The sequence below is a fragment of the Tamandua tetradactyla genome, chromosome 26 (assembly GCF_023851605.1).
Source record: "Tamandua tetradactyla isolate mTamTet1 chromosome 26, mTamTet1.pri, whole genome shotgun sequence".
NCBI lineage: Eukaryota > Metazoa > Chordata > Mammalia > Pilosa > Myrmecophagidae > Tamandua > Tamandua tetradactyla.
The window spans coordinates 19,906,654-19,978,742 of NC_135352.1; the positions used below are offsets into that span (position 1 = coordinate 19,906,654).

The 72,089-nt window shown below is 36.9% G+C and overlaps 3 pseudogenes; all 3 read right to left on the reverse strand.

Annotated features, from left to right (window-relative positions):
* Window positions 1-40,667: 40,667 nt before the first annotated feature.
* Window positions 40,668-41,845, reverse strand: LOC143669576 (transmembrane protein 268 pseudogene; annotated as a pseudogene).
* Window positions 41,846-57,050: 15,205 nt separating this feature from the next.
* LOC143669745 (microtubule-associated protein 1 light chain 3 beta pseudogene) lies at window positions 57,051-58,240 on the reverse strand (annotated as a pseudogene).
* A 10,355-nt stretch (window positions 58,241-68,595) lies between these two features.
* On the reverse strand, window positions 68,596-68,861 carry LOC143669577 (small integral membrane protein 15-like; annotated as a pseudogene).
* Window positions 68,862-72,089: the final 3,228 nt, after the last annotated feature.

The following is a 72,089-nucleotide window of genomic DNA, read 5'->3' on the forward strand; positions in this document are numbered from 1 at the left end:
CACCTATATGGAATGAAAGCATCCAAAATTTAGCCCATGAGTAACCCCTAATTGCATGCAAGTTTTCAGTCCTAAATTTTAAAAATGCATTTTTTTGTATCCCTCTTCACCCTAAGCTCTCAATACCTATTTGCTTTTAATTCCCAAAAACTTAAAAATAAAATTCTTGCCCTGCTCACTTAGACCATGCTGCCCCAAGGGTTTCAAAATAATCCACGTATCTTTAAAAATGCCTCAGCAGCAAACCTTACTAACGTTCAGCTGCCTCAGAGCGCAGTCTTACAAGGTGTTAACTTTGTGAACTAACTTATTTCTAATATGAAAGTAAATTTTGTTTGTTACAGTCATTACTGACTACAAGCCTGGAATGGATATGGAAAGTTGCAAAATGTTTGAAAAACTGATTGTTTCAGTCAATTGCTAACTATAACCTCTGGATGAATGTAGAAAGTTGTGGAGAATTTAAGAAAGTTAAGTTTAGTCACTGCTAACTACAAGAAGTTGTAAAAAGCTATTGAAAGTAAATTCTGTCTATCATATTCAATACTAACCAAAATTTAATAAGCCTGTTTATACTATTTTTAAAAAAAGAAATTGTGTGTAAAGCCATGTATGCATACAAAACTGGAATTTAGTTTTCTCTATTAAAATAATGCAAATTGTTAGTCTACTCTTAATGAAAGATCATAGAAAGTTTTTCTCAAGCATCTGAGTACTCTGTCTAAAAGATAAAGAAATTTTATATCATATCAAAATAATATCTTGTTAATGTTTATGTTAACCTTATCATCCTTTAATACAGAAATCAAATCTTCTCATTCTTAAAAGAAAACTGTTATAAAGGATTTGTTCTCTCACCTTGTAAAAGTAAGATGCTAAAATAGTTTAACATATTACATTACAAAGTGTTTTTAAAGTATTACAATAATTAAAAGAAATTTTCTTTTATTATTAAATTATTCTGTTAGCTAAATTTGCATAGGGTAAAATTTTATTCATATATTTTTAAATTGTTTAAAATTCTTAAAAACGGGTGGGCCACAGTGGCTCAGCAGGTAAGAATGCTTGCCTGCCAAGCCCGAGGACTGGGGTTCGATTTCCGGTGCCTGCCCATGTAAACAAACAAACAAAATTATTAAAAACTTAATGTTCTATCCTAATGCTAATCTTTATAATGTTAAAGGTTGCAAACCATGGGCGCAACCAAATTTGCTTGTCAGTTATACTACTTTACTCTAAAGCTTCTCTAAAAAATACAGGTGGTCAGCTGTAAGTCAAAACTTTAAAAGGACTTTAAAGAAGGAGCAAGGTAAGTATAAAAACTATATTCTAACTATTAATTCATAGGACCCTAGTAAATGTGTAAAGGTAAAGCAATACAAAACTTCTGTTGTAGTTTGTCAAATATTTTTATTTCTAAAAGTAGCTTTATTAACTAAAAAACATAGAAAGCAAAGTATGCGATAGCCAAATTACAGTGAGGCCAATGCCCTGCCCCCAGGGACTTGAGCTCAAAAAGCAAAACTAATTGCCCTCACCTGAGCTCTAAAACTAGGAAAAGGGAAAAGGCTGTGCCTTCCTAGTCTTGTATGCTCACATAGCAGTGTAGAATAAGCGAGGCTTTCTCCCAATTAAACACCACAAAATATACTTAATCACTTAAATGCTGTGCTCTTGCAGACAGAAATAGCTGTAATTCATTGCCCTGGCCGTCAAAAACGAATACTAACATCTCTCAAGGAAATAACCAGGCAGACATGGCAGCCAAAGCTGTCCATTTCCCTTTCTCTTGCATACAACAGATATAAATTACACAGCATAAATAGTGAACCCTAAATTAAGCCATGGACTATAACTAATAGCATAACTTTAAAAATATGCTTTCATCAGTTGTAACCAATGTTCCACACCAAAGCAAGGTGTTAATAATAGGGTGGTTATGGGAATCCTGTATTTTAGGCATGATTGCTCTATAAACACACAATTTCTCTAATTAAAAAAATTTAAAAAGCAGACAATGTTAACGTCTTAAAATAATAACCACAGCCTTAAAATACTTAGCAAATATTTAAGTATTTTAATACTTAATAAATTAAGTATTTATTGAGGGGCCCCAACTGCACTAAAAATATGAATATAGAAAGAAGAGCTTAATTCTGACTTGAACTACATTTTAGCCTATAGTAGGGAACCCTTTAAGAATTAAATGTGCACCAAAAAATTTAGTTTGCCTTCCTACACCGATTTATCTGCTTGGTGTCGCTTTCCATATGAATGCAATTCAGATAACCTGATGACAAATAAGTCATTCTTTTTCATACCCACTTCACTATTATTATATAAAACTGTACATAATAACTGTGTCAGGATTAGAAAGATTCATGATCTATCTTTGTAACACAGAGCTTGGGGTAATGTTTCATGTTGTGAAGAGAAGCCTAACCCTTTGGATGCTTCCATATTCACAGAGCATTTTCTTGTTTTAACTTTGTACTTCTATTTTCATGATTTCTGATTTATAGCTAATTAAAGTCCATTATGTTGATATGTTTCCTCTAAGTTTATTGTAACTTACATGCTGGCAATTAAACTTTACAAAAGTATTATTTGCTTGCATTTATACTGAGTCATTACGGAGGCCTGTGCTACACCATTGATTTCAAGGATCTTCTTTGTGAAGATCTCATGAGGGTTGAACCAATGTGTTTTTATCATCATATCCCCCCAAAGTGCCTACACTTTGGTCACACATTAACCCATATCTGCTGAATAAATGAATGACATCATGCTGTTTTAAGTCTTATAAATACAAACTACCATGAAAAGATCAATCCCTTAAGATTTTGGTCAACTGAATAAGCCATTAATTTTCTGGCCTGTATTAACAATGAATTCTACAGCATATAAATAATATTGTACATAGAGTACTGTTTTAGGCATTGTAATACCCTTTACATGTATTAACAAATTTAACCATCACTGAAACACTGAGGTAAGTATCGCCTTTAACCTCATTTCACAGATGAAAGCTGAGGAAAGTTAAAAATCTTAAATAACTATGCAGGTAGCAACAAAATTTGGGTTTGAACTCAAGGCGGTCAGCTTGGTAATTCATGTTCTTAAACAGTACTCTATTCTTCCTTGTTATAGTTTGCTTGCTGCCAGAATGCAATATACCAGAAACAGAATGGCTTTTAAAAAGGGGAATTTAATAAGTCGCTAGTTTACAGATATAAGGCTGACAAAATGTCCCAATTAAAACCAGTCTATAGAAATGTCCAATCTAAGGCATCCATCCAGGGAAAGACACCTTGCTTCTAAAGAAGGCCGATGAAGTTCAGGGTTTCTCTCTCACATGAAAAGGCACATGGCAGACATAGTCAGGCCTTCTCTCTCAGATGGAAGGGCACGCGGCAAACACGGCATCATCTGCTAGTTTTCTCTCCTGGCTTCTGGTTTCATGAAGCTCACTGAGAGACATTTTCCTTCTTCATCTCTAAAGGTTGCTGGCTCATGGACTCTGCTTTGTGGTGCTGCAGCATTCCCTGCTCTCTCCGAATCTCTTTCATTCTCCAAAATGTTCACTCTTTTATAGGACTTCAGAAACTAATCAAGACCCACCCAAATGGGTGGAGACATGTCATCACCTAATCCAGTTTAACAACCACTCGATTAAATCACATCTCCAGGGAGATGATCTGATTACATTTTCAAACATACAGTATTGAATAGGGATTATTCTGCCTTTATGAAATGAGATTTTGATTAAAACATGGCTTTTCTAGGGGACATACATCCTTTCACACCAGCACATTGATAATGGATAGAAATAGATGAATGGAACAGAACAGAGAACCCTGAAATAGATTCACACAAATATTCTCAGTTGATTACTGAAAAAAGTGCAAAAGTAATTCAATGGAATAAATGTAGTCTTTTCAACAAATTGAACCAATGATTCAATGGAGCCAATGGACATCCATAGACAAAAAATTTATCTTTCACCCAGATCTCACATCATATACAAAAATTAATTCAAGATTAATTATTGGCTTAAATATAAAGCATAAAATTATAACACTTTTGGGGAAAAAAAACATAGAAAAAAGAAAATCTTCAGGAACTAAGATTAGTCAAAAAGTTTTTAGACTTTCCAAAAAGTACAATCCATAAAAATAAAATTTGATAAATTTGGCCATATCAAAATTAAAAACTTTAACTCTGTGAAAGAATGTTAAGAGGATGAGAAGATAAGCTAAAGACTTGGAGAAAATATTGGCAAACCATTCATCTGATAGAGGACTAGTCTAGAAATTATAAGGAGCACGCAAAATTAAACAGTAAAGAAAACAAACCACCAATTAGAAAAATTGGCAAAAGACATAAAAGAGACATTTCACCAAAGAGGATTTACAGATGGCTAATAGCACATGAAAAGATATTCAACATCATTGTCCACTAGGGCAATGCAAACTGAAATCACGATGAGCTATCTCTATATACCTATGAGAATGTCCAAAATTTTAAAAAAGTGACAACACCAAATGCAGGTAGGAATGCAGAAAAACTGGATCATTCATCTATTGCTTATAGGAATGTAAAATGATATAGGCACTCTGGGAAATCATTTGGCAGTGTCTTATAAAACTAAGCATGTAACTACCATATGGCTTTGTAATTGCATGCTTGGACATTTATCCTCGAAAAATGAAAACTTTTGTTCACATAAAACATGTACCAGATTGTTCATAGCAGCTTTATTTATAATACCCCAGGCTGGAAGCAACCCAGAAATACTTCAATGAGTAAAATAGTGCAAATGAATGCACATTTCCCTAAAAGTTAGAACTTTTAGGTGTGTGACATGGCTGAACTTTATCCCACATTCATGATACATATATTTTTTTCATGATACATATTTTATAATTAAACTTTTTATTTTGAGATTATTCTAGTTTAACATGCATTTGAAAGAAATAATACAGAAAGATCTCATATATTCTTTACCCACTTTCTCCCAATGAAAACATCTTGCAAAATTATAGCACAACACCGCAATCAAGATACTAGTAATGAACAGATCCATCACCACACAGATCTCTCATACTATACTTTGATAGCCATGCACTTCCCCACTTCACCTGGAAATTACTAATCTCCATTTCCATAATTTTGAAATTCAAGGATATTATATAAGCGGAATCATGCAGTATGTAACGTGTTAGGATTGCCTTTCTTTCATACAGCATAATTCTCTTGAGATTCATCTATCAATACTTTGTTCCTTTTTATTGCTAAGTAGTATCCCATAGTACCAATGCATATGGTTTGTTTAACTCTTTACCCATTAAAATATTGCTGGGTTGTTTCCAGCTTGAGGTTATTACAATTAAAGCTAGTACAGGTTTTTACATGAATGGTCTGCTGCAGATGAATTATAGAAGTGCTTAATAGTGATCTCAGCTTTGTCAGCTGGAGCCCATGGAATTCATTCTTTAGGTTGCTAGTATCCTTGTCTGCTTACCATAGTATGCCACACATTTTCTTTTTGTGCCATAATATGAAAAGGTGATGATTTCATGGACTTCAGCATAGGGGTACACAAGAAAACAGCACTTGTAAGATGGAGAAATGAAAGGTAGAAGTCTCTGTACAGGTATCTTCATGTTTTAATCATGGGGTTAATACTTTTATTATATAGAAGAGCAAAGGAGGCAAAGCCATCTTGTTTGGAAAATAGCTCTGGAAACAAGAACACTCGAGATAGGAACAAAAGTAACTTAGCAGAAACTTCAGTATTCACATGTTGATGCTGGAGTGATGGCGTTAGGGTGCTGTTTTAGTTTGCTAAGCTGCCAAAATGTACTATGCCAGAAATGGAACAGCTTTTAAAAAGTGAATTTACTAAGTTGCAAGTTTACAGTTCTAAGGCTGTGCAAAGGTCCAAACTAAGGCATCCTGGAAAAGATACACTGACTCCAGAGAAAGGGCTGATGAAGTTGAGGGTTTCTCTCTCAGCTGGGAAGGCACATGGTGACATCTGCTACCTTTCTCTCCTCATTTCATAAGGCCTTCCCTGGGGTGTTTTCCTTCTGCATCTCCAGAATTCTCTGATTGTGTGGCTCTTTCAGTACTAAAGCTTTTTGCAAAATGGTTCCCTCTTAAAGCACACTAGTAAGCATCCCCATGTTGAATGGGTAGAGACACATCTTCATGGAAATCATCTAATCAAAATTTACCACCCACAACTGGGTGAGTCACAGCTCCATGAAAATAATCAATAAGATCCCATCCAGCAATATTGAATGAGGATTACAGAACATGGCTTTTCTGGAGAACATGACAGTTTCAAATCGGCACATTCCACCCTCTGGACCCCAAAAAGACATGTTCTTTCGTTATGCAAAATACGTTCATTCCATCACAATATTATAAAATCTTTAATGATTTCAGTAAAAATACAAATACAATACAAAGTAAGAAACTGTACAAAATCTCAACAAAGTCAGCTACAGGCATGGTCTGTCCTAAGGCAAAATTCATGTTCCCATTTCCATAGGGAGAAGTTGGAAGGAATACAAGGGTCAACAGACCTAACAGTTCTGATGGGAAGGAAAATCTGTTTTAGTTTGTTAAAGCTGCCAGAATGCAATATACCAGAAATGGGGTGGCTTTTTAGAAGGGGGATTTATTAAGTTGCAAATTTAGAGTTCTAAGGCCATGAAAATGCCCAAACTAAGGCATCCAGGGAAAGATACCTTGATTCAAGAAAGGCCAATGCAAAAACACAAATGGACATTTGCACACCAATGTTTACAGCAGCATTATTTAAGCTGTGGAAGATAGAATATTACACAGCTGTAAGACAGAATAAAGTCATGAAGCATGTAACAATGTGGATGGACTTTGAGGACATTATGCTGAGTGAGATTAGCAAGGACAAATACTGTATGGTCTCACTGATATGAACTAACATTAATGAATGAACTTGGAGAATTTCAGTTAAGAACAGAAGTCATCAGGAGATAGAAATAGGGTAGATATTGGGTAATTGGAGTGAAAAGGATATAGATTGTGCAACAGGACTGATTGTAAAAATTCAGAAATGGATGGCACAATACTACCTAACTGTAGCACAATAATGTAAGTACACTGAATGAAGCTGAATGTGAGAATGATAGAGGGAGAAGGGCTGGGGACACATATAAAACCAGAAGGAAAGATAGACGATAAAGACTGAGATGGTATAATCTAGGAATGCCTAAGGTGTACAATGATAGTGACTAAATGTACAAATTAGAAAATGTTTTTGCATGAGGAAGAACAAAGGAATGCCAATATTGCAGGGTCTTGAAAATAGATGGTCATTCATATTTTAGAAGATTAAAAATGTGTGAGACTAAAGCAAAAAATGTTTATTTGGTATAAAATTTATATTTTGACCCAAGCATTTCCTAATATAACTTATACGGACAGGTTAATTGAACACCATAAGTACATGGAACCTTGAGTAGGGCATGAGATTTTGTAGGTTTATCCAGGGTGATGTCCCTATAAATCCCAGAATGATGTGAACAGTGAATAAAGAAGTATGTGCAAAGTCCCCTTGGGGGAACGGTGAGAAAGGGGGAATATTCAACTTCCCATTTGGAGAATTCCTGATATTCTCGCAAATCAATAGGCCAAGCCCTCAGACTTAGGATTTGTTCATACAGAAACTTATCCCCACTAAGGATAGGCTAAACCCACTTAAAATTAGGCCTAAGAGTCACCCCCAAGAACCTCTTTTGTTGCTTAGATGTGGCTTCTCTCTGTCTCAGCCAACATGGCAAGCAAACTCACTGCTTTCCCCCTCTCTATGTGGAACATGACTCCCAGGGGGTGTAACCTCCCTGGCAATATGGGACAGAAATCCTAGGATGAGCTGGGACTCAGATTCAAGGGATTGAGAAACCTGCTTAACCAACAGGGGGAACACAGAAATGAGACAAAATAAAGTGTCAGTGGCTGAGAGATTTCAGAGTCGAGAGGTTATTCGGGAGGTTATTCTTACACATTATATAGATATCCTCTTTTTAGTTAAAAGTGTATTAGGGAGGCCAAAGGGAAGTGCCTGAAACTGTAGAGCTATGTTCCATTAGCCATGTTTCTCGAAGATGAATGTATAATGATAAAGCTTACACAGTGTGACTGTGATTGTAAAAACCTTGTGTCTGATGCTCCTTTTATCTACAGTATGGACAGATGAGTAAAAAATAGGGATTAAAAATAAGCAAATAACAGGGGGAACAAATGTTAAAACAAATTGAGTAGATTGAAATACTAGTGATCAATGAAAAGGAGTGGTAAGGTGTATAGGAAAAAATAGGAGGAACAAAGGTTAAAATATATTAGGTAGATGGAAATACTAGTGGTCAACGAGAGGGAGGAATAAGGGGTATGGTATGTATGAGTTTTTTCTTTTTATTTCTTTTCCCGGAGTGATGCAAATGTTCTAAAAAATTACCATGGTGATGAATATACTACTGTGTGATAATATTGTGATCCATTGATTGTACACCATGTATGGAATGTTTGTATGTTAAGAATGTTCATGTTTGTATGTTGTTTTGGCTTGTTATTTAAAAAAAAATTAAAAAAATAAAATTTTTTAAAAAAAGAAAGAAAACGAAAGGCCACTGGGTCCAAAACACCTCTGTTAGCAGGGAAGGCACATGACAATGTCTGCTACCTTTCTTTCCTCATTTCATAAGGCTTCTCCATGGACATTTTCCTTCTGCATCTCCAAAGGTCTCTGGATGTGTGGGCTCTGTCGGTACTAAAGCTTTTTCCAAAATGGTTACAATTCCAGTAAGCAACCCCCCTTGAAGGGTGGAGACACATCTTCATGGAAACCATCTAATCAAAAGTTACTACCCACAATTGGGTGGGTCACATCTTCATGGAAACAATAAAAAAGATCCCATTCAGCAATACTGAATGAGGATTAAAGAACATGGCTTTTCTGGGTGCATTACAGTTTCAAACCAGCACAGGTAGTTTAAAGAAGGTGAGAGGTACACAATGTTTGAGTTTTAAGGTGACAGCTCACAAATACACACCTGAACTCCAACTCCCCTGGATAGTTTTAGCTCCCCTCCATCTATTCATATGTAAATTTATATATTATATTGGTGTATATTAAGATGTGCAACTGGCATCAATATTATAGGACTGAGACTGGCAGTAACATGTTTCATGATGTGATCTGTTTCCTAGTCATGCTCAGCTTCAAAAATACCAGTTGTTTCGTTCCCCCAAAAGACCAAAAGGCAGAAGAGCAAAGTAATCAAACAGAAAAACTTCTTTGGTAGTGTTTCAATACACAGAGAACGTGGCCGTGGTAAGTGACCTTGCTCACCTGGCCATTTCTGATGAATCCAGCAGGTGACACTAGACAATATTTGGGCATTATAGTCCTTCCCCAAGAATTTTCACATTGAAATTAGTGAGGGAGAGAGTCTGGTGGTGGGACACCCCAATGGAAGGCCTGTGGATGGTTGGAATCTATGCATCCCACTATGTGAGGCAGTCAGGCTGCAGTAAGAGAAAAAAATTAAAAGACTAAAAGAAGCAGAGACAAGAGTCACAACCAGAATCCTGGCAATGATCCTTTCCTAGTTAACCCTGGGAAAGGTAAAGACCTTCTCTTTCCTTCCCGTCATATCCCTGTGAATTTACAGCAGTTGGTGGTTACATGAATATACTTGTCACTTCACCTGATCAGGGATTTCTGGATTTTATATCAGGTACATATTAAAAACTATCCAATTTGTTTACTGTCTCTAAACATAATTTATATAGTCAAATTGGTGTCTTACTTATGATGTATGCGCTTATAAATATTATCTATATTGACTTCAGAAGGCATTATTCCCCACATTTTATCCATTTAAAGGAAGATATTATTTAGCAGTTACTAAGGTATATTTATTGTCCTGTGTGAGAGACAGTGTAGACCAATATGCAAAATCTACTGTCTAGATTTAAGTAATAACTTCCCATCAACAGGGTATATTTGAAATGAAATGGATTAGGTAGCAATATTATGGAATTCCTTTCTATTCATAATTGATTCTCCTCTATTTGGAATAGTTGGTATTCAGTTGATGGTCATACTTCAACTTTCCTTTTCAGAGTCATGCTTCCATGATGGACATTCTTTATATTACCAAGTATCACCTATGCTTTATGCATACACTCATGCCAATGTATCTCACTCTTAATCTGTAATTTAAAATCAAACCATGTATTTTTATTTTGCATGAAAGCCTAGGGGATTCTTTGAGAAAATTCCTTCCCCAGCCATCATTGTATCAAAGATATATTCAAGCAACAAATTAGAGAAGCCACTCAATGTCTTGCAAGTAATCTCTCATAAATATGTCTTCACTCAGAGAGACACCACAGGATGTATTACTGAAATGTCAAATACATTGCAAGCACTCTAAAGATGGTACACAAACTGGTACATTAAAAAAAAATCACTAACATGTTTTTCTTTAAATTTTAGTTTGATTTAGGAAGTGAAAAGATGCTTTTGATATGGAAGTTTCAAAGACTTCCAGAGTTTTATTATCAGATCTAGAGGTTTATGGAAGGAATAACTCAACAATGAATCAAAAGTTTTTTTGCTGACTAGTTTCAATATAATTTAAACCATTCAATTTCATTTGTGATCTAATCTTTAAACATCCAGACAATTTTAAACTTTTCCTAAACAGCCAATTCTTCTGGAGCTATATCATATCATTTCATCTTTTATAAGCTATTTTATTTTGAAGGAAATAGATACCACAGCTATAAATACACAAGAAATAAAAGAAACAGAGAAAACAATCTGTCTTTACAAAAGAAATCAACAGTAATATTTTGATGTGTTTCTTTCAACCTTTTGTCTCTGGACTTTTTCATACAGTTGAAGTCATAGTGTATATAAACATTTGTATTGTGACTTCTTCACTTAATATTATAATATCAGAATTTCCTCTGTTATTAAGTTTAATACATACTCTGATGGCTGCATAATTTCCCATAAGATAAATAAACCTGAATTTATGTTATTATTTATGTACTGCTGATTGTATATTTAATATATTCCAGTTTTCCCAATATGGATGGATAGCTCTAGAATAAATATTTTGATATAAAGATTTTTTCTGTATTTTAGAACATTTCCTTAATACAGATCTTTAAAAGTATAATTATGTCAATGATTATGAGTATTTTTAAGGCTCATGATCATGTTGCCAAATTACCTTTAACATTCTCAAATAGGTAAAAGAAAGGGTGGTTCATTTTGGAGCAATGAAGGCTAAATGTTAAGTGGGCATAACAAACCAAGATTATTTGATTAAGACGAATAGAACCCAGATTCCATAATCTTGTATACACTCACCACGAAGGACTTCTCTCTCCTTGCATATAAATCAACTGCATTCAATTTCTGAAATTCCAGTAAAAGTAAACAAAATTAAGTATCAGTGTTTTGGTTTGCTCAAGCTGACGAAATGCAATATACCAAAAATGTGTTGGAGATTTACAATGGGAATTTATTAACTTACAAACTTATAGTTCTTAGGCCATGAAAAATGTCCCAATTAAGGCATCAACAGATGATACTTTCTCTGAGGACATGCTCCCAGCGAGCTTGGGCTCCTCTGTTTTATAGCAAGGCACATGGTGATGTCTGCTTGTCCTTCTCTCCTGGGTATCATTTCTTCCAGCTTCTGGATTCAGTGACTCCCTCTCTGAGATTGCAAGTTAAATCCCTCTCAGGAGCACACTTTTTACTATTATAATGAACAAAAATTAAGTTTCCTGTCAGGGTTGTAATTACTGTTCATGTCCTCACGGCGACAGCTACTAAGAGCTGGCTCTACTGGGGTGGTTAAAACAGGAACTCCTTTTGTGGTGAAACAAGCTTCTTATGAATATACATAAGGAGGTGAGGGTTCTAAGGAAAGGGAAGTAGAAACTTCTATCAACCAGAGAGGAGTTGGGGCTACCCCGTCAAGTGGGTTAGCAGGTGTCAGCGTCAGTAGAAATTGTTGCAAGTTAGCAAGGCATGGGTTTTGTTTAGTTTTTCCCATTCCTACCTCCAACTGTGCCCCTGGTAACCTGCATTCTAATTCCTGACTCTATGAATTGGAACTATTAACCTTTTGATATATTGCTTGGTGATTTTATTATAGACACTGGACAGCTCCATGTAATTTTATTTCAGAGCAGTGACTTGGTCATGGTGATTATTCAAGAATCAAGTGCTGATGGATTTAATAAGCTAATAATCATTAAAAAAGACAGTAATGTTATTTGGTGACTCTACAGAATTGTTCCCTTTGCCCAGTGATATATGTTGTGTTGTAAAGTTGTACTAACACAACAGTGTGCTAATAGAAGTTAAAAAAAAAAACTTTATTAGATTTTCTTGATTTTGCTTAATAATAACCCCTTGTTGATTGTCTGAAAGTTCTTAAAAGGATGGAACTTCAGACTAATTTGAAAATTTGCATTATGTTTTTCTGGTTGCTGGTTCTTAGAGCTCTGTAGATGAGTGCAGAAATTGTTTTACTGTTTTTTGAGCCTTAATCATAAAAAAGGGATGTCTTCGAGCAAAATGATAAGATATTTAAATTGAGCAAGTTTTTAAAATCATTGTAAAGTTTACTGCTATAATGGAAATATCTCTACCTATAACAAAGAACATTCATATTTTTGCCTTACAAAAGTTCTAGGTGGAGATTTGTCATGCTGAAATAATTTTTCTACTTTTTTCTTGTTTTCTAAATAGCATTTAAAAGTCTTTTATTGCTATTATGTCAAATCACTTAGTTTTTCAAGTGCACTGCTTTGCTAATTGCTGGAATATAAACTATGCAAATTCTTTTTTTTTCATTTGAGATATTTTCATATTTATTATGAAATATGAAATTTTCATATTTAATCATGATCTTTTATTGGATCTTTTGAGCACTTCTGGTAGAACTCAAAGCTAGCTGCCATTTTAGCAATACCAACAGTGAGTTATGTGGTAATTGCCCTGCCTTTCAATATTTAATCACTTTCCTCTGGGCACTCTCCAAGTACCCGCACTGTTGGAACCTCACAGGGATAGTTGGAATCCCTTCTATTGTGAAGTAATGTATTCAACAGAAAATTATTTTTAGAGGATGTTCAAGTTTTTAACATTTATAACCTATGTTTAGAGCTAAGTGATCATATTTCTTGAACAGAGGAAAATAGTTATTCCAGACAGACACAAAGGGTCAGTATTTTTTATAACAAACATTGAGTTTGCTCTTATTCTGGGGGATAAGATGCGATGGTTCAGACAATAAACAAAAACCAAATAAATGAGATCCTTTTGATAATCCTAAATGCTGTGAAGACAATCGTGTAGGACCATGCGATAGAACATGTGGTAGTGGAGGTGGTGGCAGCAGCAATGCTGGTGGTGATAGTGGCGGTGGTAGCAAAGGTGCTGGTGAGGGTGGTCATGGTGATGTTGGTAGTGGTGATGATGACAGAGGGGACAAAGGTGGTGGGGGGGTGGTCATGGTGATGTTGGTAGTGGTGGTGATGGTGGCAGTGGTAGCAAAGGTGGTGGGGGGGTGGTCATGGTGATGTTGGTAGTGGTGGTGATGACAGTGGGGGCAAAGGTGGTGGGGGGGTGGTCATGGTGATGTTGGTAGTGGTGGTGATGGTGGCCGTGGTAGCAAAGGTGGTGGGGGGTGGTCATGGTGATGTTGGTAGTGGTGGTGATGACAGTGGGGGCAAAGGTGGTGGGGGGGTGGTCATGGTGATGTTGGTAGTGGTGGTGATGGTGGCCGTGGTAGCAAAGGTGGTGGGGGGTGGTCATGGTGATGTTGGTAGTGGTGGTGATGGTGGCAGTGGTAGCAAAGGTGGTGGGGGGGTGGTCATGGTGATGTTGGTAGTGGTGGTGATGACAGGGGGGGCAAAGGTGGTGGTGATGATTGTTGTGGTGGTGGATGGTGACCATTCTAGGTAAGATGCTAGGAAGACCTGAGACAAGATGACTGAGATGGTTAATAGCCTGACTGAACTACAAAAAATCAATTACTAAATTAAGCTTTTTCTGCATTAGAATGGGGCAAAAATATATATATTTCAACTGAGAGGGTAGTAGTCAGAGTCAAGAATTTTCTACCAGCTTTTGAGTCTAAAATGAGTTTTGTTTTCATACATATGTGAACAATGGCTTTTCATCAAGCCTATTTATTACATGATGGCCCTGTGAAAGAAAGTTCCAGACAAAGGGAATACTAAGAGGAGAGAATCTAAAGTGATAAAGAGCTTGAGTCATTAGAAGAACAGTAAGATTTTCAGTGTGTTTGGATCACTGCTAGATGGAAAAATAAAAAAAGTGGAGGTTAAGAGAGTTAGGTGGGGCCAAATGGTATAGGGTTTTGTATACCATCAATAGGTTTTGGATTTTATTTTCAGGGTAATAAGAAGCCACTGAAAAGTTTTAAGCAAGAGCTTGCTATAATCTGATTTAATTGAAATTGTTCTGACTGCTGTATGAATTAATGAATTGAAGCAAGGCAAGAATTAGGTAGGAGTAGAATGAAAATACTGTAGTCGCCCAGATGAGAGGTGATGGCGGCTTGGATCAGGGGACTAGTACTGGAGGTGGAGATGAGCGGATGGATTTGGAATGTATTCTGGAAGTGGAGTCATATGATGAAGGGAACAAACATAATGAATGAATCCTTGATTCTTAATCTTGCTTTTCTTCCCCTATCTAAGCTCTGTCTCCTAAAAGAATAGTAGATCACCCTTCATCTATAGGTTTAGATTCATTTTAACTCTGATTAATATTTTTGATTGTAAAGTGGGATGTCAAACACCTCACACCTGCTTTGCTGCTAATCCTATTAGTACTTTCTGCCCCTGTTCTGGTAACCACTGGGTATCTCACTTGCCAATCAGACTTTTCTGGCCAGATTCCTAAGAGCATGAACGTGTTCTGTTTTCCAGCCCTCTGAGAGTCCTGGGTTCCAATTCCAGCCATCAGACTTCCTTGAACCCAGAGTTCTCTTATCCAGATTTCCCTGTTTTGCCTCAGTTGAACTGCCTTGCTTTGTGTTTTGTTCTCCTGCTGGAATACTCACCTGTTACTGAGTCTGGCTACTTGCCTACCTTCTTTATAACATACTTTTCATTTGTGCTGCCTGTCTGCTAAATTTGCATCTCTTAGAGCTAGAGTCAACTCCAAAATGTGTAACAAATCCTGGGATATGTCTAGCCTTGGTGTTGTAACATTTTTCTTTTTTGGTCTGATCTCCTAACCCAGCATATAGCAGGCAGTATATGCTATGGATTTATTATGATTTGCATTTTTATTGTGGCACTCAGTTAATTTACTGCCAGATCAGTTTAATCATTTAAAAAAATTTTTTTTTTTTAATTTGAGGTATACTTCTAGGTTTTGTTAAGCTGGGTCTGGGACTAGAGTGGCTCCATTCCTAATATATTGACTTATTGGACTCTTAACTGCATGTCCAGTGTGTTCAGCAAGATCTCTTGATTCAGAGTGGTTAGATTAAGGATACCTGACAGAACTTGTCTTTGCAATTTTCAATACGTTTCAAGCCCATGCATGCTATTCTCTGCCTGACCTTGTGTTGGGCAAGACTCCTAATGTCAGTCAAAGACTCAAGGAAATACTGTGTAGATATCTAGAATAGCTACTCTGTGCAGCTACCTCCTCTGTGCAGCTACCTCCTCTCTGATATGCTACCTCAAATTCCAGCTCTCTTTCAGCCTCAAAATCCTCCCACTATTTCTTGAATCCAGTGATAACACTGTTTTCAGACCTCACTTCCCTGGGCTAGGGACCTGAAAGTGGCTGTAATCAGATAGCCCAGGGCATATGGAACTCTTCTCCTGTTTCCATTCTTGCAAGGATCCCAGCCCTGCACATCTGTTGCCCAATGCCTGAAGATGGTTGCCTTGTATATTTTGTCCAGTTTTATAGTTTATAGTGGGAGAGCAAATCTCATTTGTTATTCCATCATGGCCTGAACCAGAAGTCCCTCAGATTGATACTTTCAAAAAATAGATTAATCATTTAAATGATTAAACAGGAACAGAAATTTTCTTCCCCTTTCACAACTGCATCAAAAAATTTATCAACTACATTGTGAACATAACTTACACAAGTGAAATACGTATTTGCATGTTATTAAAACAGGAAACTTTAGATTGCATATATACTAGAATAAAAAAATTTAAAAACATAGGACAGTACAACACAGTGAACTTTAATGTAAACTACAGACTATAGTTAATAGTATTATTATAAATTGCTTCATCAAGTTGTAACAAAGTTACCAAATAATGCAAAACGTTAATGTTAGGGTAAAAGGGCAGGTGGGGAGAGCAGTTGGGAACCCTGCATTTTCTACATGATTTTTCTGTAAACCTATAATTCTTTAAAAATGAATGAATATCCAGCCAATCCTAAAGAACACCTAGGGCAATATATAAGATTCCATAAGGATTCCATGCACTAGAGTAACTTTCCAGATACCTACAATCTCCAGATGAGTCCCTGGTCTAGATAAGTCTTGAAACCTAGAGGCTTCAGCCTCTCCAGAACATCAGATAGTTCCAATTCCCTACCCTATATTAGTGACAGACCCTTCCAATATGAAAAAGTTAGAATGGCCATAGCCCAAACACCGCTAAAGAGAGGGATGGAAAGCTCAAAGGTGATGGTGGAATTAAGAGTGAAGATGGGATTTAACAAATGAATATGAATGCTGAATCATTAAATTGATATCTCTTTTAGGTCTCTAGTATTTTAGAGCAGTTAGAAGCAAAAACCTAAAATTGCAAAATTGTAACCCATGTCAAACCCTGAAATATGTTCTACAACTAATTGTGGTGCTGTGCTTTGAAATTTATAGCTTTTTTTTTTTTTGCATATAAGTTATTTTACACAAAAAAAAGAAGAGAAAAAAGTTGATTCTGATGATAAAAAAAAAATTTAAGCCCTTTAGCCTCCTATATTCTGGAGCAGCTAGAAAGAAAAATATGAGAGGATCATATGGTAGCCGATGACAAACTCTGGGATCTGTCCTGTAACTACTTGTTGAAGAGTACTTTGAAAACTATTGCTTTTTTATTTCTTTGCTTTGTATGTGTATATATATATATATATATATATATATATATGTTATACTATACAATATAAAAAGTTTAAAAAAAGAATGAATAAGCTTATTTTTAAATATTTCTGAAAAGTAACTTTCTTTCCTTGAAGTTTTTATTCTGTTAGATTTTTCACTTTAAAGTATTTGAAATTCCTCCTCACAGTCTAAGTACTTTCTGGTATATAAATTTCTAAGCATTTTATGAGGCTATGACTACCTTTAGAACAAAAGCAATTAACATGAATTATGTGGGGATTTGGGAGGCATAGAAGTGAAACAGCCTAGCTGGCAACTGGAAATTTCAATTTGTAGGGATACATTTTCTTTTCAACATAATATAACACCTCTGGCAGCTACAGTTCAAGACAGTGATGTTTCCTTCACACTCATTATCCAATGGGCAATATTATAGACAAACTTTTATGGAGTGGTCAGCTATTTCCTGTAACCTGAGACAAAATACAAAACTGGAGCTGCAAGAAGCCCTAATGAGTATCATATGACAGAGAAAGGACCTAAAATTCTGAATATTAAATGAATTGTCCAAAGAAATAAAGTCAAAATCTGGACTAAAACTTTGGTCCTATTTCCAGGCCATAATTCTACATTTTTTGGCAAAATCTGGCAGTTAAGCCTAGCTTAGGTATTTGGATGGAATGCCCTTCAAAATAGCATTAGGCTTGTGGGGCACTGATTAGCAATGGACATCAATGTGTGATATTTTCCCTGACTATGTTGATAAAATAAGTGAGAAACTGTAAATTTTCCTCCTTTTCTGTGAAAAGACAGGAGGACTCCTATATAAAGATCAAATACTAGAAAGCTTCATTTTTACTATTATCCAAATATGCAAAATCCTTTGAGATCTATTTATGTTAAATGCTCACCTGAATTTGGGGTGATTAGGCTATGAAAAAACTAAAAACAAAATAGAATTGAGTGTTCTTTAAATGGCTTATATCAGTAACAATTTCTGATCTTAGGAAAATAGGAGAATCCTTTGATTCTCCAAGTTTTCTTTAATAACATGTACTATTTTATAATAAAAGATTGCTTTAAAAAATGATGAGCAAAGCTGAGTATAACAGGTGCCACTAAAAAAAAACATAGTTGATGGATTTTGATTTGATCCAATTTTACATTTAAAACTTCTGTATGTTAGTTTTATGGATTAGTGATATTTACCATAAATAAAATCCACACTCTATTGAGAGTTTTGTGGGCAAATGATATTGGTCACGCACAGTGTGTTGTTAATCTCCACTTGGTAGATGCCTAATACTATGAAAACAGTTTATCTTTCAGAGAGCAAGTGGCCTTCAATATTGAATAAAAGACACAGCCAGCATGTTCTAATCCGCTCATGAAATACTGAGGGAGTCTTAAAATATATATCCTGGCTTTTATTTATATGACTAACAAAAATTATACATTGTTTTCTATTTCTGAACATAAATTATTTGTACTGATTCTGAAAATGTGTTCTAGTCTTAGACTCTGAAGCATTTAAATGTATTGCTGGCTTAAGATCTAATTCCTATATTGGTAAAATATTGTTTGCAAATATTTTTGAAAATCAAATATCACCTACTTCTTTTCTTGTTGCAGTGAGTCCATACAATGTTTAGCAATACTATGACTATTTCAGGACTAATGGCAAAAAACAAAATCTTAAAGGTGGATGATTAGTATTATTCATGCAAAAATAATGTAGCATGAATATTAAATGTCAAGACATCAAACATTTTCTAAAATAGCTCATTTATTTTTAGAACCATCAAGGAGCCTATAAAATCAGAATTATAAATTATTCTTATTCTTGGATAGATGTAAGTATGGCCTCTGTTACAAAACATTCTAATAAATTATTTTCTAATTTAAAAATTATGAAAGAAAATAATAATTCTTATAGTTGGCTGTGTATATGCATTATATTTTTCAATCCTCAAAATGACCCTGGGTATAGGGACAATTATTTTTCTCATTTTATAGATGAGGAAAATGTGATTTTATCACAAAATCTAACAGTATAATGTGAAGCCAAGGCCAATAACAAGATACCATAAATATTCTGTTTAAAGACACTAGAGTAAGCAGAGGTCAATTATAGAGACTTTAATTTTCTGAAGCCTTATAAAGTACTCAAAACAAAATTCATGCAATAAAATAAAGATGAATGCTGAGATCCTTATAAAAATTAATTTTTAAATTCATTCATTATCAAAACAAAATATTTATTTTAGAAAATGAAAGTTAAAAAAAGATTTTATTGACACCATTTAGAAACTTAGTCATATATATTTAACAGAAATATTTTTGCACCTACACAAATATTTCTACCATTTTTTACTGAAAAAGGATTATATTTAATCTGAGGATTACCCAGCCTTTTCCACTAATATAGCAAGTTTTAGTTTGCTAAAGCTGAGGAAATGCAATATATGAGAAATGGATTGGCTTTTATAATGGGGATTGATTAACTTACAGCTTACAGTTCTAAGACCATGAAAATGTCCAACTCAGGGCACCAACCAGTAATTCTTTCTCCCTGAAGACTGGCTACCTTCAATCCTATCTCCTCTGTCACATGGATGGGCACCTGGTGAAGTCTGCTGGTCTCTTCCTTCTCTCTAGGGTTTCGTTGCTTCCAGCCTCTGGCTGCTCCTCTGTGACTTTGTTTCTGAGTTTCTCTGTGTCTTTTTTCTATCAGCTTCTCTGTAGCTTTTTTTTGTGTCTTCTCTTACAAATCACTCCAATATGAGGAATAAGACCCACCAGGCGCATGCATCAATTGAAATAGTCAAAAAGTCTCACCCACAAGAAATCTACATATATTGGAATGGATTAAAAGAACTTGATCTTTCTGGGATACACACAGCTTCAAATCATCACATAGCATACATATTCTTCCATGTTAATATTTTTAGGAGCTATATGTTTCAAATTGTAGAGATATTATAACTTATTTATTAATTTACTTTATTGATGATTATATCTACTATTTCTGTGATGCAACACTGGCATGAGTCTCCTTTACAGAAAACATTAATGCCAACTGTGCCTCTTTCCATTGGGTACATTTCTAGAAATAGAACCTTAGGAATGAAAATAGTACATTTTAAAAACTTTTGATACATATTGTATCAAATAAAGCAAAACTGTCTTTTTTAAAAGTAGTAACATTTTATATTCTCAACAAAAGCATATGACAAACAATAGCTTTGTCTCTCAATCTAAAACCATTTTTTAATAAAAATATATCTGATACACATATTTGGGTATGTATTGATGCAGGAAGACTGGAGCATCTGGGCTGTGGTCATTAATTTTCCACCCTGTCCTGAAGACCTGAAAGTCTCATCTCCAGCACCCCAGGGTGAAATGAGACATGACCTCAGCACTAATTCTGGCTGTAAAGATTGCAGACTAGTTTCCTGTCAACAAACAGAAAGAACTCTTTGAAACAATGTGATTAAACCCATAACAAGAATGTTTCAAGTGGAGGTGGTAATCAAGTTTTTTGAAACAATATGAACACCTGATAATCATGGGGCAAATATAAAGAAATTAGTACAAGCTAAAGCCCCTATAAAACAAGCTAACCCGATGCTTCTGGGCCAAGATGGCAGCTTAGCAATGTGCACGTTTTAGTTCGTCCTCCAGAACAACTAGTAAATAACCAGAAACAATATAGAAAAGCTCCTGGGGCTACGACAGTGACCGGACACACAGCGTACCCCACTCTGCACCAGTTGCGAGCCCCTCCCCCAGAACCGTGAGTTCCCCAAGCCGCGGTGGCCAGCGGCCGGTGCCCCTCCCCCATGGGCTGCTTCCCAGAGGGGAAAGAAAAGACACTTTACCAGCAGCAGGGGCTGAGCTCAACCAAATGCCAATTGTGGAATTAACAAATTCTGACTACTAAAAATAGGCCCCTAGCTCAGGTGAACCTGGTCAAAGTGGGGGTCGCTCATTTTAGCTCCAGCAAGCAGGCAGGGCTGATGGAAAAAGGAAAAAAGAGGAGGAAACAGAGGTTTTTGTGGCTGTGTTTCTACAAAGGCTTGACTGCCTTTGGATACAGTGGCAAGGCTCTCAGGCTGCAACTGCCTCAGACATAGGCAGAAATAAACTCGTTTTGAGGGCTTGTCTGGAACCTGGGTCTTCCCCAGGGGAGGGGTGAAGCCCAACTCAGGTGGAATCCCTCTCTCAAGGAATTCAGACAACAGGGCTTGGTAATTTGAAGCCATTAAAACCAGCCTACAACCTCTCCTCTGTCTCCACCACGTCCCCAGCCAAAGTTAAAGGTACCGCATCATCTTATGCTGGTGGGACCTGAAGGCAGACAAGCACCACATACTGGACAAGATAAGAAAAACAGAGCCCAGAGACTTCACAGGAAAGTGTGTCTACCTGCTGCGTCTCACCCTGAGGGAACACCGATACAAGTGAATCTTTTCCTCTCATAGAAGGCCAGTTTGGTCTGGGAAAATCCAGCTGGGGTCTCTAATACCTATGTAGACCCTCCTCAGGGTGGAGGGAAAAAGGCACCATACCAGCAGGGCAAGAAGCAAGAAAACAAGAACTGAAGAATTCTCCTATGTTAAACAAAACCTAAGCTAGAGGTCCAGAATAAGCTGAACTGAATGTCAAAGAACAGAGAGACAACAAATTCATCCAGCAAGAAAACCCTAGGTAAAAGAAGTGAAAGCAATCTCCAGAATAAACTAATTAAGGTAATTAAATGCTTAGACACCAGCGAAAAATAACAAATCACACTAGGAAAATTGAAGATATGGCTGTGCTGGTTTGAAGGGAAGTATGCCCCCTAAGAAAAGCCATGTTTTAATATGGATCCCATTTCTTAAAGGTAGAATAGTCTCTATTCAATGCTGTGTATTTGGGACTGTGATGGGATCATCTCCCTGGTTGATGAGATTTAGTTAAGAACGGTTGTTAAACTGGATTAGGGGATGACATGTCTCCACCCATCTGAGTGGGTCTTGATTAGTTTCTGAAGTCCTATAAAAGAGGAAACATTTTGGAGAATGAGAGACTCAGAGAGGGCAGAGAATGCTGCAGCATCACGATGCAGAGTCCACGAGCCAGCAACCTTTGGAGATGAAGAAGGAAAGTGCCTCCCAGGGAGCTTCATGAAATAGGAAGCCAGGAGAGAAAGCTAGCAGATGATGCTGTATTTGCCATGTGCCCTTCCAGCTGAGAGAGGAGCCCTGATGGTGTTCACCATGTGCCTTTCCAGATGAGAGAGAAACCCTGAACTTCATCGGCCTTCTTGAACCAAGGTATCTTTCCCTGGATGCCTTTGATTGGACATTGCTATAGACTTGTTGTAATGGGGACATTTTCTCGGCCTTAGAACTGTAAACTAGCAACTCATTAAATCACACCTTTTAAAAGCCATTCCCTTTCTGGTATATTGCATTCTGGCAGCTACCAAACTAGAACAATGGCCCAGTCAAAGGAACAAACCAACAATTCAAATGGCATACAGGAGCTGAAACATTTAATTCAGAACATACAAACAAACATGGAAAACCTCATCAAACACCAAATCAATGAATTGAGGGCGGATATAAAGAAGGCAAGGAATGAACAAAAAGAAGAAACTGAAGGTCTGAAAAAACAAATCACAGAACTTATGGGAATGAAAGTCATGGTAGAAGAGATGAAAAAAAAAAAACAATGGAAACTTACAATGGTAGATTTCAAGAGACAGAACATAGGATTTCTGAACTGGAGGATGGAACATCTGAAATCCGGCAAGAACAAGAAAATATAGGGAAAAAATGGAAAAATATGAGCAGGACTCAGGGAATTGAAGGACAATATGAGGCGCATGAATATACATGTTGTGGGTGTTCCAGAAGGAGAAGAGAAGGGAAAAGGAGGAGAAAAACTAATGGAGGAAATTATCACTGAAAATTCCCAACTCTTACGAAGGACTTATAATTTCAGATCCAAGAAGTGCAGCGTACCCCAAAGAGAATAGATCCAAATAGACATACTCCAAGACATTTAATAATCAGAATGTCAGAGGTCAAAGAGAAAGAAAGAATCTTGAAAGTAGCAAGGGAAAAGCAATCAATCACATACAAGGGAAGCCCAGTAAGACTATGTATAGATTTCTCAACAGAAACCATGGATGCAAGAAGACAGTGGGATGATATATTTAAATTATTAAAAGAGAAAAACTGCCAATCAAGAATTCTATATTCAACAAAATTGCCCTTCAAAAATGAGGGAGAAATTAAAACATTTTCAGACAAAAAATCACTGAGAGAATTTGTGACCAAGAGACCAGCTCTGCAAGAAATACTAAAGGGAGCACTAGAGACAGAAACGAAGGCAGAAGAGAAAGGTGCGGAGAAGAGTGTAGAAAGGAAGACCATGAGTAAAGGTAAAAAGAAGGAAAATTAGAAGGACATATAAAAGCCAAAAGACAAAAAGCCCAGGCAGTAAGAACACTGATGTTGATGGATTAAGCTTCCCAATCAGGGGACATGGACTGGCAGAATGGATTAGGGAATGGGACCCATCTATATGCTGTCTCTACTCAAAGGACATGAGGGCAAGGATACAAATGGACATTTGCACACCAATGTTTATAGCAGCATTATTTACAATTACCAAGAGATGGAAACAGCCAAAATGTCCATCAACAGATGGGTGGCTAAACAAACTGTTGTAAATACATACGAGGGAATATTATGCAGCTGTAAGACAGAATACAGTTGTGAAGTATGTAACAACATGAATAGACCTTAAGGACATTATGCTGAGTGAGATTAGCCAGAAACAAAAGGACAAATACTGTATGGTCTCACTGATATGAACTGACATTAGTGAATAAACTTGGAATATTTCATTGGTAACAGAGACCATCAAGAGATAGAAATAGGATAAGATATTGGGTAATTGGAGCTGAAGGGATACAAATTACACAACAGGACTGAATATAAAAACTCAGAAATGGACAGCACAATATTACCTAACTGCAATACAATTATGTTAAAACACTGAATGAAGCTGAATGTGAGAATGATAGAGGGAGGAGGGCTGGGGGCACAAATGAAATCAGAAAGAAAGACAGACGACAAAGGTTGAGATGGTATAATCTAGGATTGCCTAGAGTGTATAATGATAGTAACTAAATGTACAAATTTAAAAAATGTTTTTGCATGAGGAAGAACAAAGGAATGTCATTACTGCCGGGTGCTGAAAATAGATGGTAATTAATATTTTAAAATTTCAACTTATGTGTGAGACTAAAGCAAAAAATATTTATTTGATACAAAATTGTATTTTGACTAGTGCATTTCCTAATATAAGTTCTGTAGATAGTTTGAACACCATAAGTACTTGGAATCTCAGGTAAGATATGAGATTTTGTTGGTTTGTTCAGAGTGATGCTCCAATGAATCCCAGAGTGATTTGATCAGTGAGCAGAAAAGTATTTGCAAAGTCCCCTTTAGGGAATGGTGAGAACAGGGGAAAATTCAACCTCTCCAAGTTGAATTCTTGATATTCTCACAAGCAGTGTGGACAACCAAAGCTATAGGCTGATCCCCCAGTCTTGGGATTTGTTCATATGAAACTTAACCCCACAAAGGATAGGTCAAGCCTACTTAAAATTAGGCCTAAGAGTCACCTCCAAGAGAACCTCTTTTGTTGCTCAGATGTGGCCTCTCTCTCCAGCCAACACAACAAGCAAACTCACCACCCTCCCCCTGTCTACGTGAGACATGACTCCCAGGAGTGTGGACCTTCCTGGCAACATGGGACAGAAATCCGGGAATGAACTCGGACTCAGCATCATGGAATTGAGAAAAACCCTAGAATGAGCTGAGACCCAGCATCAAGGGATTGAGAAAATCTTCTGACCAAAAGGGGGAAGAGTGAAATGAGACAAAGTGTCAATGGCTGAGAGATTCCAAACAGAGTTGAGAGGTTATCCTGGAGGTTATTCTTATGCATTAAGTAGATATCACCTTGTTATCCAAGAGGAAATGGAGAGGCTGAAGGGAACTGCCTAAAAATGTAGAACATGGTTCCAGTAGCCATGTTTCTTGATGATGATTGTATAATGGTGTAGCTTTCACAGTGTGACTGTGTGATTGTGAAAACCTTGTGTCTTATGCTCCTTTTATCTACCTCATCAAAGGATGAATAGAACATATGGAATAAAAATAAAATAATAGGGGGAACAAATGTTAAAATAAATTTAGTTTGAAATGCTAGTGATCAATGAAAGGGAGGAGTAAGGGGTATGGTGTGTATGGTTTTTTTTTTCTGTTTTCGATTTATTTTTCTGTTGTCTTTTTCTTTTTCTGAATTGATGCAAATATTCTAAGAATGATCATGATGAATCTGCAGCTATGTGATGATATTGTGAATTACTGATTATATGTGTAGAATGGAATGATCAAATATTGGGAATGTTTGTGTTTCTTTCCTGTAATTTTTTTCTTTTTTTAAAATTAATTTAAAAAAATATAAAAAATAAAAAAAAAAAAAAAAAAAAAGCTAACCCATGCCAGTCTGGGAATGACTCTCTCTTGAGATTGCCTGCACTAATTCCTGAAACATGTTCTTCCCCTTCAATAAAATTTTGCTGTTCACTTTCTCTTTATTATTGGGTGTACTTTCCTGCAATAAATCTTGCTGTTTGCCTTCACTATTCTCTCATCCTTGAATTCTTTCTTGCAGTAAGATTCCGAATCTGGATCAGGGCTCAGCTCAGGATGCCAATGTCAACAAAACTCCAGTTACATCATTTTGGTGAGTGTGCCAGTTTGAATCTATTATGTACCCCAGAAAAGCCATGTTTTAATCCTGATCCGATCTTGTGGGGGCAGTCATTTCTTTTAATCCTAATTCAATAGTGTAGGGTGGAAATGTTTGATTAGATTACCTCCACAGAGATGGGGCATGCCTGATTATGGGTGAGACCTTTGATTAGACAGAGATGTAACTCAACCCGTTCAAAGTGGGTCTTGATTAGTTATTAGAGTCCTTTATAAGGGGAAACATTTTGGAGAAATTTCAGACCTGACACAGATGCAGACATTTGCAGAACAGTTGCTTCAGAACTGACAGAGCCAACCTGAGACCCAGACATTTGGAATGCAGCACCCAGCAGACATCACCTTGTGCCTTCCCATGAAGATGCTTATTCACTGTCTGTTATTTTTCCTAAGAAGAGAAATTCCATGTCTTTGAAAAAATAGGGGTTTTGGTGAGATTCATACAAAGGCCATATGCAAAGGAGAACAGGATGAATAACTGCAGAGAAGACAAAAAATTACCTGGACTTTGTAGTTGGAAGCAAAGGGAGAAGAGAGATCCAGAAAAAAGAGATAATGTACCCAAATCACTGAAGGAAGGGGAAGGTACTGGATGAGGAATTCATAGTGAGCAGCCCACCCAGATGGGAGAAAGAGGCCATTAAGAGTGACAAGAATAAGGACAGCAGTGGCCAGGAAAAACAGATAAAGAGAAAAGGCCAAGGGGAGGGCAGTTTCGAGGGGCGTGACTTCCAAAGCACAGTTTTTGTGGATTCTTGAAAAATCAGAATGGCCTACCAACCACTGAGCTGAAAAAGAAAAGCTTATCTTCTATTGTAATATTGCTTGGCGTCACCATAAGTTAGAATGTGGGAAAAGTGGCCTCAAAACGGCACTCCTGGCATTAATGCCAAGAAGACATAACAATCACAAATATTTATGCACTGAACCAGAATGCCCCAAAATACATGAGGAATACACTGCAAACACTGAAAAGGGAAATAGACACATATACCATAATAGTTAGAGACTTCAATTCACCACTCTCATCAATGGACAGAACATCTAGACAGAGGATCAATAAAGAAATAGAGAATCTGAATATTACTATAAAGGAGCTAGACTTAACAGACATTTATAGGACATTACATCCCACAACAGCAGGATATACGTTTTTCTCAAGTGCTCATGGATCATTCTCAAAGATAGACCATATGCTGGGTCACAAAGCAAGTCTTAACAAATTTAAAAAGATTGAAATCATACACAACACTTTCTCGGATCATAAAGGAATGAAGTTGGAAATCAATAATAGACGGAGTGCCAGAAAATTCACAAATACGTGGAGGCTCAACAACACACTCTTAAACAACGAGTGGGTCAAAGAAGATATTGCAAGAGAAATTAGTAAATACCTTGAGGCGAATGAAAATGAGAACAAAACATATCAAAACCTATGGGACACAGCAAAGGCAGTGCTAAGAGGGAAATTTATTGCCGTAAATGCCTATATCAGAAAAGAAGAAAAGGCAAAAATGCAGGAATTAACTGTCCACTTGGAAGAACTGGAGAAAGAACAGCAAACTAACCCCAAAGCAAGCAAAAGGAAAGAAATAACAATGATTAGAGCAGAAATAAATGAAATTGAAAACATGAAAACAATAGAGAAAATCAGTAAGACCAGAAGTTGGTTCTATGAGAAAATCAATAAGATTGATGGGCCCTTAGCAAGATTGACAAAAAGAAGAAGAGAGAGGATGCAAATAAATAAGATCAGAAATGGAAGAGGAGACATAACCACTGACCTCACAGAAATAAAGGAGGTAATAACAGGATACTATGAACAACTTTACGCAAATAAATACAACAATTTAGATGAAATGGACGTGTTCCTGGAAAGACATGAACAACCAACTTTGACTCAAGAAGAAATAGATGACCTCAACAAACCAATCACAAGTAAAGAAATTGAATCAGTTATTCAAAAGCTTCCTAAAAAGAAAAGTCCAGGACCAGACAGTTTCACATGTGAATTTTATCAAACATTCCAGAAAGAATTAGTACCAACTCTCCTCAAACTCTTCAAAAAAATAGAAGTGGAGGGAAAACTGCCTAATTCATTCTATGAAGCCAACATCACCCTCATACCAAAACCAGGCAAAGATATTACAAAAAAAGAAAACTACAGACCAATCTCTCTAATGAATATAGATGCAAAAATCCTCAACAAAATTCTAGCAAATCGAATCCAACAACACATTAAAAGAATTATACATCATGACCAAGTAGGAGTCATCCCAGGCATGCAAGGATGTTTCGACATAAGAAAATCAATTAATGTAATACACCATATCAACAAATCAAAGCAGAAAAATCACATGATCATCTCAATTGATGCAGAGAAGGCATTTGACAAGATGCAACATCCTTTCCTGTTGAAAACACTTCAAAAGATAGGAATACAAGGGAACTTCCTTAAAATGATAGAGGGAATATATGAAAAACCCACAGCTAATATCATCCTCAATGAGGAAAAATTGAAAACTTTTCCCCTAAGATCAGGAACAAGAGAAGGATGTCCACTATCACCACTATTATTCAACATTGTGTTGGAGGTTCTAGCCAGAGCAATTAGACAAGAAAAAGAAATACAAGGCATCAAAATTGGAAAGGAAGAAGTAAAACTATCACTGTTTGTAGACGATATGATACTATACATCAAAAACCCAGAAAAATCCACAACAAAACTACTAGAGCTAATAAATGAGTACAGAAAAGTAGCAGGTTACAAGATCAACATTCAAAAATCTGTAGCATTTCTATACACTAGTAATGAACAAGCTGAGGGGGAAATCAAGAAACGAATCCCATTTACAATTGCAACTAAAAGAATAAAATACCTAGGAATAAATTTAACTAAAGAGACAAAAAACCTATACAAAGAAAACTACAAAAAACTGTTAAAAGAAATCACAGAAGACCTAAATAGATTGAAGGGCATACCGTGTTCATGGATTGGAAGACTAAATATAGTTAAGATGTCAATCCTACCTAAATTGATTTACAGATTCAATGCAATACCAATCAAAATCCCAACAACTTATTTTTCAGAAATAGAAAAACCAATAAGAAAATTTATCTGGAAGGGCAGGGTGCCCTAAATTGCTAAAAACATCTTGAGGAAAAAAAACGAAGCTGGAGGTCTCACGCTGCTGGATTTTAAGGCATATTATGAAGCCACAGTGGTCAAAACAGCATGGTATTGGCATAAAGATAGATATATCGACCAATGGAATCGAATAGAGTGCTCATATATAGACCCTCTCATCTATGGACATCTGATCTTTGATAAGGCAGTCAAGCCAACTCACCTGGGACAGAACAGTCTCTTCAATAAATGGTGCCTAGAGAACTGGATATCCATATGCAAAAGAATGAAAGAAGACCCATCTCTCACACCCTATACAAAAGTTAACTCAAAATGGATCAAAGATCTAAACATCAGGTCTAAGACCATAAAACAGTTAGAGGAAAATGTTGGGAGATATCTTATGGATCTTACAACTGGAGGCGGTTTTATGGACCTTAAACCTAAAGCAAGAGCACTGAAGAAGGAAATAAATAAATGGGAACTCCTCAAAACTAAACACTTTTGTGCATCAAAGAACTTCATCAAGAAAGTAGAAAGACAGCCTTCACAATGGGAGACAATATTTGGAAATGATATATCAGATAAAGGTCTAGTATCCAGAATTTATAAAGAGATTGTTCATCTCAACAACAAAAAGACAGCCAACCCAATTACAAAATGGGAAAAAGACTTGAACAGACACCTCTCAGAAGAGGAAATACGGATGGCCAAGAGGCACATGAAGAGCTGCTCAATGTCCCTGGCCATTAGAGAAATGCAAATCAAAACCACAATGAGATATCATCTCACACCCACCAGAATGGCCATTATCAACAAAACAGAAAATGACAAGTGCTGGAGAGGATGCGGAGAAAGAGGCACACTTATCCACTGTTGGTGGGAATGTCAAATGGTGCAACCACTGTGGAAGGCAGTTTGGCGGTTCCTCAAAAAGCTGAATATAGAATTGCCATATGACCCAGCAATACCATTGCTGGGAATCTCCTCAAAGGACTTAAGGGCAAAGACACAAACGGACATTTGCACACCAATGTTTATAGCAGCGTTATTTACAATTGCAAAGAGATGGAAACAGCCGAAATCTCCATCAACAGAAGAGTGGCTAAACAAATTGTGGTATATACATACGATGGAATATTATGCAGCTTTAAGACAGAATAAACTTATGAAGCATGTAATAACATGGATGGACCTAGAGAACATTATGCTGAGTGAGTCTAGCCAAAAACTAAAGGACAAATACTGTATGGTCCCACTGATGTGAACCGACATTTGAGAATAAACTTGGAATATGTCATTGGTAACAGAGACCAACAGGACTTAGAAACAGGGTAAGATAATGGGTAATTGGAGCTGAAGGGATACAGACTGTGCAACAGGACTAGATACAAAAACTCAAAAATGGACAGCACAATAATACCTAATTGTAAAGTAATCATGTTAAAACACTGAATGAAGCTGCATCTGAGCTATAGGGTTTTTTTTGTCTGTTTGTTTGTGTCTTTTTTTTTACTATTATTATTATTTTTATTTTTTTCTCTATATTAACATTCTATATATTTTTCTGTTGTTTTGCTAGTTCTTTTTCTAAATCGATACAAATATACTAAGAAATGATGATCATGCATCTATGTGATGATGTTAAGAATTACTGATTGCATATGTAGAATGGAATGATTTCTAAATGTTGTGTTAATTTCCTTTTTTTCTTTAATTAATAAAAAAAAATGTTTAGACAGTGTTATAAAAATTAAAAGAGATTTTTCTCTTCTATTGGTTACTGATCTGCAAAATATTAGACAAAATAGTAATGCTAGTTATGGTTTTAGTTATTTTAAATATATGTCACAGAAACAGCCAAATTTCTTTTTCTGTTACATTGTTTTACTCTGCTTCTCAAAAGTGCTTGTAAACAGATCTAATTCAGAGCATCATCTTCAAAAAGAGACTTTTAAAAGAAAGGAAGGCAAGTATATAAATTACATTCCTACCATTAACTAGCATAACCCTAGTCAAATGTGAAGAAGAAATTGGACCTCTTGTTTTAACTAAAGTGCTTACATGTTTAAACCAAACTTCTAGTGCTGTGCATGCCTTCTTCCCATTTGAGTTATTGGCTACTCTGGTTTTTGTGGTCCTCCAAAACTACACAGGTATCAGCCACAATATTCTGGTCATGCCTCAAAGTTGGATGTAAACACCTTACTAACACCAACACTTGTAGCTTTCCCCATTATAAAAGGGCTCAGTCACTTTGGCTTTTCCGTGGACACTGTCTCCACACTGGATCTGTTGCATAGTGCCAGAGAGACCAGTGGAACACTGGAGCCCATCTTCCTGTTCTTGAGGAAACTGACAATGCTACAATATGAAGTATGCACAAGAAAAATATCTACTAAGGAAATTACTGTCAAAGTGATCTGGTTAGAACCTAACAGAACACAACTGGCATTAAGATCTGTTCCTATGGCATGACAATATCTATGGTACTCTAAGCCTAACACCCACCTATTAGCAGTAGATACCCTAGGCCCTATGGGAGAAAGTTTTACAGTAATTTTACTCATAGGAGTCCTTCCCATTTGGGTGCCCACTAAACATTTATGTTTGAGCCCTGGGCTTCTTTCCTGCTTCATCTAAGTTCATCTGTCTTCCTTAATTAAGCTGCGACTGTAGCAGCACTCCACAACCAGACTGACTGTTGAATATGTAAATATGTTTCAGCTTCAAGTAGCTCTGGCCTCCCATGGAATATTCTTCCACTGTCTTTACTTAACTGAAGGATTAAATAATAACTGTAAATTACCCATGTCCCCCAACGTGGCAACTACACAATTCTAATACTCTCTATAACTATTCACTCTCTGTTCAGTATGTTATTTCTATTGTTGGGGAACATCTAAACAAGACCTGCCCATCTGTTACATCTATGTGGGATGGCTTGATCTGGATAGCTGTTAAGTAAGACATCCTAAGCATCAAACTTCTCTGTATATTTGTATCAGTCAAGTTTTTCTAGGGAAACAGAAGCAACAAGAGATGGCTGTATATATGAGATTCTGCAAAAGTATTTGATGCAAAGTGGGGATGCACCAGTCCAAACAGTAGGCCACAAGCTGACAACTCTGATGAAGGTCTTCAATGAATTCCCCAGGAAAGGCTGGCTGGCTGAAATGAAAGTTCTCTCTTGTGTGTGTGCTGACATCATCACCTCTCCCTTAAAAGGCTTCAACTGACTGGATTAAATCCAATTGATTGGATTCTCTTGTTGTGGAAGACACTCCCCTTAGTTGATCCTAGATGTAATCAACTGACTGGTGATTTAATAAACTAGCCTTTGGGTTTATTAACCAACCATGAAATGTCCTTGAAGTAATGGTTAGGCCAGTGCTTGTTTGACCCTTCAACTAAATACCATCATCTGGCCAAATTGACATACAAACCTAATAATAACAGTATTGAAAAACTTAATGCTTCTGATTTTAGCTGTGCAGGAATACATAGGATGGCTATACACATTGGAATGTGTTTAAAACATCATTGTATGGAAGAATGAAGGGACAGGAAATCAAAACAGTTCTAAGTGAGCTGAAACATTCTTGCCTCTCCCCCAGATGCTGCTGTGTCTCATTTCTCAACATTGCAAGATATAAACTTGTACCCTCCCATTCCTGCACTCAGAGACTTATGCAGAAGAGGTGGCAGAAAGATTGTAAGAGCTGTGGGACAAGGTGAATTATAACATAATGATGTTTTTGTATTTTCTAATATCTGCCAACTCTTCTAGCTTTGTCAGCAATTATGCACATTCTTGCACGCATTCTCTTATCTCTGTGCCTTCTTTGTCTATGCCCATTATAAAACCCTGCTTTTCCCCCTAACCAATATGGACTTTCACTTCCACTTTAATAACAGGCCCTTCAGAGCAATTAGATAAAAAAATGATAATATAGCAGTGCTGGCCTATTTGTTTTAAAAAGTAAGTGGTTGGAATAAGCTGGCCAAAGGTTAAAGCTATCTTAACAACAACAACAAAAAATTGAAATTCAAAACAAAAGTGGATAAAAAAACAAACAAAAACCCCTGAAATCCCTGGTAAGACATGAAAAATTCAATCCTCCATCTCCCTGTAAGATTAAGGGTATCTAACTCTTTCAGGGAGGAGTTGAGGCAGATTAGAATAGGGCAAGTAGACTATGGTCACTAGTTCTCCACCCAATCCTAAAAGTTTCACCTCCAGCACACCAGGGTGAATTGAGACATGACCTCACCCCTTTGCTCTGGCTGCAAAGGCTGCAGACTAGTTTCCTATCAGCCAATAGGCAGAACTCTTTGAAACAACGTGATAAACATATAACAAGAAGGCCACAAGTGCAGATGGTAATTAACTCTTTTGAAACAACAATATGAACACCTGATAATCACAGAGCAAAAATAAAGAAATTAGTATAGGTTAAAGTTCCTGCAAAACAAGTAAACTCACGCCACTCAGAGCATGACTCTTAGCTTGAGTTTGCCTGCACTAATTTTCTGTAGCATGCACTTCTCTTTCAATAAAACTTTGCTGTTTGATTTCACTTCATTTCCATGTGTACTCCCCCTTCAATAAATCTTGCTGTTTGCCTTCACCATATTCTCTCATCCTTGAATTCTTCCTCACAGTGAGTTTCTGAACCTGGAGCGGGACTCAGCTCAGAGTGCCAGTGTCAGCTGTGCTCCCGTAACAGTATTATTTATTTATCATAGATTTATTGCCATAAGCTTGATATAAAGAAATTGGAAATCTCTCGATGAAAAAAAAAATTACACTCTTACAGGTCATGGAAATAACCCAGCCTACTTGTTTTTAGCAAGAATATTCTAATAACTTTGTAAGGGAAATGAATGGATTACAGATACGCTGCATTATCTCTTTACTTTCTAAAAGCCAATTTAGGATTCTTGGCTCTTTCAGAGTTTCAAGGCAAAACATGAAGGCAAATGGAGAGTTTTCTGGTCCCAGCCCCCCTTGCTTCCTGCCCTTTTCCATTTCACACTAAGAGGGGCTTTTTGCAACCCCCTCTGGACATTCTGGTCTACATATTCAAAGCATAATTCAAACCACTCCCCAGTAGCCTCTCCCAGCCACCTCGCACCTAAACATCACACACCAGTGTCATGATATATCCCAGGACAGAAAGACAAAACCTGGAGTTCAGCTTTAGATTTATTATTGTTGAAATATCTACTATTTGACATTAAAGGGCTTGCATGGATTCAATCAGTTCAATATATGAGTCTGGGGTTTAGGATAGAGGTCTAACTTAGAAAAATATATCTGTGATTTTAGATAGTATTTACAGTTAGGGGATTGGATAGTATTATCAAAGGAGTTAGCATGAATGGATCAGGAGAGAGAAGACAAAGAATCGAACTGTGTGGAGCTCAGGGAGAAGAGAAGAATTAACAAAGGAGACAGAATGGGAAGACAGTGGGTGTGAAAGAAAACTAAGAGAATGTGGTATCCTGGAAACCAAATAAAGAATGTACATTAAGGAAGAAGGAGTGATCAACTTTGTCCAATGCTATAGTAGCTCAGATTTGATGAAGACTGAAAGTTGACTACCAGATTTAGCAAAGCAGACATTGCTGAACTACCAAAAGGAGTTTCACAGAGCTACACATGGTCAAAGTTTGGCTGGAGTGCATTTTGGTAAGAACAGAAGGAAAGGACTTGGAAAGTCTAAGAACTGTTAGAAGCAATATATATGAAACCAATGAAATATATTTAAAAATCATTTATACTCTCCACTTAGAAATATACATTGGTATTTTTACATATTTTCCTCATATATGTGTATATTACTAAAAAATTTTATATCATAAACATTTTTCCTTTCATTAATTATTCCAGAAAAGCGAGATTTTAGCTACAACAAAAGCAGTAGTCCATTCCATTGCTACATTAGTATCACTCAGCTAATCCTTAAGTATTAACTTGTTCTCCTATTTGTTATAAATAATACTATGATGACTTTCATTGTACATAAAGGCTGGTAAATATTTCTGACTATATTTCATTAGAATAAATTCATAGACCTGGAGTTATGAGATCAAGAGGTATGAACAGTATTGCTTTTGATATATTCCTCTAATTTGTTTTGTTGAAAGGCAGAACAAATTTATAAAGCTTTCATTAAAACATAGGAGAGCACTTTCATTTTTTTGACAAAGGGATTGCTGTTTTAAAAAAATGCTCCTTTGATATTAGAAAGCTTTTTCTTTTTTTTTTTTTATTTTTATTTTTTATTAACGGAAAAAAAAAAAGAAATTAACACAACATTTAGAAATCATACCATTCTACATATGCACTCAGTAATTCTTAACATCATCACATAGATGCATGATCATTGTTTCTTAGTACATTTGCATCGGTTTAGAGGAACTAGCAACACAACAGAAAAAGATATAAAATGTTAATATAAAGAAAAGAAATAAAAGTAGTAGTAATAGTAAAAAACAACAACAACAAACAAACCAACAAGCAAACAAAAACAAAAAAAACCCTATAGCTCAGATGCAGCTTCATTCAGTATTTTAACATGATTACTTTACAATTAGGTATTATTGTGCTGTCCATTTTTGAGTTTTTGTATCTAGTCCTGTTGCACAGTCTGTATCCCTTCAGCTTCAATTACCCATTGTCTTACCCTGTTTCTAACTCCTGCTGAACTCTGTTACCAATGACATATTTCAAGTTTATTCTCGAATGTCCGTTCACATCAGTGGGACCATACAGTATTTGTCCTTTAGTTTTTGGCTGGATTCACTCAGCATAATATTCTCTAGGTCCATCCATGTTATTACATGGTTCATAAGTTTATCTTGTCTTAAAGCTGCATAATATTCCATCGTATGTATATACCACAGTTTGTTTAGCCACTCTTCTGTTGATGGAGATTTTGGCTGTTTCCATCTCTTTGCAATTGTAAATAACGCTGCTATAAACATTGGTGTGCAAATGTCCGTTTGTGTCTTTGCCCTTAAGTCCTTTGAGTAGATACCTAGCAATGGTATTGCTGGGTCGTATGGCAATTCTATATTCAGCTTTTTGAGGAACCGCCAAACTGCCTTCCACAGTGGTTGCACCCTTTGACATTCCCACCAACAGTGGATAAGTGTGCCTCTTTCTCCGCATCCTCTCCAGCACTTGTCATTTTCTGTTTTGTTGATAATGGCCATTCTGGTGGGTGTGAGATGATATCTCATTGTGGTTTTGATTTGCATTTCTCTAATGGCCAGGGACATTGAGCATCTCTTCATGTGCCTCTTGGCCATCCGTATTTCTTCTTCTGGTAGGTGTCTGTTTAAGTCTTTTTCCCATTTTGTAATTGGGTTGGCTGTCTTTTTGTTGTTGAGTTGAATAATCTCTTTATAAATTCTGGATACTAGACCTTTATCTGATATGTCGTTTCCAAATATTGTCTCCCATTGTGTAGGCTGTCTTTCTACTTTCTTGATGAAGTGCTCTGATGCACAAAAGTGTTTAATTTTGAGGAGCTCCCATTTATTTATTTCCTTCTTCAGTGTTCTTGCTTTAGGTTTAAGGTCCATAAAACCACCTCCAGTTGTAAGATCCATAAGATATCTCCCAACATTTTCCTCTATCTGTTTTATGGTCTTAGACCTAATGTTTAGATCTTTGATCCATTTTGAGTTAACTTTTGTATAGGGTGTGAGAGATGGGTCTTTTTTCATTCTTTTGCATATGGATATCCAGTTCTCTAGGCACCATTTATTGAAGAGACTGCTCTGTCCCAGGTGAGTTGGCTTGACTGCCTTATCAAAGATCAAATGTCCATAGAAAGCTTTTTCTTCATTGTTGTATTAACTTGATTTGAGAGCTAGTAAATTTGAAAAGCTTTGCATTCATTTTATTGGCCTGTTTTGTTTTTTTTCTTGAGGATTCATCTATGTAAGTCCTTTTGTGAGTTATTTATTGGGATATTTGTTTTATTATTGATTTTCCTCTTACCTATATTTTTATATTTATGTACTGCTAACATCCTGCTTTTACCTTTAAAATATTCTGCATCCTGAAATCAGATGTTTACTTGTTTTCTTATAATTCCGTTATGATTTCATTTTATAAAATTTAAATCCTTAATTCATCTGTATTTGATATTATAAGATCATTATTTAGAGTCATCCTTTTTTTCTCCTAATAAACAATTGTCACACAGTATTTGTTAAATTATTTATCTTTTCATTACTGCTTTGAAATGAAAGCAGTACCTTAACCTAGTATTTTATGTAGCAATAAATATTTCCAGGCTTTGTTTTGTTGGTTGCAACACTTTATTCTTATACCAGTTTCACATTATTTAATTATTCCATTACAAAATGTGTTACTGTCTTGTGGAAAAAGTTAAAAAATTCCTTGGCTATTCTCACATATTTATTCTTACAGATAACTATAGAATTGCTTTGTCTTATGTTCTTCTAAAATATAGCTGGGCTTTATTATTATTTTTTTTATGTTGCATTATTGGTCTAAATAAATTTATGGGCAATTATCATCTGTGGTGGTTTGAAATTGTTATGTACCCCAGAAAAGCTGTGTTCTTCTAATCCAATCTTTTGGGGGCAGACCTATTGTTGGGTGTGAACTTTTAATTTATTTCCACAGAGATGTGACCTGCCCACTCAAAGTGGGTTTCAGTGCTTTTACTGGAGCCCTCTATGAAGCAAATAAAAGGCAGAAAAAATAAAGAGAGCTCAGAGGCAATACGGAGAGTAGAGAGATGAAACCAAGGCACAGATATTTAGAGATGTTAAACTAAGAGATGAAACCCAGAGTTCATCCTGGAGAAGCTAAGTGAGGACCCAAAGATGCTAAGAGAGAAAGCCACTGGAAACAGGAGCTGAGAGAACTGTTTGAAACCAGAAGCCAGGAGAAATGGCCAACAGATGCTGCCACATGCCTTCCTCCATGATAGAGGAACCTGGATGCAATCGGCCTTTCTTGAGTGAAGGTATCCTCTTGTTGGTGCCTTAATTTGGACATTTTCATGGTCTTAGAACTGTAAATTTGTAACTTAATAAATTCCACTTGAAAAGCCAATCCATTTCTGGTAAATTACACTCTGGCAGCTACAGCAAACTGAAACACCATACTTCTAATGCTGAGTTTTCCCATCTAAAAACATGTTACGGTTTGCAATTTTTCTGTCTTATTTTATAAAATGTTATAATATTTTATAGTACTCTTCTTAAAGCTCTATTATGTTTTCTGTTGCTTATTTCTATATATTGTTTTTGTTCCATTGATAATGGAATTTTCAGTTCTATTTTATTAATTTTTAAATCATAAAATGTTTCAAATATATAACCAAGTTCAGATACTTGCATGTCTAGATTTAATCTTGTTAATATTTTGCCATATTTGCTTTAAATTCTTTTAAAGAAACAAAACATTACAGATTCAGTGGGATGTGCCTTCATCTCTTCAGTTGCTTCCCTCTCCAAAGGTAACTTCTATATGAAGCTAATATGTATTCTCATCTGATTTTTATAATTGCATGCTATAATATGTATTTCATAAACAATACACAGCATTTTTGCATTTGTTTAAAATGAGCATATATACTACCTCACTGTACTGTCTACTTGCAATCTACTTCATTGTGTTTTCTAACAATATTATTGGCTTGTAGAACTATATCAATCTTTTGTATCTTTATTTTATAACCATTCATCTTATTGAATGACCCTTTCAGTTATAGTAGTCTCCTAATTGTCCTGTTAAATTTTCCAGGGACAGTCATATATTTGGAAAGAAACAAAAATAATTTTATCTCCTGTTTTTAATTTTTTTTATTTTTTTGGTCTTTTTGAAATAGCCAGAAACTCAAAAATAATCGTTTATTTTATTGATGTTGAGTAGCATGGCTCCCTTCACCACCTCCCCACAACATGTAGTGGACCTTTCAGTCTGTTGCATTTCATTCTTGGGGCTGTAGCAGGTATCACAGACAGACAGGCAGGGGTCAAGAGGATGCTGATGAACCTGCAAATTCCCAGAACTCCAACTCTGCAAGGGCCCTTCAGAATCCCCTGATCCTCATTCCATTTTACAGATAAGTAAACTGAGGCCCAGCAAAAGGAAACTTGATAGAAGTTACAAAGCTAGCAAGTGTCAGAGTCAGGACCAAAATCCAGGTCTGTGACAACCTCGTCATTCAACTAAATCTGGACAGCAGTTTGTGAAACTGCTATGGAGTCGACAGCAATCAATTACAGGATTTTCTTTTCTTTAGCAGTTCTTTGCCATGAACAAAAAGTTTAAGATGCAGACTTCGTCCTTCAGAACAGACAGTGTAGCTGGAAATACAGGCATGTGTTCATTAGTATAAAACATAAGTGTAGTCAGCACATACATCAGGAATATTAAGGAAGGAGAGAGCAGTAGCTGTGTTGGAAGACTTCCTGGAGCAGGGGTGAGGAAAGCTGAGCTTTGAAACCTACATAGGAGTCCAACAGGTAGTGAGAAACAGTTATGTCAGTCCAGGCAAGTTTTAACTTATGGAAGGATTTCGTAGAGATGAAGTCAAATTGGCAGGTGGAGATCAGGTCTTGGAAGCTGTGGAACTCTTAGATGCCTGGCCAGGACTTTTGGACTTGGGTCTATAGGTCAGTGGGTCTTCCAACTTGATCAGAATCAATGCACCCAGAAGCCTCTGAACTCTTCACAGAACTCCACAAGTGATTGGTTACACTTCATTCCACGTTCATTCCAGTGTTACTGTCAGCCAACATGACTGTTGCTCTGAGACTGCACTGTAAAATCATAACCACAAGCATTCATGTCTTTGAACAAAATAAGCTCTCAAAACAAATAGGATCAGTCTCTTCCAAATATGCCCATTTAACAATCATCTGTCATTTATTTTTCTGTCTCCTGCAAGCCTGTGTGCCAACAGACAACACCAGGTGCCACTGTTTTTGATAAAATATTGGAGAAGAAAAATGGAAGAAAATTCTAAGAATGTGTCTTTTTTTCAGACTGGGGAAAAGCAGTCTTAAATTCTAGAGATCTGTGACAATGCCATGAAAAGTAGTTACCCTTTCTGATATGAAGGGGATGGGGCTGGGAGCATCATCTGAGACCAAGCTTTGGAAAACTGAGCACCCCAGACTGGCCATGGACTCACATCTCCTGGACGACCCAGGCAATGAAAGGGAGGGAGACTGCCCCTTCCATCTACATTCACAGTTCTAAGGAGCACAGAGGGTGGCTTAAAGTGGAACAGCTCAGCAACCACCAGCTTCTGAAAAGACCGTGCGTCAGTATGAAATGTCAATCAGCCATTTTTGTGCAGGGTCCTGGGCTTGAGAATGTCACTCCCATTGCTGACATGATTGACCACATTCCACATGCCTCCAGATGCTTCTCTCCTAGCCTAGAGTTTGCCATCAGCCATCTGGGGCCCCTGGGGCTTCCCCCACTTCTCACCTTCAGTTTTGCAGACAGATGAGTTCTTTAGTCCTTAGAGTCATCTGGCCAGCAATGGGCAGTACCCCATGCCCAGAATGTGGGCTTCTATGGGCAGGCAGAGGAAGGAACCCATGCAGAGACTGGTGTTCTGTCTTAACTGCCTGTGGGAGATGGGAGGTCACCAAGAGCCAGATGTAGTGGCCACCAAATACTGCCAATAGTTGCTGGGTCATTTCCTTTGGGTTGGCCTCAGGGATAAGCTAATGAAGCTCAGTATGCATGAGAGGACTCTCTTTGGAAGGAGGACTTCTGGGCAGAAGGGAAGATATCTCTACAAAGCTCTCAGGCCCCTCCATTGTTATGGAGCTCATCCCGGTCTCCATGCCAATGCACAACCAACTCAATATGCTTCTCAGCAAGGACTCTTCGCTAGTCTTTCTTAAACGAAGTCATACAAAAAAACCTATATGCAGTCCTGCAGGTCAAAGTAGACAAAAAGAACTAGATTACACTCTTGTGGCCTTCCATGTGTCTGTCATCCTCAGCAGCACCCAGTGTCACCGGAGGGCTCCAGTGGCAGACGTCAGCCTTAGGCGTACTGTATTGGTCTTCCCTGGTGTCTCTAGAAGATGAACACGAGAATCTGGATAAGGGTTGCCGAGGGTAGGGTCACAAGCAGCATGCCCACTCAGTGGTTCTCCAGGAGAAATATCTGACCAGTAGAGTGGTTTTTAGCCTATATCACCACAAAGAAAACCACAGTAAAGGCCAGCCGTATAGGCCTCAAGTTGTAGATGATGCATCTTCTCACGTGGGGCTCCAAGAAGGTACCTGTGGCCAAGCCAGCCAGAACCTGGTCCTGGCCAGCCAGAACCTGCGTGACCCAGGCCTGCAGTTGTTCTTCTGCAGCAACCAGGTGGAATGAAATGGGTGTAAGGTATTGTCGATTTCAAGAACTGTGAGAAACTGGACATTGTGGAGTTCTTGCCCACAGGGGTCCACAGCCCTCCCAGGCTCAGGTGTTGCATGGCACCACCCTCCCTGGTTGTGTCCCCAGGCACGAACTGGCCTCTGATTCATCCACCGGGAGGAGCCACCTTACCAGGCTTGCCTCCAGGCCCAGGAGGGAACCCTTCTGCCTTTCATCATACAGGCTCCCTCCTGGAAACCGAGTTCTATGCTTTCTTATGCATCATAAAGCAAGCTATATCACTCTTCTCATGGTTAAGTGGCTTTTAAATTCTACTAAAAATTACCCCAAAGACTTTTTTTTTTTCTGCATGGGCAGGCATCAGACAGTGAATACTCCAGAGACTTTTTCAAATTTTAGCAGCTCCCATTGTATAATGACATAGCCTATCCAATAAATGTTTTCTTATAGCATCCTGGTCTTGTTTCATAAAGTATTGATGTTATTTGATGATGACATGTTACCTGATAATGACATGAAGCAAATAATGTACAAATTTCTTTTGTTTTCTGTGGAAAATGATTTTAAGATCCGTTTTTCCCTCTGAATATTCAGACTAACTGGTACATTCTTTATTCTTCATAATTTGCTTATATTCATTTTTTTCCTATTTCATTTTTTACTCTCAACTGAAGGAAAAGCTATCAGATTGAAAATTTCCTGTAAGCATGGTGCATCCATGTTGGGAGATGCTAGAATTCTCCTGGACTTAAAAGGGAAATATATTGGTAAATCTGATACTAAATTTCTAATTTCTAAAATTTTAAACTTTCAGTGGAGAGTCATCTGGTATAATCCTGGACATAATATTTTATGCTCCCACTTCCTACTTTTTATGCATTTCAGTCTTTAATTATAATTGTGGATCTTTTTCTGTGTTCAATTCTATCACTTTATGCTTCATGTATTTTGAAGCTCTGTTGTTAGGTGCATACACATTTTTTTTTTTTTCTGGATAATTTTTTTCCTGGATAATTCTTTTTGTTTTTTAATTAATTAAAAAAAAAAGAATTAGGGACTTCCTGGAAGATGGCGGCTTAGTAAGACGCGCGGATCTTAGTTTCTTCTCCAGGACACCTACTAGGGGAGTAGAAACGATACAGAAAGCACCCAAAGCCACAACAGAGATAAAAAAGACAGCGTACCCCATCCTGGAACGGCTGGCTGGCTGAGAGAAGCAGCTCGGGTGAGATCGCCGAGGCGCGCGGGCCTTACCGGGCGGGGTGGCAAGCAGCCAGAGTTACTCCCTTCCCCCTTCCCGGGCCGGCTGGGAGAATTGGAGAGGCGGTCCCCTGAAACAAAGACGGCTGGCGCCCACACCACGCGCAGACCCCGGACCAACTGAGAGAATTGGATCGGAAACCCCCAGGCTGCGGAGAACGGTGACGGGTGGGGGAGGCCCCTTCCAAACCCGTGACTCCCGGGGAACGTGCACTCTCTCGGGCGGGCCGCTGCCGCTGGTGCCCTCCCGCCACTCTTGTTGCCCAGGGCCGACTAGGAAATTCGGACGGGCTCTTTCCCTGGCTGCGGCGACCAGCAACCCTCCCTGCGTTCGGACACCGGGCCGGCTCAAGCCGTTTCGGCTAGCGAACCCCCAGGACAGCGAGAGTTTTCCGAAGTTTAAGGTCCCACAGCACCTTTTACTGGTGGGACCCGCAGACAAACCGCAGTAGGTAGCCACGAGCGCCACCTACTGGGCAGGATAAGAAAAACAGAACCCAGAGATTTCACAGAAAAATATTACAACCTTGCTGGGTCCAACACCAAGAGAAATCTGAATAAATGCCCAGACGCCAGCAGCAGAAGATAACTGTCCACGCTCAAAAGATTGAGAATATGGCTCAGTCAAAGGAACAAACCAATAGCTCAAATGAGACACAAGAGCTGAGACAACTAATGCTGAATATACGAACAGAAATGGAAAACCTCTTCAAAAATGAAATCGATAAATTGAGGGAGGACATGAAGAGGACATGGGCTGAACATAAAGAAGAAATAGAAAAACTGAAAAAACAAATCACAGAACTTATGGAAGTGAAGGATAAAGTAGCAAACATAGAAAAAATAATGGATAGCTACAATGATAGATTTAAAGAGACAGAAGATAGAATTAGTGATTTGGAGGATGGAACATCTGAATTCCAAAAAGAAACAGAAACTATAGGGAAAAGAATGGAAAAATTTGAACAGGGTATCAGGGAACTCAAGGACAATATGAACCGCACAAATATACGTGTTGTGGGTGTCCCAGAAGGAGAAGAGAAGGGAAAAGGAGGAGAAAAACTAATGGAAGAAATTATCACTGAAAATTTCCCAACTCTTATGAAAGACCTAAAATTACAGATCCAAGAAGTGCAGCGCACCCCAAAGAGATTAGACCCAAATAGGCGTTCTCCAAGACACTTACTAGTTAGAATGTCAGAGGTCAAAGAGAAAGAGAAGATCTTGAAAGCAGCAAGAGAAAAACAATCCATTACATACAAGGGAAACCCAATAAGATTTTGTGTAGATTTCTCAGAAGAAACCATGGAAGCTAGAAGACAGTGGGATGATATATTTAAAATACTAAAAGAGAAAAACTGCCAACCAAGACTCCTATATCCAGCAAAATTATCCTTCAAAAATGAGGGAGAAATTAAAACATTCTCAGACAAAAAGTCACTGAAAGAATTTGTGACCAAAAGACTAGCTCTGCAAGAAATACTAAAGGGAGCACTAGAGTCAGATACAAAAAGACAGAAGAGAGAGATATGGAAAAGAGTGTAGAAAGAAGGAAAATCAGATATGATATATATAATACAAAAGGCAAAATGTTAGAGGAAAATATTATCCAAACAGTAATAACACTAAATGTCAATGGACTGAATTCCCCAATCAAAAGACATAGATTGGCAGAATGGATTAAAAAACAGGATCCTTCTATATGCTGTCTACAGGAAACACATCTTAGACCCAAAGATAAACATAGGTTGAAAGTGAAAGGTTGGGAAAAGATATTTCATGCAAATAACAACCAGAAAAGAGTAGGAGTGGCTATACTAATATCCAACAAATTAGACTTCAAACGTAAAACAGTTAAAAGAGACAAAGAAGGACACTATATACTAATAAAAGGAACAATTAAACAAGAAGACATAACAATCATAAATATTTACGCACCGAATCAGAATGCCCCAAAATACATGAGGAATATACTGCAAACATTGAAAAGGGAAATAGACTCATATACCATAATAGTTGGAGACTTCAACTCACCACTCTCATCAAGGGACAGAACATCTAGACAGAGGATCAACAAAGAAATAGAGAATCTGAATATTACTATAAAGGAGCTAGACTTAACAGACATTTATAGGACATTACATCCCACAACAGCAGGATACACCTTTTTCTCAAGTGCTCATGGATCATTCTCAAAGATAGACCATATGCTGGGTCACAAAGCAAGTCTTAACAAATTTAAAAAGATTGAAATATTACACAACACTTTCTCGGACCATAAAGGAATGATGTTGGAAATCAATAATAGGCAGAGTGCCAGAAAATTCACAAATACGTGGAGGCTCAACAACACACTCCTAAACAACGACTGGGTCAAAGAAGAAATTGCAAGGGAAATTAGCAAATACCTCGAGGCGAATGAAAATGAAAACACAACATATCAAAACTTATGGGACGCAGCAAAGGCAGTGCTAAGAGGGAAATTTATTGCTCTAAATGCCTATATCAGAAAAGAAGAAAAGGCAAAAATTCAGGAATTAACTATCCATTTGGAAGAACTGGAGAAAGAACAGCAAGCTAACCCCAAAGCAAGCAAAAGGAAAGAAATAACAAAGATTAGAGCACAAATAAATGAAATTGAAAACATGAAAACAATAGAGAATATCAATAAGGCCAGAAGTTGGTTCTATGAGAAAATCAATAAGATTGATGGGCCCTTAGCAAGATTGACAAAAAGAAGAAGAGAGAGGATGCAAATAAATAAGATCAGAAATGGAAGAGGAGACATAACTACTGACCTCACAGAAATAAAGGAGGTAATAACAGGATACTATGAACAACTTTATGCTAATAAATACAACAATTTAGAGGAAATGGACGGGTTCCTGGAAAGACATGAACAACCAACTTTGACTCAAGAAGACATAGATGACCTCAACAAACCAATCACAAGTAAAGAAATTGAATTAGTCATTCAAAAGCTTCCTAAAAAGAAAAGTCCAGGACCAGATGGCTTCACATGTGAATTCTACCAAACGTTCCAGAAAGAATTAGTACCAATTCTCTTCAAACTCTTCAAAAAAATCGAAGTGGAGGGAAAACTACCTAATTCATTCTATGAAGCCAACATCACCCTCATACCAAAACCAGGCAAAGATATTACAAAAAAAGAAAACTACAGACCAATCTCTCTAATGAACACAGATGCAAAAATCCTCAATAAAATTCTAGCAAATCGTATCCAACAACACATTAAAAGAATTAAACATCATGACCAAGTAGGATTCATCCCAGGTATGCAAGGATGGTTCAACATAAGAAAATCAATTAATGTAATACACCATATCAACAAATCAAAGCAGAAAAATCACATGATCATCTCAATTGATGCAGAGAAGGCATTCGACAAGATTCAACATCCTTTCCTGTTGAAAACACTTCAAAAGATAGGAATACAAGGGAACTTCCTTAAAATGATAGAGGGAATATATGAAAAACCCACAGCTAATATCATCCTCAATGGGGAAAAATTGAAAACTTTCCCCCTAAGATCAGGAACAAGACAAGGATGTCCACTATCACCACTATTATTCAACATTGTGTTGGAGGTTCTAGCCAGAGCAATTAGACAAGAAAAAGAAATACAAGGCATCAAAATTGGAAAGGAAGAAGTAAAACTATCACTGTTTGCAGACGATATGATACTATACGTCGAAAACCCGGAAAAATCCACAGCAAAACTACTAGAGCTAATAAATGAGTACAGCAAAGTAGCAGGTTACAAGATCAACATTCAAAAATCTGTAGCATTTCTATACACTAGTAATGAACAAGCTGAGGCGGAAATCAAGAAACGAATCCCATTTACAATTGCAACTAAAAGAATAAAATACCTAGGAATAAATTTAACTAAAGAGACAAAAAACCTATATAAAGAAAACTACAAAAAACTGCTAAAAGAAATCACAGAAGACCTAAATAGATGGAAGGGCATACCGTGTTCATGGATTGGAAGACTAAATATAGTTAAGATGTCAATCCTACCTAAATTGATTTACAGATTCAATGCAATACCAATCAAAATCCCAACAACTTATTTTTCAGAAATAGAAAAACCAATAAGCAAATTTATCTGGAAGGGCAGGGTGCCCCGAATTGCTAAAAACATCTTGAGGAAAAAAAACGAAGCTGGAGGTCTCGCGCTGCCAGATTTTAAGGCATATTATGAAGCCACAGTGGTCAAAACAGCATGGTATTGGCATAAAGATAGATATATCGACCAATGGAATCGAATAGAGTGCTCAGATATAGACCCTCTCATCTATGGACATTTGATCTTTGATAAGGCAGTCAAGCCAACTCACCTGGGACAGAGCAGTCTCTTCAATAAATGGTGCCTAGAGAACTGGATATCCATATGCAAAAGAATGAAAGAAGACCCATCTCTCACACCCTATACAAAAGTTAACTCAAAATGGATCAAAGATCTAAACATTAGGTATAAGACCATAAAACAGTTAGAGGAAAATGTTGGGAGATATCTTATGGATCTTACAACTGGAGGCGGTTTTATGGACCTTAAACCTAAAGCAAGAGCACTGAAGAAGGAAATAAATAAATGGGAACTCCTCAAAATTAAACACTTTTGTGCATCAAAGAACTTCATCAAGAAAGTAGAAAGACAGCCTTCACAATGGGAGACAATATTTGGAAATGATATATCAGATAAAGGTCTAGTATCCAGTATTTATAAAGAGATTGTTCATCTCAACAACAAAAAGACAGCCAACCCAATTACAAAATGGGAAAAAGACTTGAACAGACACCTCTCAGAAGAGGAAATACGGATGGCCAAGAGGCACATGAAGAGATGCTCAATGTCCCTGGCCATTAGAGAAATGCAAATCAAAACCACAATGAGATATCATCTCACACCCACCAGAATGGCCATTATCAACAAAACAGAAAATGACAAGTGCTGGAGAGGATGCGGAGAAAGAGGCACACTTATCCACTGTTGGTGGGAATGTCAAAGGGTGCAACCACTGTGGAAGGCAGTTTGGCGGTTCCTCAAAAAGCTGAATATAGAACTGCCATACGACCCAGCAATACCATTGCTAGGTATCTACTCAAAGGACTTAAGGGCAAAGACACAAACGGACATTTGCACACCAATGTTTATAGCAGCATTATTTACAATTGCAAAGAGATGGAAACAGCCAAAATCTCCATCAACAGAAGAGTGGCTAAACAAACTGTGGTATATACATACGATGGAATACTATGCAGCTTTAAGACAAGATAAACTTATGAAGCATGTAATAACATGGATGGACCTAGAGAATATTATGCTGAGTGAATCCAGCCAAAAACTAAAGGACAAATACTGTATGGTCCCACTGATGTGAACGGACATTCGAGAATAAACTTGAAATATGTCATTGGTAACAGAGTTCAGCAGGAGTTAGAAACAGGGTAAGACAATGGGTAATTGAAGCTGAAGGGATACAGACTGTGCAACAGGACTAGATACAAAAACTCAAAAATGGACAGCACAATAATACCTAATTGTAAAGTAATCATGTTAAAACACTGAATGAAGCTGCATCTGAGCTATAGGTTTTTGTTTTGTTTTGTGTTGTTTTGTTTTGATTTTACTATTATTACTTTTATTTTTTTCTCTATATTAACATTCTATATCTTTTTCGGTTATGTTGCTAGTTCTTCTAAACCAATGCAAATGTACTAAGAAATGATGAGCATGCATCTATGTGATGATGCTAAGAATTAATGATTGCATGTGTAGAATGGTATGATCTCTAAATGTTGGGTTAATTTCTTTTTTTCCGTTAATTAAAAAAAAAAAAGAGAAGGGATAATTGGAGATGAAGGGATACAGACTGTACAACGGGACTGGATATAAAAACTCAGAAATGGACAGCACAATACTACCCAATTGTAATGCAATTATGTTAAAACATTGAATGAAGCTGCATGTGAGGTATAGGTTTTTTGTTTTTGTTTTTTTTTGTTTTTTTTCTTTCTATTATTGTTTTAATTCTTATTCTGTTGTCTTTTTATTTCTTTTTCTAAATCGATGCAAATGTACTAAGAAATGATGAATATGCAACTATGTGATGTTATTAAGAATTACTGATTGTACATGTAGATTGGAATGATTTCTAATTGTTTTGTTAATTCTTTTTTTAATTAATAAAAAAAAACAATAAAAAAAAAAGAATTAACAAAATAATTAGAAATCATTCCATTCTACATGTACAATCAGTAATTCTTAATATCATCACATAGTTGCATATTCATCATTTCTTAGTACATTTGTATCGATTTAGAAAAAGAAATAAAAAGACAACAGAATAAGAATTAAAATGATAATAGAAAGAAAAAGAAAAAAAAAAAAACCTATACCTCACATGCAGCTTCATTCAGTGTCTTAACATCATTGCATTACAATTACGTAGTATTGTGCTGTCCATTTCTGAGTTTTTATATCCAGTCCCGTTGTACAGTCTGTATCCCTTCAGCTCCAATCACCCCTTCTCTTTTTTTTTTTTTTTTTAATTAACGGAAAAAAAGAAATTAACCCAACATTTAGAAAACATACCATTCTACATATGCAATCAGTAATTCTTAACATCATCACATAGATGCATGATCATCATTTCTTAGTACATTTGCATCGGTTTAGAAGAACTAGCAACATAACCGAAAAAGATATAGAATGTTAATATAGAGAAAAAAATAAAAGTAATAATAGTAAAACAAAACAAAACAAAACAAAAACCTTTAGCTCAGATGCAGCTTCATTCAGTGTTTTAACATGATTACTTTACAATTAGGTATTATTGTGCTGTCCATTTTTGAGTTTTTATATCTAGTCATGTTGCACAGTCTGTATCCCTTCAACTCCAATTGCCCATTATCTTACCCTGTTTCTACTTCCTGCTGGACTCTGTTACCAATGACATATTCCAAATTTATTCTCGAATGTCTGTTCACATCACGGGACCATACAGTATTTGTCCTTTAGTTTTTGGCTAGACTCACTCAGCATAATGTTCTCTAGGTCCATCCATGTTATTACATGCTTCATAAGTTTATCCTGTCTTAAAGCTGCATAGTATTCCATCGTATGTATATACCACAGTTTGTTTAGCCACTCTTCTGTTGATGAGTTGTTTCCATCTCTTTGCAATTGTAAATAACGCTGCTATAAACATTGGTGTGCAAATGTCCATTTGTGTCTTTGCCCTTAAGTCCTTTGAGTAGATTCCCAGCAATGGTATTGCTGGGTCGTATGGCAATTCTATATTCAGCTTTTTGAGGAACCGCTAAACTGCCTTCCACAGTGGTTGCACCATTTGACATTCCCACCAACAGTGGATAAGTGTTCCTCTTTCTCCGCATCCTCTCCAGCCCTTGTCATTTTCTGTTTTGTTGATAATGGCTATTCTGGTGGGTGTGAGATGATATCTCATTGTGGTTTCGATCTGCATTTCTCTAATGGCCAGGGACATTGAGCATCTCTTCATGTGCCTTTTGGCCATTTGTATTTCCTCTTCTGATAGGTGTCTGTTCAAGTCTTTTTCCCATTTTGTAATTGGGTTGGCTGTCTTTTTGTTGTTGAGATGAACAATCTCTTTATAAATTCTGGATACTAGACCTTTATCTGATATATCATTTCCAAATATTGTCTCCCATTGTGTAGGCTGTCTTTCTTCTTTCTTGATGAAGTTCTTTGATGCACAAAAGTGTTTAATTTTGAGGAGCTCCCATTTATTTATTTCCTTCTTCAGTGTTCTTGCTTTAGGTTTAAGGTCCATAAAACCACCTCCTGTAAGTATCATAAGATATCTCCCTATATTTTTCTCTAACTGTTATATGGTCTTAGACCTAATGTTTAGATCTTTGATCCATTTTGAGTTAACTTTTGTATAGGGTGTGAGATACGGGTCTTCTTTCATTCTTTTGCATATGGATATCCAGTTCTCTAGGCACCATTTATTGAAGAGACTGTTCTGTCCCAGGTGAGTTGGCTTGACTGCCTTATCAAAGATCAAATGTCCATAGATGAGAGGGTCTATATCTGAGTACTCTATTCGATTCCATTGGTCGATATATCTATCTTTATGCCAATACCATGCTGTTTTGACCACTGTGGCTTCATAATATGCCTTAAAATCTGGCAGCGCGAGACCTCCAGCTTCGTTTTTTTTCCTCAAGATGTTTTTAGCAATTCGGGGCATCCTGCCCTTCCAGATAAATTTGCTTATTGGTTTTTCTATTTCTGAAAAATAAGTTGTTGGGATTTTGATTGGTATTGCATTGAATCTGTAAATCAATTTAGGTAGGATTGACATCTTAACTATATTTAGTCTTCCAATCCATGAACACGGTATGCCCTTCCATCTATTTAGGTCTTCTGTGATTTCTTTTAACATTTTTTTGTAGTTTTCTTTATATAGGTTTTTTGTCTCTTTGGTTAAATTTATTCCTAGGTATTTTATTCTTTTAGTTGCAATTGTAAATGGGATTCGTTTCTTGATTTCCCCCTCAGCTTGTTCATTACTAGTGTATAGAAATGCTACAGATTTTTGAATGTTGATCTTGTAACCTGCTACTTTGCTGTACTCATTTATTAGCTCTAGTAGTTTGTTGTGGATTTTTCCGGGTTTTTGATGTATAGTATCATATCGTCTACACACAGTGATAGTTTTACTTCTTCCTTTCCAATTTTGATGCCTTGTATTTCTTTTTCTTGTCTAATTGCTCTGGCTAGAACTTCCAACACAATGTTGAATAATAGTGGTGATAGTGGACATCCTTGTCTTGTTCCTGATCTTAGGGGGAAAGTTTTCAATTTTTCCCCATTGAGGATGATATTAGCTGTGGGTTTTTCATATATTCCCTCTATCATTTTAAGGAAGTTCCCTTGTATTCCTATCTTTTGAAGTGTTTTCAACAGGAAAGGATGTTGAATCTTGTCAAATGCCTTCTCTGCATCAATTGAGATGATCATGTGATTTTTCTGCTTTGATTTGTTGATATGGTGTATTACATTAATTGATTTTCTTATGTTGAACCATCCTTACATACCTGGGATGAATCCTACTTGGTCATGATGTATAATTCTTTTAATGTGTTGTTGGATACGATTTGCTAGAATTTTATTGAGGATTTTTGCATCTATATTCATTAGAGAGATTGGCCTGTAGTTTTCTTTTTTTGTAATATCTTTGCCTGGTTTTGGTATGAGGGTGATGTTGGCTTCATAGAATGAATTAGGTAGTTTTCCCTCCACTTCGATTTTTTTGAAGAGTTTGAGGAGAATCGGTACTAATTCTTTCTGGAATGTTTGGTAGAATTCACATGTGAAGCCATCTGGTCCTGGACTTTTCTTTTTAGGAAGCTTTTGAATGACTAATTCAATTTCTTTACTTGTGATTGGTTTGTTGAGGTCATCTATGTCTTCTTGAGTCAGAGTTGGTTGTTCATGTCTTTCCAGGAACCCGTCCATTTCCTCTAAATTGTTGTATTTATTAGCGTAAAGTTGTTCATAGTATCCTGTTATTACCTCCTTTATTTCTGTGAGGTCAGTAGTTATGTCTCCTCTTCCATTTCTGATCTTATTTATTTGCATCCTCTCTCTTCTTCTTTTTGTCAATCTTGCTAAGGGCCCATCAATCTTATTGATTTTCTCATAGAACCAACTTCTGGTCTTATTGATTTTCTCTATTGTTTTCATGTTTTCAATTTCATTTATTTCTGCTCTGATCTTTGTTATTTCTTTCCTTTTGCTTGCTTTTGGGTTAGTTTCTGTTCTTTCTCCAGTTCTTCTAAGTGAACAGTTAATTCCTGCATTTTTGCCTTTTCTTCTTTTCTGATATAGGCATTTAGGGCAATAAATTTCCCTCTTAGCACTGCCTTTGCTGCATCCCATAAGTTTTGATATGTTGTGTTTTCATTTTCATTTGCCTCGAGGTATTTACTAATTTCTCTTGCAATTTCTTCTTTGACCCACTCGTTGTTTAAGAGTGTGTTGTTGAACCTCCACGTATTTGTGAATTTTCTGGCATTCCACCTATTATTGATTTCCAACTTCATTCCTTTATGATCCGAGAAAGTGTTGTGTAATATTTCAATCTTTTTAAATTTGTTAAGACTTGCTTTGTGACCCAGCATATGGTCTATCTTTGAGAATGATCCATGAGCACTTGAGAAAAAGGTGTATCCTGCTGTTGTGGGATGTAATGTCCTATAAATGTCTGTTAAGTCTAGCTCCTTTATAGTAATATTCAGATTCTCTATTTCTTTATTGATCCTCTGTCTAGATGTTCTGTCCATTGATGAGAGTGGGGAATTGAAGTCTCCAACTATTATGGTATTTGTGTCTATTTCCCTTTTCAGTGTTTGCAGTGTATTCCTCACGTATTTTGGGGCATTCTGGTTCGGTGCATAAATATTTATGATTGTTATGTCTTCTTGTTTAATTGTTCCTTTTATTAGTATATAAATATCTTTGTCTCTTTTAACTGTTTTACATTTGAAGTCTAACTTGTTGGATATTAGTATAGCCACTCCTGCTCTTTTCTGGTTGTTATTTTCATGAAATATCTTTTCCCAACCTTTCACTTTCAACCTATGTTTATCTTTGGGTCTAAGATGTGTTTCCTGTAGACAGCATATAGAAGGATCCTGTTTTTTAATCCATTCTGCCATTCTATGTCTTTTGATTGGGGAATTCAGTCCATTAACATTTAGTGTTATTACTGTTTGGATAATATTTTCCTCTACCATTTTGCCTTTTGTATTATATATATCATATCTGACTTTCCTTCTTTCTACACTCTTCTCCATACCTCTCTCTTCTGTCTTTTCGGTTCTGACTCTAGTGCTCCCTTTAGTATTTCTTGCAGAGCTGGTCTCTTGGTCACAAATTCTCTCAGTGACTTTTTGTCTGAGAATGTTTTAATTTCTCCCTCATTTTTGAAGGACAATTTTGCTGGATATAGGAGTCTTGGTTGGCAGTTTTTCTCTTTTAGTAATTTAAATATATCATCCCACTGTCTTCTAGCCTCCATGGTTTCTGCTGAGAAATCTACACATAGTCTTATTGGGTTTCCCTTGTATGTGATAGATTGTTTTTCTCTTGCTGCTTTCAAGATCCTCTCTTTCTCTTTGACCTCTGACATTCTAACTAGTAAGTGTCTTGGAGAACGTCTATTTGGGTCTAATCTCTTTGGGGTGCGTTGCACTTCTTGGATCTGTAATTTTAGGTCTTTCATAAGAGTTGGGAAATTTTCAGTGAAAATTTCTTCCATTAGTTTTTCTCCTCCTTTTCCCTTCTCTTCTCCTTCTGGGACACCCACAACACGTATATTTGTGCGCTTCATATTGTCCTTGAGTTCCCTGATACCCTGTTCAAATTTTTCCATTCTCTTCCCGATAGTTTCTGTTTGTTTTTGGAATTCAGATGTTCCATCCTCCAAATCACTAATTCTATCTTCTGTCTCTTTGAATCTATCATTATAGGTATCCATTGTTTTTTCTATCTTTTCTACTTTGTCCTTCACTTCTATAAGTTCTGTGATTTGTTTTTTCAGTTTTTCTATTTCTTCTTTATGTTCAGCCCATGTCTTCTTCATGTCCTCCCTCAATTTATCGATTTCGTTTTTGAAGAGGTTTTCCATTTCTGTTCGTATATTCAGCATTAGTTGTCTCAGCTCCTGTATCTCATTTGAACTATTGGTTTGTTCCTTTGACTGGGCCATATTTTCAATTATTTGAGCGTGATCCGTTATCTTCTGTTGGCGTCTGCGCATTTAGACAGATTTCCCTGGGTATTGGATCCAAAAGTTTGGAAGATTTTTCTGTGAAATCTCTGGGTTCTGTTTTTCTTATCCTGCCCAGTAGGTGGCACTCGTGGCACACGTTTGTCTGCGGGTCCCACCAGTAAAAGGTGCTGTGGGACCTTTAACTTTGGAAAACTCTCGCCGTCCGGGAGGTTCGCTAGCCGAAGCGGCTTGGAAGAGTGCGAGCCGGCCCAGGGTCCGAACGCGGGGAGGGTCGCTGGCCGCCGCAGCCCGGGAAAGCACCCGTCCGAATTTCCTAGTCAGCTGGGGCGACAAGCGTGGTGTGGGTGCCAGCTGCCATGGTTTGAGGGCACTGCCCATCCAATTCTCCCAGCTGGCCCGGGAAGGGGGAAGGGAGTGACTCTGGCCAGTTGCCGCCCCGCCCGGTGAAGCCCACGCCCCTCGGCGATCTCACCCGAGCAGCTTCTCTCAGCCAGCCAGCCATTCCAGGATGGGGTATGCTGTCTTTTTTTATCTCTGTTGTGGCTTTGGGAGCTGTTCTGTATCGTTTCTACTCCCCTAGTAGCTGTCCTGGAGAAGAAACTAAGATCCGCGCGTCTTACTAAGCCACTATCTTCTCCGGAAGTCCTCCTGGATAATTCTCAAAAACCACCTCTTCGTCAAACTCCAGTGTCATCCTTCTCCGCCATGCCACCCGCCTCAGCACGATGGGAAATCTGCATACACATTTAAGATTATTATGTCTTCTTGGTAAGGCAATTTGACCTCTTTACTTTTATGTGATGATATAGACATTCTATTTTTTTTTATTGGTATTTTCAGGTTCTCATATTCCAGCCTTCTATTTTTATCTTATGTTTGCATATATGAAGAACATTTCTTGAAAACAGCATGTAGTTAGGTTTTGCTTTTTCACCCAGTCTTTACTTTTAATTGGCCCAATTACAAATAATATAATTATTGATATGGTTGGATTAAAATCTTCCATCTTATTATTGCTTTTCTATTTTCCCTTCTGCTCTTATCTCTTTTTTCCCTGCATTATTTTGGTTTAAATGAATATTTTTAATGATTCTGTTTTTCCTCTACTATTGACTTACTTGTTTTACTTCTTTTTCTTTTTTTTTTTATGGTGGTTGCCCTGTGATTTACAATATACATCTTTAACTTATTACAGTCTACTTCAAATGATAATACAACACTTCATGAATAGTATTAGAAATTTCTACCAGTTTATGTCCAATTCCTCTTTCCCATCCTTAGACCCGTTCTTGAAATATTTTGGAACATTTTCCTTCCATAAATGTGATATAAAGCACAGAATATATTGTTCTTATTTTTGCTTCCATATTATCTCATACTGTGGCTACAAATAAAGGAGAAAAGTCTTTTATATTTAACCTTAATTTTTTTTTTTTTTTACCATATCCGGTGTGCTTCATTTCTTTGTGGATATTCAATTTTGTTTGGTATTAACTTTCCCTTAACTTTTCTTGTAGTGTACCTCAACTGGCAAGAACTCTCTTAGCTTTCGTTGGTCTGAAAATGTCTTTATTTCACCTTCATCTTTGAGAGACAATTTTGCTGGATATAGAATTCTGGGTGAGCAGATCTTTCATCCAATGTATTAAAGATGACACCCCATTTCCTGTTGGCTTGCATAGTTTCTGACAAGAAGTCTGTTGAAATTCTTATCATTGTTCCACTTTACATTGTGTCTTTTTTCTCTGATTACCTTAGAAATTTTCTTCTCTTGATTTTGAGCAGTTAACAATGATGCATTTAGGTGTTTGTGTATGTATGTACATGTTTGGGTATTTATCCTGCTTAGGGTTTCAGAAGCTTCTTGGGTCTATGGTTTAGTGATTTTTGTTATTAAGGAAAGTTCTCTCAAAATATTTTCTACTCGCTTCCCTCTCACTTCTCTCACTTCCAATTACATATTTGTTAGACTACTTGATTTTGTTTCACAGCTTTTGGATGTTCATTTCTTCTATTTTTTTCTCATTCTGTTTCAGTCTGAAACATTCAGTCTGAATAATTTTGATTCAGGCTCACTAATTATTTCATTAGCTGTGTAAGTATAATAATGAGACTTCAAAGACAAACTTCATTTCTAATATTCCCTGTTTGATCAATTTCATGTGGTCATTTCTGAGTCTTGTTCTGTTATTGCTTTATCTCTTTTTTTAAAGGTGAGAAATATTTAATAACATATTTTAGTTGTGCACTTAACAGATAACATCATTTATAGCTTTAAGTCAAAATTTTAGAGCTTGAGTTTTTGTTTCTACTACTGTCCTAATGAAAGTAAATAACTCCTTGTTTATTTACCAAAACAGATACTAGTTTGAGTTCTCAGAAAAAATAAGAAATGCCACTCCTTTTTTCTCTCAGCCTTTTTAAAAGACAGGCCAAAATTCTAAAATGCTTACAAAACTAGTGTTTTTCTGCAAATAACTGTGTAGAGAACAAATCAAAGATGCAGCAACTTGGTGTTTTACCAAACTTCCTACTCTGCAGTAGACTTGACTTGGGATATGTCCTCCTAGGAACCAGCATTGACCAGCAGTTCAGAGTCAAAGTGGTTTTTCTACACCCCCATGCACCCTGCTTTGTGCCCACTTTTATGGCAAATGATCCTCTGGGGGGTAATGCTTGGCAACCTGTGCTTAAAGAGCCTCCTAGGGAGGTTTCTCCAGCTAAATGGAAATCCTTCTATAGAAAGGTGTTAGGTTCTGAAAACCTAATGAGAAGACAGCATCTCTCTCTGAATGCCTTTAGAGAGAGTTTTTATTGGGGAAAAGAAATGCATTAAATTAACTTGAAGGTCTCTTTTATTGGTAACATGAAATGTAAAGTATTTTATTTTAAAGGAAAGCAAGATGGCTTAGGTTAAGTAACAGAGTTTTCCAAAGCTGAATACATTCATTTGAAGCTCAGTTTTCTGCTTGAAATACAAAATAAATTCCTACAACTCCTAGGTGGGAATACTACTGTTTTGATGACCTGTGATTAGATGACTGATAATCCCAGTTGGTAACATCCTTTTTTTTTTTGTACTGGTGTAACAGTTTTAAAAATTGTAGAATGGATGCTTCTGTCAGCCTTACACCAGCAATTTCATTCCAAATGTCTCCTGAGAGGCATAGACCATGAAGAGGAAGCCATCTTCATCCTTCTTGCTCTCACAGACTTCAAAGGTGGGCATGGAGACTCACCATGCTATGTCTGTACACCAGCAGGAAGAAGGCCTAAGTAGTGTTCAGCTGCAAGCACCGTCTAATTATTTTCATTAGTTCACTCATGATGGCATGATCTGGCACAAGAAATTTTGTTTTTTCTAAGACAGGAAGCTGATTCTCATCCTTGTTATCTTTTTATTATCACCAGGATTTTGGTAAGATGCTGCTCTTGCATAAGTCAGACATCTTCTACTCTTTGTTTGAAGGTGTGGTACAGCCTGAAGTTCTTCTCTGATGGCATGATGGGGTAGAGAACAGCACTGTGGCAACTCTGAGGGGCCTGGCTCAGGAGGCAGTGGCAATGGAGGTTCTGGCTTTAGAGACAGCCATTTCCCTTTGCTTTATCTCTTGATAATTAACTTTTCTATTCTGTACGTGCAACATAAATTTTAACGAATGATAGCTATCATGTGGAGAAAACAGAAACTGTGGAAGACAAAATTAGGTCTGCGAGTGTGAAAACCTCTTCTATTGATGTTTGTTGTGGGAGGTTGAGTCAACCTAGTCAAGAATTGAGGTGGGTTTGGATTTTGTTGATACTGTCATTTATCAACTTTTAGTGCTCCAGGGATTTCAAATTTATTCAGAATTCACCTGCTATTGACATATATTTGAAGTGGTGCTGAGTTACTTGAGGGGCTTTCCCAGTATTTGTATTCCATTCTAAGCTTTCAGCCACCCTGCTGCATATACCAAAGGTGCTTTTTCCACACTCTTGCTCCTCCTCCAATAGCAGACACCTACTGTTTGTTACTTGGTGCTAGGCTTTGGTAATGGGGGAGGTATATTATATTATATTATAATATCTATTGTCTTGGTCCAGACTCAGTCTAAGGTAGACCCTCTGAGGCCTACTGGGGATTTCTCAATGTTATGAGTCTTTCTCCTTTTAGCATCCAAATGCTGCCTTGTACCTATTGCTGTTCTTTGGAGAGATTTTCTGCTTGTCTCCTAGCAGTAGCAAAAATATGCTTGGATTGGGATAGAATTCTTTGCCCAAGATAATTTCTCATGATTTCCCTAGGCATAGAGAAATTTTCCTCTACCTTTCTATGTAATGTTTCTTGAATCTCTTACACAGAGATTTTTGTCACTCTTTTGTGTTTCTCTAAGTGTCTGTTCTCTTGTTGCATTATACTGTGTTCAGATTGTCTACTCAAAGACTTGTTAAGATGATAGCATGTAAAACTTGTAAGGGCAGGGTTAATGATCAGCATGGGTCCAGACATATTACACTAAATACTTATTTGTTAGTGATCAAAAAATGTTTTCCTTTTCAAATTTCTTAAAGTATCCTGTTAAATCTATAAAGCATTAGGGCCCAATTATCAGGATCAAGACTCCAAAGGCTAAACCCTCCTTAGAAGGAAGAAAAATCAGTGATGTGTTATTGTATACAAATATGCATGGCCCCCTCCAGGATTTCTTCCAAGAGTCCTCAGCTAATCTAAACTTGAAAGAACTGGGTCTGGAGCCAAGGGCAATAGGAAGGGATAAATGAGTATTTAGCAAGTTCCTTTTCTTAATCCACAGGTTTTAACCTTGGGACCTGTGTATACAACTCTGAACTTTGAGTGATACAGAATCCTCTGCCTATTACTGTGTTCTAAATAAGCTATGCTTTGGTTTTCCAGGATGCACTTGTGGCTCAATGTCACTTATTCATAGTAAGTGAATTATGCACTAACTGTATCCATAAACATTTTAAATAAGCTCTTGACTTACTGATGGAAAGTTATAACATTCTCTGTTCATCATCAAGTCCATACTTCCAAAAGCTCTAGATCTACCAGTAAATTTCTATTTTCCAAATCAGGCATCCGACATTCCTTTGTAACAATGAAATGGAAGCAGGATTTCTGTTCCCTTTTGCTTTATTCCTATTGAATGACAGATCTGCAGAAGGTAGTTATGAATAAGGAATTTCAGTACCAAGAGAGAGCTTGAAGTGCTTTAAAGTGTGGCTATGCCATTCATTTTCCCAGATCATATTTGAGGCTTTATGATTTCCTTGGAGTAAATTTTCCTCCTGCTGACAATAAAAGTAATACTGTGTCTTGAAGAAAACTGCTTAAATATTACATTTAATTTGCTTACTCTACAAATAAAAAGTATTTATTCCTATGGATTAAAAATATTCACATTAGGTGCAACGGTGGCTCAGTGGCTGCCATGCCCAGACCCAGGTTCATTTCCTAATGCCTACCCATGTTAAAAAACAAAAAACAAAAACAAAAACAAAATTCACATTAATTTTCAGTTGCTCATGGTAGCAACCTGTACTATACTTCAGCACACAGAATGTGATGGCACTACTACAATGGAAGAAAGAGTCACTCAGTTAATGTTGCTATTGACTATATTCTTTTCTGGCTCCTCTTATCTAGAGTTATTCACTTTTGTGAATTTTGAGTTAAAGAGAGGTAACAACTTGCTGTTGCAATCTTCTATTTTAGACTGACAAACCTAGAAAAAATTACCATTAAATATTTCTATAAAACTTTCAGTTATTTCTTTATAGGTTTTCTATAACAAATGAAAACTGAATGGACAGAGAAAATATGTGAAGTCCTCAAAGATATAATGAGGAATGATGAGATCACTTCAAATTGCTTAGAAAAGGAAATGTCAGAATAACCGAGATGGTGAATTCTGTGACTCTGGCCTCTTGAAGAATTAGAATTCAAAGGGCAGAATGATAAGCAGTATATTCAAAGAAAGTAACCTAACCCTCTTTGACCCTCATTCTCTTTACTCCTACCTCCCCATAAACAGCCCGAGTAGGCATCAAAGACAAAATGGAGATTAACAATATCTTATTTTCAGCAGAGATTGGTTTAATCCCTCATTCCTTCCCCCCAGGACTTTGAGATTTAGCAAAATTTTTTAGATGGAAGAAAAAAAAACTGATACATAGGTATATGTATGTGTATCCACTATGGAAATAATATTTCTTAGGCTTGCATTTCTTCAGGTTCATTGGAATTCAAAGCCCATCTAAATACTTTCCTCTGGTTGACTAGGGAGATTCCTGCAATTAATTCACAAATTGCTTTCTCTTCCATATCCTATGTACCTCCTTCCTTACAAAAATTGACAGTGGTTACACTACTTCTATATGTACACATTTAACACTGTACAAGAGGTCCCAGTGATGCCCCATAGCCATGTCTAGTTCGCAAGGGATTCCTGGCAAGTCCACCCCTATGACAAAATACTTTTCCCTTCCTTTTCTCCATGGCATCCACTTGGTTTTGCTGTTTGTTGTATTAGCAGTGTAGCTTCTGCTCTCTACTACAATCTAAATTCCTGGAGTCCCTATACCATTCTCACTCAAACCAAGAGTCCCCTCTTGTTCTTCTCCAGTCAATTACTCCTTTATTCTTCAGGATGCAGAAATCTGATCTATAAGACAACCTGCAAGAACCCCATGAATCTATACAGCCCTGTCTGAAACAGCAGTGGAGTCAATTTCCATTTCAGATTGGCCCTAAAGCTACTGAGTTCTTGGCTTTACAGTTCACTTCCCAGAAGAGAGTAAATTTGGTTCCCAAAACCTTGCCTGGGAGTGCATTTCATCTTCCTCCCTGCGTCCCACTACTTGTTTTTCTTTAGGAACCTTTTTCTCCAAATATATAGATGAATAAATTCTGAGAAAGAAGAAACTAAAACAAAAACATGCTAGTTGTGGTATGCCAAGAAATGTAAGTCTGTAGATCCAGATAGACTTGGGGAATCAATCCTTATTGTTATGAATCAAGTCTCATAACAAAAATTTTATTTTCTCTTGCATCTATAAAATGGGACTAATAAACATGCTCACAAACTGATAATGCAATAAATTGAATAGGGTGCTTGACCCTTGGTGGTGTACTCAGGAAATATTTTATTTCCTTATTTTTCTGTCCCTCTTTCCTACCACCCTCAGGCCATCTATATACATGTAATTTTAATACAACTAACAGAGAGAAGCTGCATTGTCTGATCATAAACTGTGGGACCACACTTGTGTGGACATCAATCACCTTCTTCCAACTATATTCTGGTAACTAATTGCTATGATTCCTGCCCCCAATTCAGTCAATTTCTCTGGCTTTATTAAAATAAAATGTATGTGCATTTAAAAAAATTCTATATGAACACTTACTCAAAAGAGTCATTAAAGGGCTTCTTCAGAGCATCTGTATTATCTCCAAGAAAACTAGAGATTGGCGTAATTTTGTTTCCCTTTTCAGATGCTTATAAGAACTGACAGAAAACCTTCGCTATAACCAAAGTTTACATCTCCCTTGATATTTTCATTTTCTCAACTATTTATTGAGAGAATTCTGGCTTAAGTTAGAAAAGTAATTGGCAATCACCAAGCACTTCATTTTAGGATGTCACAAACTATCAAAAAATGAACTTTTGAATGTGATTTCAAATTACCCCTCTTTGGCCCTATTATATCTGATAATTGAACTGTCACTTCCTTGTTTTATTCATTATGATAATGGATGTATTTAGTAAATGTATGCAAAGCCTAGAAAGTGAGGGCATGGCTTGTTAGGAAGACAATTTGATAGGCCATGGATTTGAACATTTGGAAGACAACAGCCAAAATCTGAAACCTGTTTAGGTAGACATCTGCATTGAGACAGAAATTATAACTTTTTACTATCTCTGGAGCAAATGAAATCACTTCTTTACCTTATCTCCAAATACATCTTGGGCTAATAAAACATTTTAAAATACATTCAAAACAACTTCTCCTTCTCCTTTTGCCTCTTCTCCTCCCCACATACATACTACTTCTACCTCCTTGTATTAGTTTGTTAAGCTGCCAGAATGCAATATACCAGAAATGGAGCTGCTTTTAAAAAGGGACTTCAATGAGTTACAAGTTTAAGTTCTAAGGAAGTGAAAGTGTCCAAATTAAGGCAACAAAAAGAGTTTACCTTCACTTAAGAAAGGCTGATGGCTTTTCTGAAAATCTCTATCAGTTGGGAAGGCACATGGCTGGCATCTGCTGGTCCTTTTCTCCTGGTCTCTGTTGCTTCCAGCCTCTGTTCCTGTGGGGGTTCTTCACTTCAGTTTTCCAGGGCTGGCTTTCATCTCTTGGCTTCCCTTGGCTCTCCCCAGGTTCTGGCCTGCTTAACATCTCATGAGAAACCACATGGCAATGTCTGCTGGGTTCTAAGCATCTCCAAACATCCATGTCTTTGTTCTCCAAGTGCCAGCATCTGTGTTAGCTTTGCTTTCCAAAATATTTCCTCTTATAAAGGACTCCAGTAAACTAATCTAGACCCACCTGAAATGAGTGGAGTCACATTTCCATTTAATCAAAAAGTCACACCCAGAACTGGGTACCCTATATCTCTACAGAGATAATCTAATCAAAAGTCTCTATCTACAATATTGAATCAGGATTAAAAGAAATGGCTGCCCCCCTCCCTTCCCCATGACAGAATCAGGATCAAAACATGGTTTTTCTGGGGCACATAATAGTTTCAAACTTGCACACTCCTCTTCTGACTTTTTGCTCTATAACCATGTAGAATAGATTGCTAATTGCCTCTAATTTCTTGTGTTTTCCTTAGTGACAAAATCCCAATTTTACAGGAGGTAATGAATCCATCTAAAATATTTCATTTTCCACTAGTTCTGGTCAATTAGGTGTTGAAAGATGTGTGTGTGGGGGGGCACAGAATTTCTGGGAATGTTGCTTAAAAGAAGCTGATCAAGAGCTTCTTGAACTGTGGACAAGATAAAATGAATTTTGGCAGCAAATTTGGACCATGAGGCTAAAAGTCACAAGCTAGGAGGAAGAACAGAGACCTGTCACCACACAAACAAAACAAAAATCACTGTGGTCAATTAAAGCTGCAAAACATTTCTATCTATCATATACATAGCTAATGTGAATACCCACTGGCCATAGGAGAAAACTAAAAAACCTGTGATTGGTATAGAAAAGAAAACTTGCAAATTAAAAGCATAATGAGATACCACTTCACAGTCACAAGGATGGCTACTATTTTTAAAATGGAAAGTAAGTTTTGGAGAGGATGCAGAGAAACTGGAACTTGAGTGCATTGTTGGGAGGAATGTAAATGGTGCAGCCATCATGGAAAACAATATAGCAGTTCGTCAAAGAGTTAAACATATAATGACCCAGCAATCTCACTTGTAGGCAAAGACCCAAAGAAAGTGATAAGAGAGTCACAAACAGGTACTTGCATGCCAGCGTTGACAGCATCATTATTCACAATAGCCAAAAGCTGGAAACAACTCAAGTGTCCATCCACAGATGAATCGGTAAACAAAATAGAAACTGCTTTTACGCAGACTGGGCTAAGGAACTCAGAAACATTTCTTAGAGCAGAAAGAGTATGCAAATGCTTTTGCATTTCTGGCAAACCTTCTTTTCATTTGTGTGTTTTTATTGTGAAATATAACATATATATATATATATAAAGCTATAAATTTCCAAGTACACTTTAACAAGTAGCTATAGAACAGATTTTAAAATTTGGTAACAGTTACAGTTCCACCATTTTTCATTTTTATACTATCTGCTCCAAGACACTGGAGACCAACTGAAATATCAATACAATGATTCAGTAGTGATCCTCATCTGTCAAATTTCACCCTCAGCCACACTCCTCCTTCTCTTTAAATGGAATATACGGATAAAAACAATAAATGGCAAACCTTCTTATATATTCAATTCGATAGTTTTGTTTTAAATAGGAAAAGTTAAAAAAAATGTGAATTTTTCATCAAAATCTACTATGTGGAAATGCAGATATACAGAAAGTGTTTGATGATTTGTTTTGTAATATAAGGAATGATAAGATATTTTGTAGAGAATGTGATATTTAAAATTTTTATTTGGATTTTCTAATTATTCCATGTTTTTTTCCTGTAGAATTTAAGTTTAAAACTATCTCCTATAAAAAGTGCTTTTACAAGATAAATTATCTTAACAATGCTAAATACAGTATAAGAATCAAGAAGCTAGATATTTTAAACTATACAGAACAGTTAAATTCATTCTAACTAAATTTAAACAAACTCAAAATGCATAAATCTAAATTTATACAAAGAAGCAATTAAGAAGAGATTATTTACTTCAACTAGGATTTTCTTAATTTGCTAGAGTTTCCCTTACAGTTTTGCTCCAGACAGTAACCCAACAATCCATTTAAAATACATTTGGACTAATAAAACAGTTTTACATACCTATTTGGCAAACATAAAGAAGATATCCAACATTCATATGCTTGTATGAAACATTTGATATGGGAACAATCCCAAGGAAAACTGGCAGTGTAGAGACATTTATGAACATCATTCATTTTTCCACGTGGAACTGATGGTGAGATTTGTAGATGAAGGTTATATATCAAAAACATTTAGTATGAACAAAAGCACAAAACAGGGCTACTTATTTTGCTATTACTTATTACGTACTTTTGGTAGTGTACTCGATTGCTTCAAAGACTGTAAATTCAGGTATTTACACTGAATTTAGGTTGTAGAAGGCTCTGGTCATTCTGTGATGCTTTTTTTTTTTTTTTTTTTTTTTTTTTTTTTTTTTTTTAAGGAAAGACAGAGAGAAGGAAGGAAGGATAGAAGGAAGGAAGGAAGGAAGAAAGGGAAACATTTTTAAACATTTTCCTGTTTTTTTTATTGTATTCTGTTTCTCCGTTTTTGTTACATGGGCTGGGGCCGGGAATCGAACCGAGGTCCTCCGGCATAGCAGGCAAGCACTTTGCCCGCTGAGCCACCGCGGCCCGCCCTCTGTGATGCTTTTTAATAGCAGATGTGAACCACCAACTACTTTCGGCTCCTGTGGCCCATAATCAGAATGATGGACAAGAATCTGTAGATCACACTGCCAAAGGGCACCTAACTTGGGCCTGACCATGCATTTGTGGCTTTGCTTTCAGATTCCTCATTAAAATAATAAAATTGTGCATGGCAGATAGAACTAATTGTTTAGCCTACTTCATCTCCACCTTCCTCACTAACAAGAGACTGACTATGTTAAATTATTACATGCCTTAGTTTGCCAGGGCTTCTACAACAAATATCACAAACTGTTCTGTCTTAAACTACAGGTATTTATTGTCTCATTATTTTGGAGGCTAGAAGTATAACACCAAGGTCATGTTTTCTCTGAAGTCTGTAGCATTCTGGTGGTGGCTCAATCTCTTTCTCTGTCTCATGGCAATCTTTCTGTTTCTCCCTCTGGTTTCTAAGGAATAACTGTGTCTGGATTTCCTCTCTTATAAGGATGTTAGCCATATTGGCTTAAGGCCCACCCTTATTCAGTCTAGGCACACCTCAAATATTAACATCTCCAAAGGTCCTATTTACAAATGGGTTCACACCTACAGGACTCTGGGTTAGGACTTGTGCCTGTCTTTCAATCCTTAATACCATATAACCCAGGGAAAGATGATCGTATCCACAATTCGGAGTAAATTCCAATTTGTCTAATCTAATCATGGTGATACTATTTTCCTTGCCTTTGATTGTTTAGAGTTGGACAGAAGACCCAGATGATGTCAATGAGGCACCTAGAGGGGATTCTGAAAAATATTTTCTAGCTCTCAATAAGGAGACACTGGAGACATGCTTTTTTGTCCCCTTGCTATACCAAGACTGGATCTCACATGTTGAAATTCTGCCACTAGCTTACAATAATGAAGGGAGCCCATGTGAGGGCAAAGATAAAACAATGAGGATGGCAAAGCAGAGGAAAAAAATTCTCTGATGACAGTTCTTAATGAGTGTAATTCACCTAGAGTTGCTCTAGATTTAGACCTTTTGTTTTGAGAGACAATGTACATTTCCTTAATTTTAGAGCCAATTTGAGATGGCTAAATGCATCAGAGCTGTGGGGTTTTTTTAATATCAAATTTATTCCAATATTATGTTTCATTTTTAAATTGTAGCTGTTGGACAATTTTTTCTAAATTAAATTTTATATAATAAATTTTACAAAATTATTTACAAAAATAATAAATGAAAAAAGTTCCTGCATTTACAAAAGCCATGTTTAATAGTAAAAATTCCATTTATACTACTTAATGAGAAATATTCCTTAATTGTTTACTTCTAAATGTAACGTTCTCATTTTAAAACAATTTATCTGTTTTCACCCTAATTATTCCTAGGCCCAATAAAATTTTTCCAAGCTTTATTTACCACTTATGAAGTATGACAACTATGCATTTTAAGAGAAATTTGAAATTTTAATTTTCACCTTAAAACTGTTTGATAAAAAAGTAAATGACATCAGTACCACATGAGTTAAACAAAAAAATGGTGCAAAAAAAGTGGTATCTATATAATAAGAAACTACCTGATAAGAATTTTAACTATTTTACATTTCTACTTAGCACAAGCAAAAATAAATAGGTTCCACGCGGGCCATGGTGGCTCAGGAGGCAGAGTTCTCACCTGCCATGCCAGAGACCTGGGTTTGATTCCCAGTGCCTGCCCATCTAAAAATAAATAAATAAACAAATAGGTTCCAAGGCACTACAAATGTTTGGCATTTGTACTGCAAGCTTTAAATTATAATTTTATTCTGCTCAACAAGTCATCTCTAAGAACAAGGCTGTGCTCATAAATACAAAAATTACTATATCTAGCAGGCAATATTCTACTAGTCAAGACAAGAGGAAAACTAGATTAAAAAAAAGTACAGAATGCCTGATAATTATATTATCAATATAAAAGCTAAAAATCAGAAAACCTATACAGAAGATGAAGTATTAATTGATTAACATTATTTTGCTTTGAGAAAGCCAGAAATAAAAATATTCAACTGTCATGGTCAGGTTCATGTGTCAACTTGGCCAGGTGGTGGTACCTGTGTCTGGCTGGGCAAGTGCTGGCCTGTCTGTTGCTATGAGGACAGTTCATAGAATTAAATCATGATCACGTTGGCTGCATCCATAGCTGATTCCATTTGTAATCAGCCAAGGGGAGTGTTTTCTGCAATGAATGACATTTAATCTAATCAATGGAAGGCTTTTAAGGAGGATTCAGAAGAGACAGCCTCTCTTCTCTTCCTGCTTCAGCCGGTGAGCCTCTCCTGTGGAGTTTGTCCAGACCTTCCATTGGAGCCATCAGTTTCACAGCCTGCTCTAAAGATTTTGGACTCTACATTCCCACAGTTACATGAGACACTTATAAATTTTATATTTATGGATATTTCCTGTTGATTCTGTTTCTCTAGAGAACCCTAGTTAATACACCAAGAAATAAGTTAATATGACAAAAAAATGTGGTTAATATACAGTATCTTTTTTAAGCGCAAATACACTTTTCATCTCAGAGAGGACAATTCTGACTTTTACATTCTTTGTCCAGAATAGGACCCCAATTTAAGCTATTATTTGAATAGAGTTCTTACTCTAACGTCATTCCTTTCTTCCTAGGATATTTTTATTTTAGTTGATATGCAAATGACTAAGTCAGTTATAAAGATTTTGTGGCATAATAAATGCTCAATTATCCAACAACGTGCAGATAACAACAAATTACTATATTCAAGCTTAAAGTTACTACAGTAATGAGGTCATAACTAGCATGATTCTTCCATATGGCTAGACTTCATTTACTATATAATACTGTCATAAAATCCCAAGAAGAAACCTTAGTAAATCCTTCCAAAGTTGCATTATTTTCCAAATGATTTCTCCCTGGTTTCAGAGCCTCTTTTCTTCAATTCTTTTTTCAGTCATTTGGCTTTTGCAATATTTTCTTCATGTTTCTGTTTCTTCTGCTTCTTTTCTCTGGCCTCCATCATCTTGATCAATTTCCACAACAGTACAGCATTTGCTAGGAACAGTGGAGTAAGGGCCAAAATCATTGCCATAAGGAAGCCATTTGGGTCCTTTGCAACCCATTCCACATCATACTCACCCAAGCCTTTATATTAAACATCTTTGTAGTGGTCTTAGAAAAACTTAGCTTTGAATCATGATCTCTTTGTCCTGAGATTATTAGAGAGCCAATCACAACTTCAGATGACCCTTGGTTGTCGTCTTCTTTAGTTCTACCAGACACTTCTGAGAGAAGGTTTCAATTCCCACAGTGGGCCCAGGGGGAGCTGGGCAATGAGCTCATGCCCATGGCAGTGATGACATACCAGCCTCCCCTCACTCTGCTCAGGTCGGAGCTACAGACCCCTATACCCTGGAAGAGTGTTATAAATATGAACACAATTGGAGGAAATGAAAAACTAGGTTTAGAAAAAATTTTGGGATATGAATGCCTAGCAAGCAAGAAGGTGTGAGTGTTGCAGACTAAGAAAACTTACTGGCTGATCTAAGTATTTTTTTTTTAGTGTTGCCATGTAATGTCAATCCAGGTGGCCTTGACAGGATGTAAAATCTCAAGTCATGGAACAGAGCCACAAATTAAAAAACCCTTTCCTATCTATACTTATATTTTGTTTCCTTTCTAGTCCAATGTCCCCAAGATTCATTCCCACACATGGTTCTCTGATTCCTATCAGTACAACTTGGCGAGACCCCCAACTCTTTCAGCAAATAGGCTATTTATTCTCAGAACAGGGACAGTTTCTCTTCTTGGCTTGTGCTGAGCCCTGACCGTACTTACTGGCATAGATACAATGAGGAAATGTGGACCAGATCTGAAAAAGGGCAAGCATTGTTTTATATGGCATCAGACTTAGGTAAGGTCTTCTCAGGGTATCCAGATATGGGGAAGCTGGTCTTCTCTAGCAAGGGACAGGGGAATGCCTCTGCTAGCCCAGTGGTCACAGCCACATAAATGTACTTTTATCAGGTCCCAAGAATCTACCCTTCCCCTATTAAGGCCCCTATTAGAACAGAAAGCTTATCAAGCTGCCTAGTCAGTGTCTTTACAGCTGTGCCATCCTTTCAATTAACTCCTGGGTCAGATTTTTACTGTGAAAGGTGAGAGTCTCTTAAATGCCCTTGCGGAGGGTTTCTGGTTTCTGGTATTCATAGCATGCCCTGAGTTGTAGATTGATCTGGGCCCATCATTTCTTTCTTTGTGGATTCCACGACAGATAACAGAAACTTGCTAATGCTCAATCCTTTTAATCTCTTTTGCTCTCATCCTGTTCAATTGCTAGAGCCACCAGATAAGCCAATCTTTCCCCTTCCACTTATACCTCAATACAATCCATCTGGGCATGCTAAAGGCAATCCCACTTACTATTAGCACCGCCATATTTGTTCTTAATGGTGATAAGTAATCTGGTTACAGAATTTCACCCTTGGAGTCTACTTTCTAGGTTCAATTCTGGTACTAACTTTGCATGAGGTCCCTGAAAAGTAGAATCTGAGCCAAATTGCTGGGTAAGAGTAATTTATTTGGCAAATAATACTAGAAAGCAGGAGAAAGGGAAAAGGAAGAATGAGGCAAGTAATGAGGACAAGCTACATAAGGGGTCATTCTGTAGGTTGCTTCAGAGGGCAATGAGGATTTGATTCCACTGAGACCTCCTGAGAAGTAAGGAATGATTTTGGACATTTTAAGTTTAAATGGCCTAGTCTGAAGAAGCCTAAATGTTTCTACCTCTTACTATTATTTGAGTTATCCAATTGACAAATTAGGCAATTAGAAAAATTAGACAATTCGCTACCTCTAAAAGTTATCTTGCTTCTTCTTTCATCTGTGCTTTGTTTATGATGTTTCCCATTTGAAATGCCATTTCTTATTTTTATCTTATTATATTCCAGACAACCTTTATAAAACTTCTTTTTTAAAAAAATGGTTTTTTTACAAGATTTTATTGTAAAAAAACACACACACATTTTCATCATAACCTATACTATGTGTGTATGTGTGTGTGTGTGTGTGTGTGTGTGTTTATTTTGAGACTATAGTTTTAGGAAGTGATACTTATTACCCGTAGTGATGGTTTGAAGCTGTATGCACCCAAGAAGAGATCATGTTCTTTTAACCCATCCCTGTGGGTGCAGACCTACTGTAGGTAGGACCTTTTGATTAGGTTATTTCAACTGAGATATGACCCACCTCAATCAAGGTGGATCTTGATCCTCTTAAAAGTCTTTTATAAGAGGATAAAAGATAGAAAAAAAAAAGTCCCCAAGAAGCTAAGAGAGACAGAAGCTAAAAGAGAAGACACAAAAAGACAGAGAGGGAGCCACTGAAACAAGAAGTTGGAAGCAGTGAAACCCAGGAAAGAAGGAAAAGACTAGCAGATGTCACCAGGTGCCTGACCATGTGACAGAGAAGCTGAGGCTTGCTGGTAGCCAGTCTTCAGGGACAAGGAATTTTCCTGTGATGCCTTAATTTAGACACTTCGAATTCTAAGACCTTAGCCTAATAAATCTCCAGTTGAAAGCCAGTCCATTTCTGGTATATTGCATTTTGTCAGCGTTAGCTAATTTAAACATCTATGATGCCCTCTGACATTTTCTTTTCAATTCAATCTGATCATTTAAAATGATGCACACACCCAATAAGTTGATTTCCTCTCCACAGATGGGTCATGACCTACAGTTTAAAATTCACTTTAAGAGTCATGTTAAATGCCACCTGTCCTCCTTCCTCCAAGGCAGCTTCTTCCTACAGAAGCACATTCTACCTCTCTTAGGGTACTTACCATAGTCTACTTTTTCTCAATGATATTCACTTGTCTTTCTTATCCACCTGCTTCCTTAGAAGTTCCATTATGGCAAATAATGATTATCTTTCATATTGTGGAAACAGAGTTGGTTTTCAAATATGTCTGGAATCAAATGGTGTTGAAAGACGTATTCTCTAGTTCTCTGTGTGGCACAGCCTTACCTTAGCACCAGCTGCTTCCTTCTTTCAGAAAGCATAGCTGGTACTACATGATGATGGCTCTGCATCATGGGGCTCACATTTAACTTGCAGTGAATAAGAAGGAGCAAATTTATAAACCCACAGACCATCTGAATTTTGGAGCTGGAAGAAAAAGGTAATTAAAGATAAGTGAAAAGGGTAAAATCGTTTTTAACTTCTGACCCATGGTTAATTTGCTATTAAATTTATAATGCTAGTGTACCAAGGTGATTCATTTAAGAAAGCCAAATCACCAATTGCCTTGCCCTTCCCCAGGTGGTCTTTTGTCCTTAAAGTCTCTGCATTCCAGGGGTAAAGATAAGTCTTTTTATGTATTTGGTGGCA